This window comes from Juglans microcarpa x Juglans regia, chromosome 7S, assembly GCF_004785595.1.
Source record: "Juglans microcarpa x Juglans regia isolate MS1-56 chromosome 7S, Jm3101_v1.0, whole genome shotgun sequence".
In the NCBI taxonomy this organism is placed as follows: domain Eukaryota; kingdom Viridiplantae; phylum Streptophyta; class Magnoliopsida; order Fagales; family Juglandaceae; genus Juglans; species Juglans microcarpa x Juglans regia.
Window position 1 is genome coordinate 1,466,340 of NC_054607.1, and position 54,755 is coordinate 1,521,094.

The following is a 54,755-nucleotide window of genomic DNA, read 5'->3' on the forward strand; positions in this document are numbered from 1 at the left end:
TAATATAATTTTTTAATATAATTTTTGTTTTGGTATTGGAAGAAATTGAATTATTTTTTATTTTTTGTTAGAAAATTTGAAAAAATTGTAATGATTAGTTTGAAAGTATTTGTTTTTTAGTAATGTTTGAGAAGAAAATTGGATGAAATGAGATGAAATAATATAAACATTTTGATATAGAAGCTTTTTTTCAAATAAGCTGGCCTCTTTTTTTTTACAATCATTCTCATCTCATATTATCATTATAAATTTCTTAAATTTTTATACAAAATAAAATAAATAATTCATATTTTTCAAATATTAAAATAAAAATAATATTAAAAACATATATTTTAATAATATTTTATTCAAATTTTAATTTTTATCCTAACTTATTCAAAAAACAAACGAGTGAGCGTAAAACTTCGCACCCATCCGCACCTAAACTTGAGATTTGAAAGTTTAAAATATTATTATTATTTTAAGATTTAAAAAAGTTAAATTGGTATTTAAAAAAATTAAATTATTTATTATATTTTATATAAAAATTTAAAAAAATTATAATGATAAGATAAAATAAAAAATCTCGTTTGGTCTTTCCCAAACCTGCCCAAGCCAAGAAAGAAAAAAAAAAAAAAATCAATTTTCGAATAGGAAATTTCTAGAAGAGAGAGACAAATCTCAGCCGCCAATCCCACAATATTGTAGACAATTCAATCCTTATTAGACAGGGCAGCAGGCAAGTCGTTCCCATTTCTGAAGGATTCAAAATTTCAAAACGCGTCCGTTGCCCGTTGGCATAAAAACGCCAGCCAAACTATGGTGGGCCCCACCCAAACGCAACGGTGCGCTCCACCGCCTTCATCATTTTTTTTTCTTGTTATTATTTTTATTTTATTTTTACTTTTTGACCAGTGTCCTTCAGCTCTCTCGTCGTTCATTACAAGTCAAAAATACTATTCATTTTCTTTTGCTGCTTCTTCTTGTTGCTTCTTCGAGTCGGTTACTGGAATTCTAGGGCTTCTTTCGACCGAAACGCCAGCTTCTCGGTTCCGCGTGTGTGTCTGTGAGAGAGAGATAGATGACTACCATGGAGAGCTTGATCGGGTTGGTCAACCGGATCCAGAGGGCCTGCACCGTTCTTGGTGACTATGGCGGTGGAGACAACTCTTTCTCATCTCTCTGGGAGTCTCTTCCCACTGTCGCCGTCGTTGGTGGCCAGGTTTTTTTTTTCATAAGTTTCTTACTCAACTATCCTTTCTTTTCTTTTCCTGTTTTATAGACTTTCGTTTTTGTTTTAAATTTTAAGAGACTGGGAAGTTTGTAGGATAGATTTTTTCCAGAGAGAAAAGGTGAGGCTTCTTGAGAAAATTCATTTTTCTTTTTAGGAAGGAAAAGTAAAATTTTCAATTGAATTTGGCCTGATTTAGTTCTTGTTTGAAAATGAGAACAGAGTTCTGGAAAATCCTCGGTATTGGAGAGCATCGTTGGGCGTGACTTTCTTCCAAGAGGATCAGGTAAAGCTTTTGGTCTCACTTCGGTTTCTTTTCTATTTCCTGAACAATCGGATGTTTAGGAGGATTGAGCCCGGTCATGACACCCAAATATGGGTGCAGGTGCCACTAGGCTACAAGAACAATGGTGGTTTCACTTGGTTTTGAAAGCTTATTTGTCTACCGGATTTTTCTTAGCGGACTGTAATCATTTGTGGGATTTTTACTTGGATTATTGCAGGGATTGTTACGAGGCGGCCGTTGGTGTTGCAGCTTCACAAGACGGATGACGGATCGCAGGAGTATGCCGAGTTCCTTCATCTCCCTCGGAGGAAATTCACCGATTTTTGTATGCCAAATCTTTTTCCTCACAAACTGGTTACTGGTATTGCATGTCGCTCTGTCGACAAATCTCCATTCTTATTTTGTCAAAAAAAAAAAAAAGTTGTTCCTCTAAATAAACTACAAAAGGTTAATTAACCTTGTTATCTGGTCGTACCTTTTATGCCCTCGGGATAGAAATGATTTTAGAATATTTGAAGGAGGATTTATCATACTATCGGGCTTTGATAGTGGCTTCCTTAACCTTCTTGAGATGTTTTTTGTCATTTGGTCCAATGATTTGTGACCATTCTGGAATACCTTTTTAGGTTGGTTATATTCAATTCTGTTTTAATTCTTGAAATTTAATCTCTTGAAATTGGTTGCATATTCAAGCTTACTATTGCCTTCTGGAAGGAGTAGCATGTGTTGAGGCTTCTCATACTTGACTTTCTATTAGCTATGATGATGCTTGTCGTATAATTTATTTTATTTTTCTCATGACATTTTTTTATTGACGTGACATCTAAGATAAAAGTGATATTGTAACTGATATTTTAGGTTTCTGTGTTTTTGTACAGCCCTGGTTCGCAAGGAAATTCAGGATGAAACTGAGAGAATAACTGGGAAGACGAAGCAGATTTCTCCTGTTCCTATCCATCTCAGTATCTATTCTCCAAATGGTGTGTTACTAATTTTAGTTTTTTGTCAACTTTCTTGCCTTCTTGTTATTTGGGTTAATTTGTTATGATGTCCATGGAGTGCTACTATCAAACTCTATATGTATTTTGTCTGTGCTTTGTGGCAAGTTATGTTATTATGTTGTAATAATGACCAGTGCTTAACATACTTCTTCCAATATGATCTTATTTTATCCTCAAGTTAGCTTATACTGAAAATCTTCGATTACTTATCCCAAAAAAAAGTGATAGTGTAACTCAGAAAATGAAATCAACCTTTTCTTCCGATGCTTAAAAAAGCTGATGCAATATGTACAAACTTATTACAGATTTGATATCAGAATGAAACCTTTTAAAGGGCTTGCTTTGTCTCACATGTTTGCTGTGCTCTTTTTTTTTTTTTTTTTTTTTTTAAGGAAGAAAGAGATAGACAATAAATCAGTTTTACTGAGTGTTGGGGCTATGAGATTGGACATATAACATTTCAAAGATGAATGTTAAGATGTGCAAAGATTTGCATTCATATAAAAGAACTTCTCAGTACATTCTTATGGTTTTTATTGATGAGTCCTTTCAATTAGTCTATTAAGTTTTTTTTTTTTTTTTCCTTTGCCAGATAAGACCTGTGCGTAACTTTTAGTTATTTTAATGTGTTCTCTGCTGGCACTAATTTTTTTTTTCTCCTGATTTCTTGTACTTTGTGATTTCATGTGAGATGGAGTTGGAATAAATAGGATATCACTCTATTCTCTGCATTACAATAATTTTTACCTGACACTTTTGTTTTCCTTGATTGGCAGTTGTCAATTTAACCCTGATTGATCTACCGGGTTTGACAAAAGTTGCTGTTGGTATGTCATGTACCCGATTGAACTTCTGTATAGTGTTATACTATAGTCTATAGCTAAGAGTCTAAGGCCTTCTTTTTTCAGAGGGACAACCTGAAAGTATTGTTCAAGAAATTGAAAGCATGGTTCGATCTTATGTTGAGAAGGTAATTAGACTTTTTCTTCTTAACAAAATGATTCATTTTCGGATAATGCATGATAGAGCATTTCAATTAGGTGAGCTCTATAGTGCTTCACTGCAAACGGTTGCTCTACTTATTTAATTCCTTAGTAAGCCAATATGACGACCTTCTCTTCCCTTTTTCCTCCAATTGAACAAAGTGTGTTTTCTACGCGTGAGAATATGTATGCGCCATATGGAGTTGTAATAATGTGTAGATCTTGGTTCTTGTACGGAGAGCTTCTTGTTTTTCTAATGTTTCAAGAAAAATGTATAGACAAGGGCAAGAAGATAATAATGAGTAAATTCTTGGATAACCTCATCAAAAAGTTGTTAAATGATTTACGACAAACTAATAGTTCTCTTTTATGTGGTTCTCTTTGATATTTTTGTGAGTTGCTTAATAATCTATCCTTTATATTTATCTTCCATGCCCTTTTTCTTTTCCTCTAAGCAAAGCCTTTTTCTATCCTCTATTGTGATCCAATGCCTCTTATTGTCTCCAGTTGAGTTTTGTTTCATATGTTTTCATTTCTGAAAAACATACTTCATATTTTTTCATTTGAAAATTCTAGTGTCTCGCACTCTCTCTGTTTAATTGATGACCATGTACTTTCTGTAGCCCAATTCTATCATATTAGCAATATCTCCAGCCAATCAAGATATTGCGACTTCAGATGCTATCAAACTTGCTAGGGAAGTGGATCCCAGTGGTATGCCCTATATGCTTCTTTTTGCGGATTTTTTTTATGTTTCTCTTTGTTTGGCCTGCCCTTATGAGTCCCTGTGTGTAAATTGTACAGGTGACCGGACATTTGGTGTTTTGACAAAGCTAGATTTGATGGACAAAGGAACCGATGCATTGGATGTAAGTTGTCTGTGTGTGTTTGCATGCTTGAAGTCACCCATATTTTGAATGATGGTTTAAGATCAGGTTTAGCTTAGGATTTAATTGGTATTATCATTTCATTGAGCTGAATTGCGATCAACATAGAATAGTTTTGAAGCATTTATTTTTCTATTGATAATTGGTACTTAGAACTTTTTTTTTACACCTCCTTTTGGTACGTCCTTTACATTTTTGGTTCTCATAAATAATAAAAGACAATAAATGTCTGAAAATCTTTACATGCTTTGCCTTTTAAATATTTCTTATTCCATTAGGTTCTTGAAGGAAGATCTTATCGACTGCAAAATCCTTGGGTTGGAATTGTGAACCGGTCACAAGCTGACATTAATAAAAATGTTGACATGATAGTTGCAAGGCGTAAGGAGCGTGAGTACTTTGCATCCAGTCCAGACTATGGGCACTTATCCAGTAAAATGGGCTCGGAGTATCTTGCAAAACTTCTTTCGAAGGTTTTATTTTGTGTAGCTTCATTGTATATTAAGGCGATCTTTTCAAAAGGATTTCATACTGACATGGTGGTATTTTTTTAGCATTTGGAGTCTGTAATTAGGGCTCGCATTCCAAGTATAACGTCTTTGATAAACAAAAGCATTGATGAACTTGAGTCGGAGATGGATCATCTTGGTAGACCTATTGCCGTTGATGCTGGGGTGAGTGGCTTGGAGCTGTTGTAACTTTTTGTAAACAAGATGCTGTGTTTGCTTCGCTTAACTGAAATTTGATGTTTTAGGCTCAACTGTACACTGTCTTGGAACTTTGTCGAGCATTCGAACGGATTTTCAAGGAGCATTTGGATGGAGGGTAAAACATTTATTGGTTTTGGAATTCTGATTTTTGTGAAAGTAATTTCTGTGAAACCCAAAATCTTAATAGTTTTCCTCTCTGACATAGTCAATTGCAGCAGATGTTATCATGTATCATTGAGCTTATTTTGTACGCTGAACTCTCTTGAGAGATAGTATAGTCAATAGTGTAATAATTTGAACATATTCTTCATTCTCGCTAAAGGTGCCAAAAGGCTGACCTTTCTTGGGAGAAGTTCCATGTGCATATTACAAGTCCAATGTGGGTGGCATCAATATAGTCTGTTCATGCTGGTGGCTGGAGCATGTTACCGTTAACCCAACTATAATGTGATAAATATTTCTCTTTTTCTGCTTTTCACGCTAGTTTTTTTTACGATCGACACATTAAAAATTGGAGTTCAATGAGAAACAACTTGAGTAATAGAGGTTTCAACATTGGAGTTGCATTTGACTTCTTTTGAGTGTTAAGCCTTGTGAATAATTTGGGCTCTGGTTGGGTGGTTTTCCATGCAACCATAAGCTGTCTGAAGCAAGATTTTTGTTTGCCCTGATCATTGGTTTTGTAGTTGAGCTGTTTCTGTATCAAGTAAACTGCGAAGTATACTGTTTTGCAGATGCATAATTAGCATTCTTGTGATGTATTTAGGGCTCTTTGATGGAATCTGGTGCATTAGTGCTGGTATGATCGCTTATTTACCTATCAAAAAAAAAAAAAAAGAATTTAGGGCTCTTTGACACTTGGAATATTTCATAATATCTGTGAATAGTAGTGAAATGGTTTGTGAATAATAGTAAAATTGTTTGAATTAATATGTTTTATTGGGTTTTGGGAAGGGAAAGAGAGTTGAATAAAAATATTATAAAGTTAAAAAATTGTTTGAATATTATTTTTGTTTTGAAATTTGAAAATTTTGTATTGTTTTTTGTGTTTTGTTTGGAAGTTTAGGAAAGTTGTATTGAGTTTTGTGTTTGGATAATGTTAGGTAATGATTAGATGAAAAAGTTGAAGATTTGAAATTGAAAATTGTTTTGTGTTTGAGTGATGTTTGGGAAAGAAATATCTCAAAATATATGAGAATGTCTGAGAATACCTTATTACAAAAACGAGGCGTTAATCTGTTACTCGATGTTAACTGGACTGAATTTGATGTTTTTTCAAACGACGTCCTTTTTTTTTCACAGTTTTATCTGCATCAGCTAGATCTGCTCTCTTAATCGTGATTGCTTCCCGATGATATAATTTTTTCTTGTCTTTGGTTTTTTTTCCAAATTCAGGCGGCCTGGAGGTGATCGGATTTATGGAGTCTTTGACAACCAGCTTCCTGCTGCTCTGAGGAAGCTTCCATTTGACAGGCACCTTTCTCTGCAGAATGTAAAGAAAGTGGTTTCAGAAGCAGATGGTTATCAGCCACACTTGATTGCCCTGAGCAAGGTTACCGCCGCCTAATTGAGGGGCTCTTAATTATTTTAGAGGCCCATCTGAAGCTTCTGTGGATGCTGTAAGTCATACTATTCATACTTGCTGGTAATGTAGGTATCTTCTGGAATGCATCTCCAATTTTGCAGTAATTTATCAAAATCTGATGTGGATACTTTTCACCGTTGACTGACCTGTTAATTAATGTAGGTTCACTTTGTTTTGAAAGAACTTGTGAGGAAGTCACTAGGAGAAACTCAGGTGAAATTCTGGGAAATTACTGGAATCATTTACTTTAACGCGAGCACTGGTATTGTTTGATGAGGAAGAGGATTTATATTGATGTTTGTGACTATATAGGAGTTGAAACGCTTTCCAACTCTGCAAGCTGAAATAGCTGCTGCTGCTAATGAGGCCCTGGAAAGGTTTCGTGAAGATGGTAGGAAGACAGTTGTTCGATTGGTGGATATGGAATCTTCATATTTGACCGTGGATTTCTTTAGAAGACTCCCCCAGGAAGTGGAAAAGGGAGGAAACCCAGCTGCCTCAACTACGGACCGGTACGCAGAGGGGCACTTTAGGAGGATAGGCTCAAATGTGTCCTCTTATGTGGGCATGGTGTCAGAGACGCTTAAGAACACAATTCCCAAGGCTGTAGTATATTGTCAAGTCAGAGAGGCTAAACAGTCATTGCTAAATCACTTCTACATACAAATTGGGAAGAAAGAGGTACTCTCTCTCTCTCTCTCTCTCTCTCAAACACACGTGATCCTTTTATCTTAAAGGCCATCTAAAATAGTAATTGATATGTTAGATGTTAGCTTGGGGGGTCATTGATGCATCATATTACACCCATGTCTCCGTTTTCTTCTGAACTTGCCATTAGATTGTGGTGGAAAATGGAATCACGTTAAAGGATTGTTCTTATCAATGATCTGAGATTTATATTGAGTAATGTAGACTAGTAAACCTCTGTTACTCCGGGTATTATTTCAGGGTAAGCAGCTTTTGCAATTGTTGGACGAAGACCCTGCGTTGATGGAGAGGAGGCAACAGTGTGCAAAAAGGCTTGAATTATACAAGGCAGCAAGGGACGAGATTGATTCTGTATCATGGGCTCGCTAAGATGGAATTCTTTTTGGAGATAGATGCCTTGTATTATAGCAAGTGATATAGAGGATGAAATTCTTACTGAATTTGTGGAATTCTTGGATAGCTCGGGTTTCCTCTCAATATTTATTATTTCGTGTAATAATTTTACTTTTCACTCTATTCTTGTATTGGAAACACGATTATTGTGTTGCTTTCGTGTAATATATTGGATTGGTATAGCTTAGTTTCTTTTAAGCTGTCTTATTTCCTCTCTTTTTTTCCCCTCTTTCATCTCTGAATTTTTATAGTCTACCAATGACTATAGGTAATTTTATCCAACTTGGGCCCCAATGCAATGCGTTATGAATCAATTCCAATCATCCTTTAGGTGGTTTGTTTTGGTTCTCTTGCATTCTCTGCCATGTTGACTGCCGATCCATCAAAGTATTTTCTTGCATGCACTGAATCTCAAAGGTACTTTCCTCTATAATAATCTTTATATTTTCAGTTATTTTCCAAATGCTATATTTGGGAATGTCATGTTTTGAGTTGAGCTCTAATTCGGTGTTTGTTTTGGCTTCTGTTACAAAGAAAATAAGACCTGCTATCCACTAGTCTCGCTATAATGTCTGAGCATTGGCATTGCTTTATTAAAAATTTAAAAGCCAATGCATCTTTAAAATTTGAAGAAATGTAGATCTTTTATCTACATGACTTAATCAAAATGCAAAAGTTCAAACTTTGAGCTACATTAATTTTAAGTACATCTTCAATTCTTCATTGAAGATGTAGTTTTTATCATCAAAATTAATATTTTATTATAAAAACTAAAACAAACTTTTTTCCTAAGTAAATGGTGAACAGTAATAATCCAAATAAATTCGTATAGGGTTATAGCTACAGTAATTTTTATTTGTTATAATAAAATAAAATAATATTATTAGATCCTCCCATCTAATTTCAGGCCAGCAAAAAAGTTTCCAATACTATCTTCCGTTTAATCTTTGATTATTAATCGTTAGACTTTCTTTGAATAGTGTAATTGCAAAATATATGAAAAAAAAATTGAAAATATTATTATTAAAAAAATAATATTATATTATTATTTTGATGAATTTAATGACTAATTCAATGTGGGGTTATGAATATGGATGTTTTGGAATTATGGAAAATATATACTTTTCATCAAATTTTGAAGATGGCTTTGATGAAGCCAATGCCAATGGAGTGCCTCAACTAGTAAATTGAATCATTGAATAAATACAAATCTGCTGTAAAATGCCACTTATTTCACAATGTACAAGCTTTTCCCTCTGGACTATTAAATTTAAGACGGGCCATGCAGTTTCAAGTTGCTACTTCTGTCACTTCTTCCTTCTTCTCCAACTCTTCCAATGCTGTCCACAACTTCTGCTCATCAAAATCTTTGATAACGAAAGAGGTTCCCGCTTCCGTCAATAAATTCTCAGGGTTTCTTAAACCCATGCCCACTACCGGCATTCCGGCTGCCACCCCGGCTTTCACGCCAGAAATAGAGTCCTTTATGAGCCAAAACCAAAAGACAGAATAAGTCAGGTGTCAATGTCTATGACTATCTATTTTATGCTGGTGTTCATACAGAGCACAAAATATTGAAGCCAAACCTCGAACACAAAAGCATGCTTATTTGACACTTCAAGTACTCGGAGAGCCTTCAAGTAGGGGTCAGGGAACGGTTTCTGCTGTTCACATTCATTTCCAATCACAAGAACTTCAAAAAAATCTGACAGCCCTAAAATTGAGATTAAGAGCTCTGCATTTGGTCTTGGCGCATTTGTCACTGCAGCTCGTTTCAACCCATGTTCATCAATCCATTTGCACAACTTTTGCAAACCCTTAACTGGTTTTAGCTGTTCAGACGCCAACCTGTATTATTTTTTTCACACAATAAATCAGATTCAAGATGGCATAATCTAAGACAAACAAATAACAATATCCAGGGTCCTGGGCAAGTACTTTCCGGTTTGTAAAAAGCATATACAGTTTTAACAAATGCAAACCGTCAAGAAGCTCAAACACTTGAGGTTTGAATAGTAATGTCTCATCCTCATTGTACTATAGCCAAAAAAATTTTGAGATCTTAAATTTTGGGCCATGTCCTACAGACTAATAAAGGTGGTAACATGGTTCCAGACAAGACCCTCACTTGATAGTGGTACAACTCAACACATCATTTCAAAGTATTATGGGTACCAACTTGGAAGGCTGTGCTAGAAACATACAGGAATTCAATTCTACCCAGCACCAACATTTAAGCTACTGACTCCATTCTAACTGCATCATATACAAGGTTCCCCTCTGACCTGTTGTCCGTATTAAGACTCATGCATGTCGTATACAGTTGCATTAAGTTACCTCCGAAACATGTCTTCCTTATCATCCATAAATTTCCGTGCTCTTTGGAGATCCCAATCAGGAAAGAGGGCATGACATAGATTTTCATTGTGCATGCCACTGATATTATTACTAAAGAATTCCTCAGTAATGGGGACTCCACCATTGAAACCTACCTGTGGAGCACTTGCATTTCAGCTGGCTTCATAAGATATGACTAAACATGATATCGTAAAGGAATACCTCTTGAAGCATTTCACGGAAGGCATAGTAATGTAGAGGGTCTGAATCACAGAGTGTTCCATCAATATCAAACAGAATTGCTTGAAGAGGAGTGAGACAAGCGAGAGAGTATTTTCTGCTATCCCTGAATGTAACAAGAGAATTCAAACACTAATAGAAGAAATCATAATGATAAACAAGTACTTTCATTTTTTCTTTCTAGTTTATTTATTTTTTGATTTCATGCAAGTTGCAAATGAAATAGATGATGAATATAGGTAAATAAATATATAGAGAAGTATATGTGTTTGTAATGTATATATGAAAGCAAAGTTGGTCTCCTGATTGTTTTCAGTCTAGTAACTGCAAGATTATTAACGTACACAAGGCATAATCATCATGCACAAATCTTGTTTCAAAAATGAAATGATTCTCAAAACTCCCGAATGTACTTTAATTCCCTTTACACAAAATTGAAAAATATGAAGTCTGTTTGGATGTTGAGGAAGAGGAAGAAAGAAAGAAGAAAAAAGGGCATGCCTTTTCAATTTACAGCAGGCCTTGCAACTAAAAATTGAAACATTTTCTTTTCTTTTCACCCTTCCACGGGCGTAAGGAAGAGAGGCCGAAGTTGACATTAGAAAGGTTGAGCTAAGTTTAGGAATTTCCCTTCAATTGCGTTGAATCAACTACTTTGTAATTATTAGGTTGAACAAAGTTGAGGTACATATTAATTGCAATGTATCCAACAATGCAAGTTCATGCATTTTTTCTTATAAAAAAAAATTATCAATAAGCAATGAAAATATTCTCCTTGTAGGATGATGATGAGCACCCAGAGTCAGACAAAAGGTGCATCAAAATGTGATTCCAACACGAATTGGACCCAAGACACTCCTTAGAACGAAAATGCAGATTGAAAAATGGATAACGTACACTTCGATAATAGCGATTAAAACTAAAATCCAAAAGGGGAAGCAAAGAATAAAACAAATAATCTAAAATGGAACGAAAAAAATTATACCTTTCTGTTGGGTAAGGACTTGATGAACTGGACATTCGAGGAATGGAGATAGTCGCCAAGTCACACCGATTTTGTGTATAAATTGCAGTTTTCTGCAGATGGGCTCTGGTTAAGTGGTCAGAAAAGAGGAGGTGATGATGAGGAAGCTGAAGAGAAGCAAGAGATAGCATAGTATTATTGGATATGGCAGTTGGAGAGAGTCGGAGAGAATATGCCAATCTATCTCTCTCTCTCACACAAACACTCTGATCTCTCCTGTTTTATGGGGTTGTCCTTGCACTGCCTGTGTTTTTCTGTCAAAATATATAATAATAATAATAATAATAATAATAATAATAATAATAAATTTTTGACTCCTTATAATTTTAACTTTGATTATTATGATTTTGTAATTTCTTCAAATTGCTATGATTTTGGGTAAAAAAATATACAAAAATTAGAATAACTTTTAAATTTAAAATAATTACATTTCTCACAAAATTTTATCTACTTCTAATTTTTATAAAAGTAGTGATACATGTATTTCTAAGATTTATTTTATTAATTTTTTTTTTAAATTTAAATTTTAAAAATCAAATTTCATAATTATCAACAAATTAATAACTAACATGTGTAAAACTAAATTTTTTTATAAATTTTTCTTAAATATATTTATCATTTTCCGTTTCATAAATATCAATAAAAGAACTTCTCAAAAAATTTGTATTCAAATAATTTATAGTCTTTACTATCTACTTTTACAAAATCTAATAAAAACAGGTCTCAAAATAATAATTCAAAAGTTAAGATTATATCTGTTTCGTGACTTTGTCCGTCCCAACGGCATAAATAAATAGATAATAAAACCCCAAAAGTGGCTAAAGAGCTAAAACCCACCAACGATACGCCCCCTTCTCCCCTGCAGAATTAAAAGATGAGCAGGGCTTCCAATCTCTTCCAACTATGCCAGATTCCTTCCACCAATCTGCTTCTTAGAAGCTCCAAGTTCCCCAGAGGTTCTCTCTCTCTCTCTCTCTCTCTCTCTCAAGCATTGTTTTTAAAAGCAATTCTCTTTTATGTTATTTTCAATCTTATGAATGCTCTAAAAACTTTCTTTCTTGCTTATATTGATGTCGTTTTAAGCCAAATACCCATTTGTATTGGTTTCAATATATTATCTTTACCGATAATTTTTAAGCTTCCTTTTTGGTTGGAAAGAAAGAGTGAGCAAAAGATTTATGAATTAGTCGTAAAGCTCGACACTTTTGTTTTCTGTTGGAGAAACATGTTGGAAGAAGACCAACGCCAATTATGCTCAAATTCTTTGTGCTATGATTTCTATTTTGTTTTTAATACTTTTAGTTGTTTGCTTGTTTTTTAAAACTAATTTCTGAAATGTAGTTCTAGTTGGCATGAAAATTTGTTTTAGTTTTACGTTAAATGATTTTATTCTCAGCTGCGAATAAATTGCTTTGGAACACAGGTTTGAATGTCATACCTGTTCGGAAACTTTATCCAACTCTGTGCTTCTGTAAAACCGTGCAAACTACCACGTATGAAGTTGTCAATGGAAGCTATGTACCCTCTACACAAACTAAGCAAGAAAAGGAAATGAAGGTATTTCTCCATGTAATTCTCGTTTATCTGGTTTCACGAACATATCAGAAAAAAGAGAATGAGGGTTAATAAATGATCATTTTTTATATTCATGTAGCTTCTATATCTATCTTTTGGCTTGAAGTTTTAGTTACCAGTTCTCATATGACATTAAAACTTATGTATTTGGTATGTCCAAAAAAGTTTATCTTTGATAAAAAGAGGCATTGCCCGAGTACACAGGGAGTATACTCAAGAACACCTAACAAGATAAAAAAGAAAAAGGCAAGAAATCCTAATTACTAGAAATAGAAAAAAATTATGGATTTTTTTATAAGTGAAAAACAAAAATGATTGTCAAATATTATTTTGTTGTGAACTTCTAGAATATTTGAAGCAAGCTAATATGACCTGGTTAAAGTTATTTTTCCACTCCACGATTTAATTTTCAGCTTTCTCTATGCTTTTATTGTGGTTATCTTTTTCATTAAGTAGGAAAAGAATTAATGGTGGTTTTGTTTTCAATTTCCAATGACCTAATTTTAGGACAAGTCATCAGCAAAACTTGATACAGTTGGTGCATTTCAAAAGCTGCCCATGGTGATGCCATCTGTTGATATACTTCATTCAGCACTGAGGAAGGCAAAAAGGGTTTTACCAACAAAGGGTACATGTTAGGCAGCAGTGTGTTTTTGGGTCATCATTACCATTAAAATTTTTGGTTACCGATAAAAAGTGTGTTTTTGCTTCATCACTGACAGATCTGGTTTTACTTGATATTCTTAAATAGGTGGATGTTGGTTTCCAAAACTTGCTGCAAACCTTGATATTTAGTTCGTTATTTTGTAGGGATTGCCAATATTGCAAAGCGAGAGAGAAATAGAGGTGCAAAACAACTTGATGCACTGATGAAAGTTTGTCCTTAACTTCATGTCTGTCATGTTATTATCTAGTACAAAATCATTTATTGTTTCATCTTTTCTACGCAGGGAAACTGTTCAACACTGACATCATAACTTCCTGTTTGCATCTTCAGGAATTGGTTGTTCCCTTGAGGACATATCTGGAGAGTTTTCCAAAGAAGAAATATCTTCACCCTTATGAACGATCTCTTATTGAATTAACACTTGGTGATGGGAATTATGAAGAGGTAATAGTTACCAACTAGTAGTCAACATTTTATGCACGAAATATTCTGTGTCTTAGTGGGGTTTTTCTGTGTTATGAAATAATTGGTCATACTTATGTTGACTACAAACTTTGGCTAGTATGATCCTTACAATTTTACTGAGCCTGTAACATGTCCAGTATCATCTCATCTTCTTTTTTCTTCTTCTTCTTCCCTTTTTACTTTTTTGGCTGGTTGGTTTTAGAGAGAAGAAGTTTTATCATTTTGCGTGAAACTCTGATCAGCACTCTTGACTGTTTTGCATTGCAAGAGAATTTAATTTCATGATTGAGTTTTGTTTTCACCACTAGAGATATTGTGGCTGTTCATTACTAATATTGAAAATAACATACACTTTATTGTGATGGTTTATATTTCCTTTATAAATCTTCTGACTGTGGATTTACTCGTGGTTTGATAGGTGTTGGGAAATGTTGATGCTCTGAGGAAGAAGGTGGTATCTGTCGGAAAGGAACATGCTTCTTTCTGTGCCAAGGTTTGAATCTTGGCTCAAGTTTAAGTGCTGCTGTGTCACTTGTGTGGTCAAATATGGGGACTAATGATGTCAGATGAAATCTTAAGCTTTGTCCAAGCCACGTTGGAACCTATTAACTTATATTCGGACTTGCTATTGGAAAACTTTTTTCATTAACCTTCCCGGATAATTTAGGGAATCCCATATTATTCCTAAATTGCTGTCATCCTGCATATTGTCCATGTAGATTTACCAACATGCTTCAGATGATAGATTCTTATGTGCTTTCGAGAACATATGCCTTTGGATGATTTTGAAGCAAATAATAAGAAGAAGAATAAATTAATTAATTAATTAAACTGAGTTATTAAGGGGTCGGACTAACACGGTTGACAAGTTTTTACTTAAGAAAAACCCAGCCATCAAACTGTTAGATTTGGTATTGTGGTTGTCAAACTAGAGTTCTGGTATGAAAGAAGGCAGGGGTTGTTGTCTGTTAACATTATTCTGCCATTTGAACTGTGCAGTCCTTAACGAAGCGTGAAGCTGAGGAAAGACTAAGTGAGGTGCGCTTTTTTCTTTGTTGAGAATATATTTTACATTCACACAATCTAAGATTCATTTGGTCCTGTCTGCAGGGTGTGAAGAAAATTGAAGAGGTGTTCAACCATGAAGCTGAAGCTGTCAATGATTTGTTACATATTGCCAAGGTATTCTTCCTTTTTATGCAAGACGCTTCGATCGAAGATAAATCTATTTGAAACTATGCCACCACATACTTTGTTCCGCTCATAAATCAGAAGGAAACATTACACAATTATAAATTATTATGTTGCAACTCTAGGTTAAATGTTGATCTCTATAGAAGTGTAATCATTTCATCTCGGTTAATTATTTGAAAAGCATGTACACGTAAGTTGGGCTTTATTTTTTTTGGAATTTGGAATCTGAATTTACTTATGAAACTTTGACAGGAATCACTTTACATTTTTGGGCCAGATTGAGCATGAATTATCTCTGTTTGGCAAATTGCATCATATTTAATTGTTTTCTAACGGTTTCTTTTATTATAATCTTTAACATTTGCAGACTTTACGGGCAATGCCAGTTGTTGATTTGGAAACACCAACTCTCTGTCTTGTTGGAGCTCCTAATGTGGGCAAGTCATCTTTGGTCCGCACTCTCTCTACAGGGAAGCCAGAGGTACTTGAATACTGATTGATGATTATATGTGCTTTTCTATGGATCTGTTTATACAGATTGAAGTTATACTGATGCTGTAAATGAGGGTGTTATTTATTTATTTTTTTTTGATAGGTAGTAAATGAGGGGTGTTATTAAGCCAAGTTAAAGCAATCTTTTTTTATATAAGTAAAACTATATAAGTAAAACATAAATGTTAATCAGAAAAAAATTAATTAAAACACGCACGCCCAGTGGGACTTGGCCAAGTTAAAGCAATGTGAAAATAGGATAATGATGCCTTATTGTTTAATTAGTTTTATTACCTACACAACAGCAAAAATAAATGCACTATGAATGCTTGTCAATACATTAATCATCAATGCCTATATGTTTTCATTTAAGAACTCTAGTCCTAATTTTGTATTTAAACTCACAGGTTAATTAGGATTGGAGACCAAAAAAAAAAAATTATCCTTTTCTGGCTGCTAACCGTTATCTTTTCAACCCTACTCTTCCCTTCTGTTCTTAGGTTTGCAACTACCCTTTTACGACAAGAGGAATACTAATGGGTCATATAGTTCTGAACTACCAGACTTTTCAGGTCAATCACTCAATCTTAAGATGTGGAGTGCTATTTTTATTTAAGATTTATTCAATTCTAGTTACAACTGGAAAATTAACCACAGGTGACAGACACTCCTGGCTTACTGAAGAGATCTGATGGTAAGACACTATCCTTAATTATAACTCCCAGCTTGGATTACCTGACAGGAATATAATCACTTATAGAACACCATTATTGTTGTCTGTTTACACATTTCATCTTTTTCTTTCCTTGTTCTGCAGAGGACAGGAATAATTTGGAAAAGTTGACACTTGCTGTCCTATCACATTTGCCTACCGCAATATTATATGTTCATGACCTCTCTGGAGAGTGTGGGACCTCACCTTCTGATCAGGTATTGTGTTTTTGTAGTCCTGTTGGTTGTAAAGGTAAAGACAAGACGGTAGGCAACCTCTATGGCACTGGGTGAAGTTAAATTGCATAAAATGTTACTTTGTAGTCAGGTTTTTATTTCACATGCTTGGGAAGCAAAGCTATATTTGATTGCAATTTTGTATGGAGTTGGAATGCTTGAAGCAAACACTGAGCATAAGTGCTTTGATCAACCATTATGGCTGTGATTTTGGTCAATAGTTGGTTTTCAATTCTGAGTCTCAAATGCACATGCACTAAGAGGGAATTTTGACATCTCATTTGCCCCTGTTACATGGCTCACGTTATAACACAAAGGCATGCCCTACTACAGTGCTATGAGTGGCGAATCATTCTTTTTTTTTTCCTCTTCTTTTTTTTTTTTTTTTTTTTTTTTTTTTTTTTAATGTCGGGGAACCTCTCCAATGCAAAGCCGTTTGGACCCAACCCTGCAGAGTAAACCCCAGTCCCGTGCATCGCACCCTTGAAAGTTTCCCTACTATAGTGCTATAAGTTTATTTGCAGGATGTGTGGGGAAATAAATGAACACTTACAATTAAGTGATGGTGAATGGAATGGCTGTTGGTTTCAATTTCTCTTTTCTTTTCCAATGGATTTTCAATTACCCGAGGAAGAGATTGCCTTGTTTGTTAGAGAGAGAGAAATTCATTTTAACCTCTCTGAAATCCACTCACTTAGAGAGTGCTGCATTTAAGATTTTTCTTTATCGCTTAATGACATACTTTGTGTTATTGCCGATGGGTTTGTAGTTTCTCATATACAAAGAAATAAAGGAAAGGTTCAGTGACCATCTGTGGGTCGATGTTGTGTCCAAATGTGATCTGTTGCAAAAGTCTCCCGTGGTCTTCATCACAGAGGATAGTCCTGATCATGTAGAGCTGGCAAGGTACCGGAAAATGGGACCTAATGGAGCTATGCACGTATCTATAAAGAGCGAAGCAGGGCTTGCTGAGGTAACTATCTTACGAAAATCTTTTTTGATAAGTAACTATCTAATGAAAATTTAGGTCTTCAATATAGCCTTCATTGTGTGCTTTTCTTGATTTTTTTTTATGTTTCAACTAAAATTTTTCCACATTCTCATTTCGTGAAAAGGAAGCTTAATTGCCTTTAGTATAGGTGGTGTAACAATGTAATCATAACACCTTCTGTTTCTTAGATTTCGTTTCTCCCTTCAAAGGTATTATGAATTATGGAGAAAATTTTGGACCTATAATGTTGCGACTCGCTTTTGCCTTTTTGTGGTGGATAGGTGGTTGAGAAGGCTATAATTTTGAATACCTTCATTACTATACACGCGTAACCCGACTTTTTTTACACCTGAATGCTGGTTAGTTGATGCTTATAAATTTCTAGAATCATTCACTCCAAAACCTTCCTGTTCTAAAATTCTTCCAACATTTTGGTTTCCAGATTTGCCTTGTGACTTTTCTAGAGAATTTTCTCTGCAGCTGAAGGTTAGAGTGCACGAGCTGCTAACTTCGCAGATGGCCAAGATCAGAAGTCAGAATAGCAACCAAGAAAATCAAGTTTTTACCTAAGGTTGAACTCTTAGGGAATGCCCAAATTGCGGTAGAATTGCGTTCAAAGTAGCTGACTCTCAAAATTTTGACAATTCCCATGGAGAAGAACAAGCAGCAGAACAAGCTCAAGATGGTAGAATCCAGGTTCTCACCACTACCAAAAACTGCAGCTTTAAATTATCCCAGCCCACATGTGATGAGGATTGCTCACTTAGCCTAGTTGATCAGGGAATGGACTTAGGCTACAATATTATTTATTTTGGAAACTTTTCTTTGTAATTGGTGTATACAAAGTGTATATACATATGCATTTATTCCCATTTTGGTGTTGAAAATTTTGGCAGTTCTTTTTGTTCGAAAATGCCGGTGAGTTGTACAGTTCCAAACACTTTAAAATGAACTTTCAGAACTTGTGATTGTCTTAGCTTTTGTTCAACTGTTGTGATTGTTCAACAACTGTTTGTTTGCATTGGTTTATTATAAAATGAGTTGTAAAAGAGTTGTAGATGTATCATCACTCAAACTCAGACCATGATCACCTTTCATGACAGATTGACTAGTATACTTCTCAATGATCTATCTCCTCAACAGAAGAATAGTACACATTTCTCAGTCAAAATGTAATATAGATGCCCAACAGCCCTAGTCGAGTATGGAATGTCAATTTACACTGTTAAACATGAGATCATTAATTTTATGGATGCCAATATCAGAAATTGGCTGAATGGGCTGATCATCTCCATCCATTGAAGGTATGCGGCTCGATGGTTCTCGACTGAATTCATCTGGAGAAGTGATGAGCACAAGGTTAACAGACTTGAAAGAAGCACGCATCTTTCATGATCAAAATAAATAGTTAAAAACAGAAGCAAAATGGGTTGACACAATTATATCATTGTCTTCATAAACCTCAAGATCTTCAATTATATTTTGTAATGAAGGTTAGTCGATGCTTACCATAGATTGAGTTTAAGGAAGCTGGGGAAGGAGTCAAGATGAAGTTAAGACCAACATAAAATCCCAAAGCTAATACTACTGTCACCATTACATAAACAGGCACCGCCAATGCCCAATACCTGAAATACGTAACATAAGTATGGCTTTCCCATAAATTAAAAATTAAAAAATAAGAAACTATAGAGCTATTCCAAGGGGGTAACTGGAGAAAATATTTTAATTTCTAAATTTGATCTACAAATACTATTCAAGTCTGATTGAGGAGACCATACACAACTAAGCTCTACTGAGATCTAGGTTCCCTCTCACCCGAGTCATTTCTCAACAGGAAATGTGCCTAAAAGAATTCTAGGCTGAAAAACAAAGCATAGAAACCAATGTTAGATACCTGCTGGGGTAGTAGAAGATTCCAATAGAATGTAGCCAAGCCTCTGGAACATATGCCCATACCAGGAAAATAACTGCTCACAGCAAAAGAGGTGTAAGAAAATCCACAAAGCCCCAGTGATGCTAGTAATCCCAAAACTTCGGCCTAGATCTATCTATGACACCCTAGCCATTTATGGACAGGGAAAAAGCACTTATAATGCCAAACAACAGGTACGCCAGCATTTGATACCTTGTCAAACAAAAAAGTAGAACAAGATTGATGACACCATACCTACTATCACTATGTCTAGATAAACAAAGTGGCTCTAGATTCCAAATATTCCTTCAACCTTCTCACATTATTTATTTAAACTCATAAGTTACTAGCAAAGCATAAAGAATATTCAAGCAAAGGACAAGTGAATAAATTGATGAAAAATAGAGCTACAAGATGAAGCTGTCCGAGAAAAAAAAATAGATTTTTTATATGCGGAAGAAATAATGTAGACGTGGCAATGTTCCTTTGGTATAAAGATGCATTTCCTTTTTGCCAGCATGACATGTTTATGATCCTTGTTTCTACTAAGATGCACGCAACGTTATAAGGTCAAGCTGATTTCAAGCATAGCATTGTATGCATCGATTGAAACATTTTGAAGTATCTCAGGCATATTCCTGAGATATTTCAGTGCAAAATAACTTTAACACAACCAAGTCTGAACATGAGGTAAAAAGTGTGAGATATATGAAGTGGACCTGTAGAGACAACAGTACTTATGGAACCTACAAACCCAAAGATAAATTGATTGAAACATTTTGAAGTATCTCAGGCATATTCCAGAGATATTTCAGTGTGAAAGAATGAGGCAACTTCAACACAACCAAGTCTAAACATGAAGTAAAAAGTGCAATGTTGAAGTGAACCTGTAGCAACAACAGTAGTTATGGAACCTACGAATCCATAAACTTCTGACGGCTTGGGACCATGCTCTCCAGACACTCCAAACCCAGAATCCCTCTCATCCGCATCCAGAAATGAAACAGTTGCCCTCCTTTTCTTTGACAGACTGAGAATTCTTCTAGGACTATTGACAGAATGAGGCTCTTCCATGGCTTGCCCTATTATATACCTAACAATTCAGCACACTCAAGGTTGCATCTCTGAATGCCAAAATCCCCACTGGAAGCGAGTGAAGACAACAATAGCAGTGAAATCAGAACAGACACCATAACCCCCTTTCAAAGACTATCATAACTCTTGAAGGTTTAAAAAATATAGAAATCTTTTTGTAGTTAATTGCAATCTGGTCATCTAAATTCAAAGTAGCATGCTAACTATATTAACGTTTCACATGTGCACACATTCCACCCACAGGTGTCTGTAGCCGGTGGAGACTACATCCACCATGGGTGCCAATGGTACGGGTCCAAATCCTATTCTTTCACACAAGCGCACACAGAATCAACAGGAAGATCAGGGGATTGATAAAAAAAATCATATAAACTATAAGGCATTGCATGCAGAGCGATGAAGAGAGAGAATGACAGAACCCCTTTAATACAAACAACATTGACACACATTCGCATAATACAAGAAAAAAAGGGCCAAAGTCAATCCTGATGAACATAATACCAATATATGAGGTTAGAGGCAATAGAAAGGGAACACATCTTTGCATTTACTTTGCTTCCATTAGTTTCTTTTCTTTTATTCTTTTGTTCTTGTGAGGTACAAATGGTCAATGGATTGAACTAACAGAATAAAACATTTACACAAACAAGTTGTAGGCATATTATTGTGACACAGCATCTGATCTCAGATAAATAAATCAAGCAATTTAGAACTCACGAAAAAAGAAGTGCATAAATTTTGTTTGTGTGAATAGAAAGGGTAAACTATAGAAAAGGAAGTTGATTTCAATCATTCTATGAGATTCAAACGGAAATAATGGCACTAGAAGATAGAAAACTTACCATGAATCGGTCGAGGGATGACGATGGGAAGGAGAGAACGATGAGGGTTTGGTTCCTCTTGAGTGGAAACTGATAAACGACTTGATAGTTCTGTCAACTGTCAAGGCAAGAATAATCGACGCAACATCCGAAGAGTGTCTTTACAGGTACCTTTAGTGACGAATGTTGCTTATCCATCACTGAAAAACTTCTGACAGCGACCATTGTCAAGTTCGCCTCAATATCCTATACAACTTTTATTTATTTTTTTACTACTCATTTTACCATCAATCAATTATTATTTTTCGCATTGTGGATGAAGAAGAACTAAAATATAGCTTCTCTTTTGCATTTTTATCACATAGAATTGTATTATGGTATCATGGATCACCATGAAATCCTTTGAACTTTAAAAATAATGAGAAGTGATAAAATCACAAAAATATATGGAAAAAAAAACCTATAAATTGACATAATTTCATACGATACATTAAATTTACTTTACAATATAACATACCATATTAAATTACGTCAGTTTATGAAATTATTTTTATAAGATCTCTGTATAATTAAAATATCTCTCTAAAATAATAATAACCAAAAACTTTATTCATTTCCAGCACAAGGACATATGAATTTCAAACATGCTAATTAATTATTATTAGCACATTAAAGTTTTATTCATTTTTTACCTTTATTTGTTCTCAAATCTTTTTTGATAAGTAAGAAACTTGATTGATCGAATGAAACTAGGCAAAGCTTATATACACCGGAAGTATACAAAATATACACCTAATTATATTCTAAAAAGTTGAAAAGAAAGCAAAAACTCATGAATATTCCGTCCCTTTAAAACTATTCTCGAATCTTCATGCCAATACATGCCATGTGATAGAGATAGAATAACAATTCTCATTCATTAGTTTTTGAGGATCCACTGTCTATGTTTTGACAGTCTTCATACTTAATCCAAGTCCTTGTGCAATTGAATGATGTCAAGTTGCATTTACTTGTTCAGTTTTGATGCTGAAAATATTAAAAATTGACATCTATTAATGGTAGTAGAATATATTCATCTAGATTTTGTTTGAAAAACAAAAAAAATATAAATTGCATTTTATATTCTAAACTATTAAAATTAAACTAATAAAAAATACAAATTTATATCATCTGTAGAATATACGGCAGTCAAAATTATGCCATGTCATATATTTTTCATCAATTTTAATGGTCATAATTGAACATTTATGTATAGGATTTAATAGTTTGGGGGTTGAAGTGTAAGGGATGAGATAAGATAAGATGAAAGCTGAATAAAATATTATTTTTTAATATTATTATTTGTTAAAATTTAAAAAAGTTGAATTATTTTTTTATTTTGTTTGAAAGTTTGAGAAAATTATAATGATTAGATGAGATAAGATGAGATGTCTGTAAAAACAAAACAAACCAGGTCTAAAACTAGGAGTGTAACCGGTCTGGTCCGATTCGATTTTGGATATTTACCGGTTCCGGTCCGGTTTAGTTTGATTTTCCGATTTTAATAGTATTAGTACTAGGGTATAAAATGTAATTAATATACTAATATACATTAGTATACTAATTAATTTAAGTGAAATATAATTAATATACTAATGTATATTAGTATTACTAATGTATTATATATTTATCAAAAAGAATATATTAAGAATTTATTAGGCCGTAAAATGTTATTAATATATATATTTTACGTTTAAAGTATATGATCAAATATATTTTCATGTTTAAGATTAAAATTTTATATTATAAATTATAATAATATTATCTTATATATAATTATAATTTATATTATTATATATTATATATAAAATTATATATAATATTAAAAAATTAATTTAAAATATATAATATAATGAACCAGTTTGATCCTAAAAAGTATAGAATCGGAACCGGACTGGTATCGGCCAATTTTAAAACTAAGGGAACTGGTCCTGAATCAGACAGTTCTAAAACCGGAGCCGGTCGCCAGATTTCCGATTTTTTGGTTAATTTTTACACCCCAACCTAAAACTATGATAACTAGTGCACATAAACATTTTTTATTTTTTCTTTGTGCAAAAGAACATTCACTTGGGCAACTGTTTCACTTGAAATCTATGGTCCCTTGCATGGTGTCTCAGATTCCAAAGTAGACCAACTTCCACCGTTTATTAGAGAGATAACAGTCATATTCCAATTTTTATCAACAGGGAATTAAATTCTGGTTCCTTAGGAATTTAGCATTTCAACATGAAGATTGGGATTCTTTGTAACATAGACTCCGCATCAGATGTATAATACTCCCTTCGTGTATAAGAAAGTGAGAAATGAGATTTCACATAATTATGGTGAAGGCAATTTTCTAGCAGATGCTTTAAGCTGTATTTGGTAGGTGAAGTCTAAGATTACTTCACTATTATTTATAAATAGTTTATTTATTATTATTATTTATTAATTTTTTATTATTATTTACAGATCATCCGAGATAATCTCAATATCTAAACGTAACCTTAGTAATCATGGTGTATGTGCGAAGATTCTAGAATATGGTCAAAAACTCGGCCATGTTTGAAAAGTGAGATGAGTTGAGAACATCTCAGCTCATATCATAACTTTTTTTTCTAAATATCACTCAAACACAAATATTTTTTAATTTCAAAATTTTAATTTGTTTATCTAATCATTATAATTTTTTTAAACTTTTAAACAAAATAAAAAATAAAACAATATTAGAGGGCCACTTAGCATGTACCGCTGGATAACTTTTTAATATTAATTTTAAAAGAGTTTTAAATACATATTTATAAATCAGTAAATAATTTTTTAATTATAGAAATTACTAAAATTATTGATATAAAAAATTGAAGGAAAAAGAAATGGGATGTTTGTCCGTGGGAATTACCGTTACGTAAAGTGCTTATTTATGCTTTCACATTATAAAATTCCCAACCTGTCCTTACCGCAGCGATCAAAACGCTCGCTCCAACAGGTACCGACACCGTATATTTAAGGGTGCTCCGCGAAGCCTTCCTCGCATCCCTGTTTTCCTCTGTTTTCCCGTACTCTACACTATCTCAGTCTCAGATCTCGCTTTCTCTCCCTCTCAAAGGGTAAGGATCTGAATGTCTTCCCTTTTGATTTGCTTGAACTCTGCAATGTCGAGTTTATTCGTAGGCGCTTACTTTTGGTTGAGTTTTTGATCTTGTGTTTTCTATGATGATTTTGTGTTTCTGCTTGGATCTTTGATTTATCTCCCGTTTGGTTTCCGAGGAAACAGGGCGAAAAGAAATGGAACTTTGAAAAACTTTTCAAGTTGACTTACTGGTTGCTAAAAACCGGAGCATTATGAATGGTGGATCTGTGGAGATTTGAAAGAGTGCTTGTTTTGAATGGAATGATCTGAATTCATTCTTTTGATAAATTGGAAGATCTAAGTTCATGCAGGAAACGTGTGGATCAAAGAGGTTTTCTTTTTACTATTTGGACATGCTCGTTTTACAATGAAGAAGCGCGCTAATATTTTATTTACATGTATATTTTTTAAATTGGATCGGAGAAAATCCGTTAATTTATCTGTTTGTGTGCACTTTACTCTTGCATTTCGATTGGACGTTCAATTCTTCAAAGAGAAAATCTTCTAGCAGGAAGCAGTCTTACGGGTCAAATAATATCCTTCAATGGTGTCTTGACACGTAGGCCACCCATGAGACTTTCCCAAATTGGAAAGGAAACGCCACACGCACACGCGAAAGGTAATCCCTACCCATCAGTCCTCTCCTAAGCTCCTTGCACTCGACCCCCTCTCCTCACCTTCTCTCCCATCGACCGTAAAGCCCCTACCCACCCCGTGTTCCTCTCTCCCATCGGCCACCGGGAACCTCGACTACCCCATCTCTCCTCGACGCCTCGATCCCGTGAATTTTGGTAAGCAATATGTGCTATCTAGGTAGGTGTAGATTCAGTAGATGTTTAAGTTTACACAAATCAACGAGGGAGATGAAATAAATCTACCATTTCAAGAGGGAAGGGACTCGGCGGGCAGAATACTTCGATTGTGTGACACAATGGAGGAGTTCGGTAGGACTCGACGGCAAGAGGACAGGGACTCGGTAGGAGCTCGACGGCGTCTGGCAGCGGCCGGCGGCAGGGAAATTTTGGTACCAGATGAGTGAAGGGAAAAACAGTAGATGAAATTCGTAGCCTTCACACTTTGATTTGTCCGTAACAATCCATGTGACCGATCTCATTTCTTTAACTTGTCATGCGCTAACGTGGCGTGTTTGGATTGGTGGGTGTTAACGGACTACAATACCCGGTCTGTTCCAAAGAGGAACTTTTCTTCAAATAGCCGAGAAGCGGAGAAGGTTACAAAACGCTGAAAAACTCATTAGTACACTAACACCTACTTGCACACACCCCCAGATATATAAGTTAAAAGTAGTTTTTTTTTTTTTTTTTTTTTTTTTTTTTTTTATGTATTTAGAAAAGAAGACACTTATAATTGGCTATTTTTTTTTTATTAGTTGTATTTTTCTTGATCATACTTCGAAACAATTTGATGATACAAATATACAATTTGATGATACAAATATGCATGTACGCACGTACATGCATAGTGAAGGTAGAGACATGAACAGGAATATTTGTAGGTATGGACGTATTTATCTGCACATACGTGCGCAATGCAAAAGAGGATAGAGAATAATTGTAGTTTATTGTGACATTTGTAACAGTATTACGGTAAAAGAAAATAGATATTGTTACATTTGTGTATTTGTTTATTTGATTGTAGCACTGGTTTAATGCAGATAGCATATTCAAAATAAATTAGACGTTGGTGCTCATGGGAATCGTTGGCGAGGCTGCAAACAAGGTATATATAATCTTATTTTAGTATTGGGGTATATATGGTTTTACTGATATTACATAACAAGTTTATTTGGCTGCAGGAGACTAACAGAAGCGTATCTGAGAAGAAGCCTACAGTTGTTTTTGTTCTAGGTCAGCACCTTGCTCGTATTTACTTATTGATCTTCCATACAGTTAAATCACACTCAAAGAAAACCATTAATATATTTAAATCGGTCCTTAGATGAACTTAGGACCTCACCCTTCACCCTTCACCCTTCTTATGGAAGCAAGAACTGCCGTTCGAGCCAGACTTTGTCGTATTGTTATAATTACATCTACAAATATATTTACTTTGGTATTATGAAGTGCCTCTCCTTCACATGTTGTCCACTTTGAGATGGTTTTTGAACTTGGAGGCATGCCTCTTGTACACTTGCCTTGCTTACAGTGGGAACCATTGCTTTTCTTGGCTAGAAAAGGGAGTGAGAACTGGGTTTCCCACCTTTTGAAAGAATAATTTTATCCTGTTTACTTTTGAGAATTTAGAAATTTTTTAGATTATTGTGATAACTACAAATAACCATTATGCTAAGATTTAGACTTTTATAATGACAATAATTCTCAACCTCATGGTTGGTGAAGATTGATTAGTCAATTGTTAGATCAATTAGATATGTGAAACCCTCTTGTTTTATCCAAACCTTAATTATTTTGTCCTCCTTTTCTTTCGTTCTTTTTTTATAAGTAAAATAAAACTCTAGTGAAACAAGTAAATAGGTGTTGTCCTCATTTCCTACTGCCAATGAGTCCTAAAATAATGCTAATGGATAAAAGGCAGCCACAACCACTGGGGCCAGGTTTTAGTTCCTTTTATTATATTTGTTACTTTTGTCCGTTCGGTTTTAATGCTAATATCTCAGCCAGTGGCCTTTCTTCCATCTATTCGACAAAATTCTTGCAGACCTTTCTAAGTTGATTTCTTGATTTTTTTGACTGGCCAGGTGGCCCAGGTAGTGGAAAAGGTACCCAATGTGCGAATATTGTTCAACACTTCGGTTATACCCATCTCAGTGCTGGTGATCTTCTCCGAGCAGAAAGCAACTCTGGTTCTGAAAATGGGTACAATTTATATTAATTACTATCTGTTTAAAGTTTAAACTATCAACATTAGATTTGTTGTCCCTTGACTGACCATCAAATGAACAACTTTATGTTTAGCAGATTAACATCACATGTAAAGAAAGATACAGAAACCTTTAGTCTAGGCATGTAGTTATATGGTGTGATCTCTTTACCTTTAAAAGTTGTACACTACTGAGAATTATTGTCAGGAAATGATTTGTTATTTTTGCGCGGCTGGTCTACAGCACTATGATTCAGAACATGATGAAAGAAGGAAAGATCGTTCCCTCGGAGGTAACTATTAAGCTTCTCCAACGTGCAATGACAGAAAGTGGTAATGACAGATTTCTTATTGACGGTTTTCCTCGTAATGAGGAAAATCGAGCAGCATTTGAGGATATTGTAAGTTCTTTGCACTCTCTTTTCTTTTCTTTATTGGATTTTGCTATTTGTATCTGTCTGTTTGGAGTAGTTGTCTCTGAATAGACCATGTAGTTTATATTTACATGAAGCTAATATTTCATGATGCCTTCTTTTTAAGTGCTGTAATATCTGATGGTTATGCAGACAAAAATTGAGCCAGCTTTTGTCCTATTTTTCGATTGTTCTGAGGAAGAGATGGAGAGGCGTATTTTGAATAGAAACCAGGTTTGACAATCTCTCTCTCTCTCTCTCTCTCTCTTTGGGTTAACGTCCTTCCTCTCTTAATAAAGATATATTTTTTCCATTCCTATTCTTTTTATGTGTAATGAAGGGAAGGGAAGATGATAACATTGAAACAATTAGGAAGCGCTTTAAGGTTTTCTCGGAGTCTAGTCTCCCTGTGATTGACCATTACAAGTCAAGGGGAAAAGTTCGACAGGTAAGTTTTTCTTTATTTTCTAACTTCAGTATTTATAATTTGTGGGTAAATTTTATTGAACATTTATCCTATTACTGATTTTGTGCTTTCATCCCCAGATTGATGCTGGAAGGCCAGTTGAAGAGGTTTTTGAGTCTGTTAAAGCTGTATTTACCTCAAAAAATGAGAAGGTAAAGCACCATAGTTGTGCTTGGTGGAAATTTAATCAACATGGTCTCTGTTTTGGAAGAAACAGAATATCTGGAAAGAGAGTTAAATGATGTTGAATGGATGGAGCTGTATTGTCTCAATAATCACATCAGTGTGCCTTTGTATAGATATTATGGAAATGAATGGCCAATATGAGGCGAATTTAGCTTTAATGGAAGCTTATATTTTTTTATATTGAAGTTTGCATAAAAGATCAATGGTTGATAATTTTCGCATTTCATAGAATTTAGAAAATACGGGAAAATAGGATTTTTTCAAGAACAATTATGATCTCTAACTTATCTAATTGAGAAGATATTGTGGAAAGCTGTTCGATTGGGTTTGAGGTTGGAACACCAATGCATTATAAGAATTTGGGGTTAGCACCAGTCTTGCAATAAAGTTGCAATTTTCAATCATTTGTCACTCATGAAGTTGTGAACTATGCAACTGGATAGTGTAATGCTCAACAAGTAAGTGCAACTGGATAGTGTATGCTCAACAAATAAGTTGGATATTTCAGTCCTTTTTTATTATTGGCACCAGGTGTTCAAGAACTTAGTCCCGACTAATCTTAGGGGTGCACAAGTCTCAACAAGGAGTTTCTCGCCAGTGCACCTCGGTTAAATTCAAGGGGAAGTACCTCAGTCCAATAGCCCCTAGAAATTATTTGCACCCAAGAGGATTTGAACCTTAGACCTAGAGGGAGCATGCCACCAAAACCAAGGCCTTTACCACTTGTGCCAACCCTTAGGGTATTATATTTCAGTACTTCCAGGAGACAAAATTCATGAACCACATCTTTATCCAAGTTCTATTTGTTTATTTTTCAAATTTTATACTTAGCATTCTGACCAAGCCACTGCACTCTGTCTGTCATTGCGGTTCACCACTACATGAACTGCATAAAAATAAGTTTGAAGTTCTATCTTCTTTTTTGCATTAATGGAACACCAACATACAGTCGATTTCGGTGTACATTTTCTCATATTGATGTTGTGGTGTTTGCAGGCTGACTGAGCACTACATATCCACCTGATATTCAAGTATCGTATCTATTGAGGTAAAACTTAAGATTCCTAGACGTGTATTTGATGACATAGTGCTGCTTTGTAATTTTATGGTCACCTCAAAGAGAGAATTTGGTTCGTTTTGTGCCTCGTTAACAGGGGCAGACCTACACTTTTGAAATATCATGAAATTCTTGGTTCTGCCCCTGTTCATTGGTTTCATATTCCATTTTGATACCAAGAATCTGAGATATGCCACTGAAATTAGAAGTCAATCGTAGTTTTGAAGGCTATTTTTAGATAATCAATGATAAAGAATACATTCTGAGCCGTCCACTCTGATTATGGTTTTCTTCTTCTAGGTAGATCGGGAGAAAAAAAAATTTCTTATCAACCTTAAGTCAAGACTTTCTTTCCTCTTCCGTATCTTTTTTATTCCCACAGTTCTGTGCACCAAAGCAGATTCAGCAGTGTGTTAACTTTAAGCTGCCTCGCTTTTTAAAAACCTGGTGAAGAGTAGTGATGAATATTTTGGTGTGACCTTTTTTATACCAAGCTGGAAAAAGCAATATGTCTCTTTAATGGACTCTTTGCACAATGTATGAGAAACGACCTGATCACATCTGAAGCCATGCACGCACACACGGCCGTGTGAAACTTGGATTGAGCTGAGATCAACTCGGTTCAGTCTAATTTTAAACTGAATCTAACATCCAAATACCCAACTCTCAAATCATTAAACTCATCTCAACTCAAAATCTCTTTACATGTGGGACCAATAATTTTTTTCAACTCAATACCTCTTTAGACTCGGGACTCATAACCTTTTTCAAATTCTCATAAATATATCTAAACTCATCTTAAGTGGGTCTCACAAAACTCATTCCACTATCTCAACTCACTACTATTCATAAAGAATTCAACTCATTTTAACTCAGCTCAACATCCAAATGGGGCTAAGTTCAAAGTCCATGGAACACTGCCGTGCTCGTGAATTTTCAATTTTTCAATTCGATGACGAAGTGAATTTTAAAATTGTACTTCTGAATGTGCAGCTTGCTGATTACTTACTATATCGTTATTCTCCTTCAGGTTCTGTATTTTGGCTGCGTATCCTTGTACCCTGCGAAGGATGATATATCTCTCCCATTTTTTTTTCCCTAATATAGAAGGTTGTATTTTATGCCTTTGAGTGTATACCTCCATTTTTCTTCTCTTTTGATTGTATTTCTCTGTAATGACATCAAATAATAATTGTAATAGCAATAAGGATCCTTTTTTCTGTCTCTAACCATTATCTCTTCTTTTCTCCTTTGCTTGAATCACGCATTAAAAAGGAGTTAAAAGTTTCTAAAGGATCAGTCCGCACGGTTTTGTGGGCCAATTGTATATTGGAAGTTACTTTACTGTTTATTTAGCAATTTCTAAGGGTGGATTAATCATTCTTTAGCATTTTCCACGGATTAAATTCAAATATGCTGGAAGTATGTACTGAGAACACCCAACTAGAGGGATGAAGAGAAAGAACACTTTCATGGAACATAAAGAGTTAGAAGGAATGGAAGCTATTTTTTGTAGGCTGCCATCTAAACATAAATAAAGAGAATAAGCATAATGACTTCAATTCTAATACCATTCTCTCATAATCTTCAAAGATTAAAATATAACAGTTAAATGCAACAGTACCTTACAGAATAAGGGAGTGTCCTCCCCACCTCAAGTTTCTATTTCACTAGCACAGAAAAGTTAAAGCATCTAAAACCTCTCTAAGCAAAGGGAAATTAAACAAACATAATCCCATTTTCCCTAATGGTGTCGATAACAATCCCGAGCTTACCCTCAATTCTCTCGTTTTTTCTGGGCTCATAAGACATTGCAAATACATCAGCTTCCTTTGACCTCTCTGCAATCAGCTTCCCAATAACTCGACAGGCATTGTGATCGGTGAGTGATGGTAACGTAAACCTCAGGTCCCTGGAATTCGTGGTGGCAACAGATATCACTTTGCTGGTGGCCCGGTGCATAACTTTTGCATGGACAAATCGCTTTGAAAAGAAAACATTTAGTAAAAATGGTCTCATGTACATATCTGTCCTTTGTTTCCATGATTTCTTATTTGGTCTTTTAGCAGCCTCACTTCGAGATCTCCGGGTCCAGGCAGCTTGAATGAAAGAACCCTACAGACAGACAAAAGCGAGTTAATAGATTTCTTATCAATTCAACTTCTAAGTCCAAACTAACCAAACTATAAGAGAGAATGGCTTCTAAAGATGCAATCGGGTAGATATCATAGCTCATGATAAAGTTCAACATTGCAGTCTGCCTAAATAAAACATTGATAGGTATGCCCTTTTCAATTAGATGACCCATTCAAAGTGTTTTCGGGTTCATATTTAACCTGAGAAAAAAATAAACTGGAATAGGAATTTATACTTGACAAAATTGCTTCCAGAATCCAGATAGAAAATGATTGTAAAAAAATAAATATAAACGGGAAAAAATCACAAAGTATATTTGGGAGCAGTAAAGGAAATACCTACAAGACAAGTTCTTGTCTCAGCATGCAATCAAATCATGGTCCTCTAAATGGAAGAATAATATAAAGTGGTATATCCCAAAATAAGTTAGACTAAAGAAGAAAAAGTGAAGGCCAAAATGAACTCAACCTGAAATGAAAATTTCTTCTTCAAACCTTAGAAGTTAGAATGGCTCTTTCTCAAAAATATCAATAAACAGAATGAGCTTCTCTGGGGAAACTTCACCATAAAAGTTCATTCTAAAATAGAATGGTAAGTTCTTTGAGCATTGTTCTTAAAACTTTACTAACTCTCAATACAACATTGTGGCATGTTCTTCATCATTTTGAATGCGCTCCTTATCTTAAAACTTTTGTCAATTCATCCTGTACAACAAACAGAACTCTCATCTGCAGTTTCTTTCACTACTTATCACTACCATTCCATGTCGTACAGCGAAAAACTTCCTTGGAAGTACAAAACTGAGAAGGATACGACAAAGTATATAATTTCCATTCATAATCCATTTTCACAGATCATTCACTTTTCATTATAAATAAATGGGGCATTCAATGTCTCAAATTCAGCAAACACCAAAACCACATCAATCAGAATTTTCTTCTGGGAATCCAATCTGCATAATAGCAGCTTCCCCTTCTAAATTCAACACACAACACACAACATTTGTTTACCACACAGAATAAAATTGGGTTTGATACTCAGGCAATAACTATTCGACTTGTACACGTCCAAACTTGTTTGTTTATCAACTACTACAAAGCTTAAAAACGACTAAGATGGAGTAAAGGTTCAAGATTTCTTTTCTGCTACCAAAGGGGTTTGTTCGTCAAAAGAATTAATTGGGTTGTGAGCCAAAAGAAATTCAGTTCATGTACATACACACCCAACCCCACAAACCAACATCTGCTACTGCGAATTGGGTTTTCAACAATTTACAATATTCAAGAAAAACCAAGAAATAGGTCATCTAAATGGACTCTTGGTAAGTAAAAGGATGAAAAAAATCATCTAAAATGTGGAAAATGAGAGATTGGCGAAAGTTGCATTTACCTTTTTGAGTATGGGGCTAGGTGGGACTGCAACGCAATTGGAGAAAATGCCGAGCTTGGGAAAGGAAGATGTCCAAGAAAGCGACGTGGGTTTCAGTGAACGACTCGGAAGCAACTCAGTTGGAAGAATAAACGGTGACGAGGATGACGCGGGACTTGATATACACGCCATCTTTAAGCCTTGAAGCTCTGCTATCTGCCTTCTTACACTTGCGCTGTCCCGATAAGAATTGGGCCTTCTACACACAAAATATGAATATATACCTCTTTCCAGGATATCTCATTCAGGCTAAATAATCTCAAATTTTTAAATAAAATATAAAATTTAATTTAATTTTTTTTCAAATCTCAAAATAAAAATCATATTAAAAATTTCTATTTTAGCAGTATTTTATTCAACATTTATCTCATCTCATCTGTGTAATTAAACGAGACCTTAGTTTTTGCCAAAAAAAAAAGGCAATTAAAATATGTATAAATTATCCAAGATTAATACGTTATTAAAAATTGAAATGATTTAAAACTGTAGACTTTGTTGTTAAAACTATCAAATAAAGCATATTATACTATCAAGTTATAAAAAAATTGACACTTTACAATAGTTTACATTATAATTCAAATTAAGAAAATGATACACAAACAACTATTTTTTACACAATTTTTTTAAATGATGTAAATTTTTAATAATTTGATATCGTTTTTTTTTTTTTAAATTTGATGGTTGATATATTAATTTTCATAGTTTCAAGTCCAAATTGTCCGAAATTCTAAAGTGAGTATATATCTTTTGAATTATAGATGCAATTGAAACTTTAGGATTGAATTTGATTTTAAATACATTAGAAATTTTAGAATAATAGTAGATTGACGAATTCATCATGTGATTCATATTATACGTGTAAGTCAATTACAAATTTCATGAAACTCAAATAATTTACTACCAATCTGGTTAAAATGAACAGAATTTTGTTACATATAAATACCATTTTTAGTGGAATCTATTATAATTTTAAAAATAATTAAAATAATAATTATTTTTTAGTATAACTGATGTAAAAAGTTTACACGTCAGTAATATATTGTGTAAAAAATAAGACTTATAAATAATTTTTCTCAAATGAAATCCATAAATTTATTACCCTACATTTGTAATTACTTGAGAACATATATATATTTCAAAAGAAAAAAAATATTTTACAACAATAAACTTACACGCGACCAATATATAATTGTCCCAAGACTCCCAACAATAATCACGAAGGAAATAAATAAATTTTATTTGAGTAATATTATAAAAAATTCTACCCATCATTCTTACATCCACATTATAAATAATTTTTTAATTTTATTCTCTTATTAAATATGTAGTATATGGATGATGAGTAGAAGAATTCAATTAGTTTACGAAGAATAAAATTTTAAAAATTAAAAAATAAATTTTAGAATTTTGTTATTCATCATCCCGACATACTACACTTATTTTTATTTTTATTTTATTTTATATTTATTATTTTTAAACTAATTGAATTATTATACTTATCTATCCATACATCACATATTTGATAAGAAAAAAAAAATAAAAAATAAAAAAATTATGTATAGCGTGTGATGTAAAAATAATAAATAGAATTTTTTTATAATTTTAAGATATATAAATTTCGAAATAAGATCTATATTTTAAAAAGAGATTTTTTCTCGACGTGATCTTAACTTTTCTCAAAAGGAATATTAATGCTTGAACATCTTAAAAATTAATAAATTAATATTTTATTTTATTTTATCCATTGTTTTGAAATTTATTTATTTATTTATCTTTAAGGAGAGCTTACCAAATCGAAATGATTAGATCTCACCTAAATGCCCCTCGAGCGTTGGAATGTGCCCGTGATTCCGAGACTAGGCTGAAGAAGAAAGACAAAGAAGAAGGACGAAGTCGACGAGTATTGCCGCGAAGCATTTTCCTCTGTGATCTAGATCAGATCCTCCGTCTTCATGGTTCCCGATCGTCTTTCTGCTTAGTTAATTTCATTTCCATGCTCTGTTTCAAAAACCACCACAAGTGAATTATCAAAACATACGAAAGAAAAGGAGGCAATGTCGTCGCGTAGGTTTTCCTTCTTCAGGAGCGGCGGGGGTTCCAACGCGGCCGATGCTTCCTCCAATTCCGAAATCCAGCCCACTCTGAAGCTCCAAGCCGACAAAGAAGTGTACAGGCCCGGCGATCCCATCATCGTCTCCGTCCAGATCTCCAACCCCCATGCCACCGACGATCTCTCCATCTCCCTCTTGCTTGAGCGCCTTAGTTTTGAGATCAAAGGCGTCCAGAAGCTCGACTCACAGTGGTTCGCCACTCAGAAGCCTTTGCCTGGATCCAAGCAAAGAAGAGGTTCGCAATCGCAAATTGCTTGATATTTTATTTATTTATTAGAATTTAAGCTCAAGAAGTGATCGTATTTAGGTGAATATGTATTTATGGACTGCACGGTACCGGCAATGGTTTCGAATCAAATCGTATCTTCTGGGGCCACTAAATCATGTAAGCTCGTTTTTAGTTTATGTTACCTTTTTCTTTTATTTGATTGTGTAATACAGTAGGGCGTTTTGTGGACTCTCGAATAGCTTATTCGGATTTTTTTTTTTCATTCTTGTCTCTTTAATCAATTAATTGGCGTCTAAAGTTTCCCATTTTATCGTATTGACACGGGCCAATTGATCTTGTGAAACATTCAATGCTATTTGCAGATGTGGTGCGAACTGTATTGCCAACCATTATACCACCTTCATACAAGGGTGCCACCGTTCGCTACTTTTACTACGTCAAAAGTACATTTTCTGGACAGTGGCTGATACTGGAAAATGGCCACTCTAATAGAGAATCAGTAAAAGATCTTACCGAACTGGTTGGTTTCATTCAACTTGGTTTAGTGATTGCTGCAATGCCTCTATTGATTTGGCTTAATTAATTTATTTTGGCATTAGATCATTGCATTGTCGCTGGGTATATGATATCTGCTGTCTGTTGAAAATACAATTTATTACATGGTGCCAAGTTCAAGAAGCTGATTTTTTTTTTTCCTTTTTTGGTGTCTCTTTCAATATATTGATTTAGTATAAGCTGTTGGATTTAAAATTTTCGGATATTTTAATCGATACAGGAAGCTCGTATTCCATTGCAAGTATGGGCTACTCAAAAAACTAGTGGCTTGCTTATGGAAGAAGGTCAAAGCGATGGTGAGTTATATTTCAAGTTCCATTTACTGCAAAGTATAAATTGGAGTCCTATTGTTCAAATACAGGCTCGAGAATTATTATTTGTTTTGATAAGTAAACAAATTTTATTGATCAAAGAATAGGCAGAGCCATATACAAAATTCTAAACAGTAAAAGCAAAGGCATGCCCTAAGCTATGTAGGCGCATTATAGACAAGAAAATCATGTAGGTCCATGCCATTGAAGTCAACAACAATGGCCCAAGTACAAAGTGTTCTAAAGAATAAATCTTTCAGCTCCTCCTGCGATCTCTCCTTGTCTTCAAATGTCCTGTTATTACGTTCCTGCCATAAATACCACATAATGCATATAGGGATCATCTTCTAGATAGCTTTAATCTATTGCATGCCTCTTAGATTTGTCCAGCTGGCCAACATTGCCACTAGTGTCTCTGGCATAACTCAAGACGAGTCTAATTTACTAAACACCTCATTCCATAATACCCGAGCTGTCTCACAATGTAGTAGGAGATGGTTTACAGACTCTTCCCCTTCTCTACACATGCAACATCAATCTACAATGATTACCCTTCATTTCCTCAAGTTGTTGGTTGTGAAAATCTTCCCCAACGAGGCTGTCTACACAAAAAAAGCTGCTTTGGGAGGCGCCTTATGTCTCCAAAGCCTTCTCCACGGAAATTGAGTTTTGGGTTCTTGTGTGAGAGCCTTATAAAAAGAGCAAACCGAGAATACCCCTTTACCATCGGGTATCCACCACATTAAGTCTTCCTGTTGAATGCTCGGTTTTATGGAGTACAAAAGGCTGTAAAAATCTGCAAAGCTGCTCATTTTTCAGTCTTGTGGCACCCTACTAAAGATGATGTTCCAACGGATTTGCCCCCCGGATATCTTCATGACTTCCGCCATTGATACATCTTTAGCACTAGCAATATTGAACAGTGAAGGGAATATCTCTTGTAGAGTACTATTACCGCACCAAATATTTCTCCAAAATTTAATCCTAGAGCCCTCACCCAAATGAAGTCTAGTGTGTCAAATCAAGACCTCCCATCCTTTTCGAATGTGTTTCCACAAACCCATTCCATACACCCCCCTTACTTCTTTAGTGCACCATCCCCCATAAACCTCTATATTTGCTCTCAATCACCAATTTCCACAGGGCTTCTGGTTCCTAATGATATCTCCACAGCCACTTGCCAAGTAACGCCCGATTAAAGATCCTCATACTTCTAATGCTCAAACCACCATTAGAAATGGGGTGGCATACCTTCTCCCACTTGACTAGGTGAAACGTGAACTCCTCCCCCACTCCACTCCACAAGAAATCACGCTGGAGTTTCTCAATTTGAACCGCCACACTTGCAGGTATAGAGAACAAGGATAAAAAATAAGTTGGTAGGTTAGATAAAATACTTTTAATCAACGTAATCCTACCACCTTTAGATGAATACATCCTTTTCCATCCTGCTAGTCTCCGCTCTACTTTCTCAACCACTGTGTCCCACAGGGCTTCAAGAATTATTAAGTCAAGCTCTAGAATCTCCTTGAAGGAAAATTCTGAATATTAGTGTTTGAAATATTCCATGTAGTTTACGAATTTTTAGAATTCACATTACATTTATATCGCATTGATGCACTAGTGTTGATTATTATATAAAAATTGTGTACTCAAATCTTATTAAGCCAAAATTTTTTAAAATGACTACCTGAGAAGTATTCTTGTATTGTCAATATTTTCAGGGATTGTTCCTTCTACAACCATCCAAACAGATATATTCTGGAAAGAAATGAATGGAGACTCTGATTGGGTAGGCTGTTAATGGTACTTTTTTACTCGTTTTGCATAAAGCCATCATACATCCTGTTCTTTCAAGAAATGCTTTCCATTTAAGAGCTTTGGAATAGTAAATTAGCCAGAAAATTAACCCATTAGTTTAGGTTTTAATATAAAGTAGAATTACTTCCTTACAGGTCAGAGCTAACGATATATATGATGGCATTGAGGAAGGCTATGAAAGCTCGAGGGATGAGATCTCATCTGTTTCCTCCTACAATCCCATGAAAGAACATGTGCAGAGAACCTTTGGAAGTGCACTATCCTTGCAATCATCTTCTGCAAGGTCTTTAACTAAGGATGTTCCATATCTTGAAGGAGAGCGTACAAGCTTATCTTTAAATGTTCCACTTCCTCGGCTGTCAGTGGCTGAGGTTTTACATGATTCAAGTGCTGGTGAGTCAGCCCTCTTAGTAACTCTCTTTGTGTGCAAACCCTATATATGTTTTGCAGTTCATAATTGCAATAATGGATGATTTTAGTTCCCAACTGCAGTATAATAAACCTGTGATAATTTATGTTGTCATTAAAATATTATATGTTGTTAGTCAGAATAGCAGTTTTTCTGAATGACATTTAGTTTTGCAAACAGATGTTTTGTCACCGCAGAAGCTGGCTGCCATTGTCTCCCCAAGCCATCAGCGGAAGCTTCTAAAGCCCCTTTCTGCAGATGATGAAACAACACTGTCCTCCTCACCAAGATCAGAAACTGTTGAACCTTTAGCATGTAAATTACCGCACTTTCTTCTGCTTCAAATATATTCACACTTTTCATATATTTTGGATCAATTGAATTCCGTGTGTTATAAGTCCCAGTAAACTAATTTGATGCAAACATTTTCCGCAGCAGAAGGCTTTATTCGAGGAAGGTCTTACAATATCAGGCTGGATGATGAAGTTCTTCTTAGATTTTCTCCAAAAAACTCTGACTCAACTTATTACTTCAGTGACATGGTAATTTCGGTTTGAGAATGCTAAGCACCTCTGTGAAGGTCTTTTCTCTGCACAGTGAGTGTGCCATGCACCTCTGTGGGTCCCACTGCATGAATCTGCAGAGTGGGGCCCATCAGTCCAGTCCTCTTTCAGTTTTATACAAATGTCTTATGCCTCTCTCTCTCTCTCTCTGGTTTTCATTTTTTTGGTTATTTTTCCCATTTTCTACAACCTGTGTTTGTAACAGATCGGGGAACTCTTACTTTCTTTCACGAAGGAGCTAGGAGATGTCTTGAGGTAATGGCGATTTCATAGACAGTAGAACAATCAACTACGACAAATACCGATTCGCTTAATGTTATTGATGGTTCATAAAAGGATTTTTATTCTAGGTTTCGATAACATTAGAGACTTCAGAGACTATAGGTCGGCAATTTGTCCATCCTTCTCGGAGGAATTCTCCCACGATTACAAAGGTATTATTTATTTCTTATTAGTTTTTAAAATTGAAGATATTGATTGTATGATGGATCAGGTGTTGTGCCTTTGTTAAATGCATAGATTACACTTGATTACTTCTTTGTCCAAGTCAGTATGGGCTGTATGAATTGTAGTTGCTATATCCATTTGCATATGGAGATGAAGATTGGTATATAGTCTTGTGTTGCAGATAGATGGAGTGTTTGTCAGATATTCAAATTTCATTATTATCTCATTCTTGGAAATCTACTCTGTTTGCGGTTGCTAGCAAAGAACAGAGCCTTCACGAATCTCTCGGCTTGGAAATTTCATTTTTTGATGAAGTGATCCGAGTTGAAGCTTTAGATATATATAGCTTGTCCAGTCTTTTTTTATCTTGCGTTGATCTATCATTTTATCTTTGGATTGCCACTCTTTTTTCTTCCCTTTTTGCTTTTTGGGAGAAAATTCTAGATTTCATCATGCAGGGATTCTAGTTTTGCCTTCTATTCTTGTTTTCTTCCCCCTATCTTTTGTTTGTGTGAGATTTGTGGCGGGTAATTTCCACTCTACTTTTAATATTTTGTTTTTCATGGATATTTTTGCTCAGATTAGGGTTCTAAATCAAGTTTCTATCTCTAAATCTCGAGTCCATCAAAATTTACACCTAAAGCTTCAGTGAGATGTGTAAGTTTCGAGAATACATGTAAGGTGTTGTGTTTCGGCTTATGCTCAAGTTTCTGATGAAATATGCTGAGCTGAGCTGCCAACGAGACCAGCTTTAGTTTGGCGAATCTATGGCTGACCTGAGTCTGAAAACACTTAGCTAAGCTCAATTCAAGCTCAAGTCGAGTCTGGACATTTTCTAAATGTGTAGGGCTGGCTGAGTGTGAACAACTTATTTAGCTCAGCTTGATTTGACAGCAGGTTTAATTCTATTATACTCAGCAAAACCTTATGTTTGATGTAACCCATTTTTTCTCTCTCTCCCTTTTACACAACACTTTATTTTGATGATCTTGATACTTGTGTGCTTGCCATTTAAATCTTTTTGTTGGCACACAAATTACAGAATAGTTACCTTTTATTTGTTTCTTTTTCTTCTTTTTTCCCTTGCTAGTGTTCTTTCCATTCAATCATGTCTGTCATGCATCAGTTTATGTTGTAACCATACTTCTTACATTGACATTAAAATGCCCTGATGCATAAAGCTACTAATTTAAAATGCTTACTGGAATAACTGAAAGAGTTTATTGAATATGGGCTAGACAAAAGTTATTTATGTTGCAAACTTATCTCAATACTTATAGGTGACTTAATGATTTTGTTTGGTGTCATGTTTGTTGGAACAATATTTCCAGGTTCAAAGTGATCATTACGAGGTTGTTGCGGATTTGGTGCAAACAAGCTTTCTTTTCTCCATTCCCATGGATGGGCCCATGTCCTTTTCAACTCCCCATGTATCTGTGCAATGGTCGCTTCGGTTTGAATTTTTTACCACTCCAAAGAATGTGGATTGGACCAGGTACGCCCTTAAATAGCATTGTTACCATCTTGCATTCTTTTAATCCAGATGATTAGAGTGGTGTGAAGATTCCCATGTTATAATAGATTGTTACTATCTTGCTTTCTTTCAATCCAGATATGAAGTACATGATGCACAAAGATTATATGATGTGGCAGTGCTGCAGTACCTGTAAAAAAAGATTATATGATATGGAAGTGTGAAAGATTATTGTAGTTTTCTTTGTAAAATAGTTATTTAAATGATGAAACAAGAATAGATTATAAAAAAAAAATTCATGTATATATTTGATTTTCTCGTGGGTTTGAGTTGAGGTGATAAGTTTGATATCAATTTATTGGAAATTAAAGGTTTTCACAATTAATGCTAGCCTTTTGCTGTTCTTTGTCAATTTGAAGTGTGCTTCACTGCAAGAGATTTTAATTGTACCTGACTATATGCTATTTCAACAATTGAGAATTCTCATCACCTGTCCTAAAACACTTTGAATGCCCTGGACTTCAGATATGAGCACCCGCTTCTGATAGAGGGAAGAGACAAAAGTGAGTGGGTTCTTCCAATTACTGTTCACGCGCCTCCCCCTGGGAATTCTGCTGCTCACACTCGCAATGAGAAGTCTCTCTCATTGGAACCCCTATGGGTACATAATTAAAAGGTAAGTTAACTCCTTTATTAATTTGAAGTTGCTTTATTAACAAATGAATTTGTTAACATCATTATAGATAGAGAGCTACTTGTTTTTTTCAAGAGAATTACAAAACCTACTATTTGAGTTTTGTAGCAAATGACTTTTTAAAAAACCCTCTCATCATCTCAAGAACTATTGTTCTGATTTTGCTTCTGTTCTGCAAATATTTAGAAGAATGGTAAGAACTCAGTCTCATGAAATGATGAGAACCTAAAGTTTAGTTCAGTTTTTCTTTTATTTTTAAAAGTTTTGATAGATAAGGTTTCTTCGTGACACAGGCAGACCTAACTGGCTGAAATACAAATCTTATAGCGAGATTAGCAACTGTGAGGCTCAACAGCTATTTCATTTCTTCAGAGACGCTTCCATTCAAACATATGATTGACAAGCTGAAGCACTTCAAAGGATGATGAGAGTAATCACAGTGCTACCCTTGCAGTTTTGGTTGGCTTCAAATGCAGTTCATCGTCGGAATGCATCAGTAATGCATGCATGTTGTGCCTTAGTAGTGATTTTACATTCTTATTGTTTCCATTTAGAACCACATTCGGGTGAATAGTTTCATCTATATAGAAAGTGCCTTGAGGTGTCTCATCCAATGAAAGATCTCCGGTTATCGCTACCAGCCTACTGCTTATATGTCCACTAAGCCTCAAGCCTGTCAAACCATTCATCTTCCTCCCCCTTCTCTTTATTTCCTGTCTCTGGCACTTAAACTTCTTTACTCAGAACAGGTACATTTTCTTGGTGTTCATGTCTTCGGTGCTAAAAGACATATCTTTACTTTCAAGCAATGAGGGACATGCAAAGAATGGATGATCTACCTTGTTAGAAGACATTCTTGGATTAATCGACACTAACTATGTAGTAACTGGGAACAGCTTCCTTAAAATAATATTCATTTGATTGTTTCCGTTTTTGTGCTATCTTTTAATTTTATATTTGCTGTATATACTATTATTCATGACAGCATTTTTTCTTTCTTTCCCTTTCTGATGAGAAAAGCGATTAAGTACAGTCAATTATTATTCTTTGGGCGTATGCATTATCTGTTTATTTATATGGTTAAAATGGGGGAACAAAACAGCTCCAAAAAAGTCTTTAAAGCAGTCCTATCTCTTTATTGCGGCCATTGAGTGTACAAGAGTGGCAGCTTTTAACAGTTGCAACCTATAGCAACACAATCCAGAAAATCTTGCCATAATGTCATCTGGAGCTCTTAGCAACAGTTTGTCTTTGAGGAACTTATGAAAACCAAGAAGAGAGCTGATATTGAATTTTTAATGCACATGTTGTTGATATCATTCAAAATGCTTTACATTCTCTGCTATTTTCCTCTACTCAGATCATATATTCACTCAACACAGTGTTTAGAACTTTAGACCCTAAACAATACCTTGAGAGAGGTGAATAGGTTTCTAACACAATCACGATTATGGATACCTAATTTTGTCAACACAAATCTAATGGTGAATGCACATTAAAGAAGAGATTTGCCTTCCATTAAGTAGAGGGATTGAATGGCTGCAGACCAGGGCTTGTTCTACAGAGAACAGGTGAGACAAGGAAAAAGATGGGCCACGTGTGCCCTTGTCTACCTCTAACCCCAAGCCGAATAATAAATACATGTTGAATGGGTGTGCCCCTCCCTAATTCTCCACAGTCCACTGCACACCTTAATGAAGATGACGTTCCAGAAGAGGAGATTCCAACCATACCATTTTATCTAGATTCCAACCATACCATTTTGTCTTTAATGACATTGTAGGACATGAATGCCAGCCATTTGTCTACTTTCATTAAGCTTTAGTACATCTCAAAGCCAACCACAGCAGCAGGGACCATCACGTTGGAATTGGATGGCTTTTCAATTTGCTCTGATCTCTTTGCAACGGCAAATCATGAATTTTAGAGGGTAATTCAGCGGAGGCAATTCAATCCCTAATGTCAAATAACCGGAGTTGGGCTCATTATGATCAGTTGGTGGAAGATGTGAAGCCAGCGATGAATTCATTCCAAGTCATGGCAAAAACAAGACGTGACTTGGAGCAAGAGTCGAAAAACATGTGCTTCTCATATGCTCAAGACGAAGTTTGTTAGATTTATAGGTTAGAAGAAAACTATATCGTTCTTCTAATCATACACATGATACATAATTAAAGTATGTAATAACTGGAAAATAGTTTTTATTTATTTATTTATTTATTATAAGAGTACAGTATCCAACCAGTACCATCGTCAAGAGAACAAAAACACAAGATATCTGTGACCGCACATATTCAGTGTTCATTCTCCCCACACTCTTCCCTTTAAATATATAATTTTAGTTTCTACATATGGATATATATATATATATATATATATATTAAGTAATTAGTCTCAAGCATGATCAAGCCGCCGCCGGCGTGGTCAAAGGTTGGAACCCATGTCGGAGACTTGCTTGCCAAACCTTGTCGATGTCAAACATGGTGTTCCCACACTCGTGCACATTCCACCCTTCCAAGGCATGCAATATCCCAGCAATACGCCATGCACTCATCACTTTTCTTGGCAGCCAATTCTGCAACATAATCAAAGTTCCAGAAAAAAAGGGGTAAGAACTGAAAGATAATTTTGGTGATATGTTATATCTTGCATGCTTAGATACAAAAGATCAACAACAATGTCAGCTGCTAATTGCCAACCTCACAAGAGTGCATGTTGCTAATTAAAGATGTGGGAGCGATCATTGCTGGTGTGGCCTGGTAGGAGCAATCTTTTCTCGGTTTCTTTGGTGGGAACTGAGAAAAAGGTATGAATAATGTTCCTTTTGGTGCCTTGTGTTGTTCCTGGTCTTCAGTCCATCTATCTCCCACTAACCATATCTGCAAGATTTCGTTATGTCAAAATGCATATATGTTTGGTATTGTACAAGGACCCCTATGTGTGTGTGTGTGTGTGTGTGTGTGTGATCAACAATCAAAATGGTGAATTTTAGCTCCAAAAGCGGCGGGCCTTTGGACCAATCTGACAGCCTCGGCAGGGACGGATATCCTGGCATTCCAAGACCAATTCCAGAGGTCCAAGAGTTGTGAAATCATGCTTTTCAGGCATCACCACAAGCATAGAGCTTAGAAGGATACTTGACTATGGTATTCTGATCATGTTTTGCGTGTTATTAATCATAGTATATCTTAAATTCTTTTAACCTCTAATTACTTTAAAAAAAAAACACATGTAAAAATATTAAATCCAAGAGGGAATAAGGATTGATTATTATGATCATCACATGTAGTCTTGTTAGTTTATGTAACGCCGCTAGCTGCAAATTCTACCTTCTGATCAGTGAAACTTGTTGAAATGACCAAATTGCTTTTTGACTTGGTGGTAAGTCTTAATCGAAGCTTCTCATACTCATCATTGTATAATATTGCCACCTGATCACGATATATTTGAGTGTGAAAGTGTTAGAATACAAACTGAAAAATCGAAAATCACTTCAAGCATATATATATATATATATATATTAATTTGTTCCAACTTGGGATCATATTAAAGATTCCTTAAGAGTTCATATATAAGGTAGTCAATCGGATGGCTTTCTTCAAATCCCACCATAGATCTTTTAATTTCAAACATTTATCATTTCGTATTTACCATATATATCTAGTACGTTATTGTTTGAAAGTGATAAATGCTATTCATGAGATTGAAAGAAATTCATAAGAAAATGATAAACTTAATTTTATTAAATTTTTTTATACCATGACTTGGTAGGGACGTTTCAAGATCTTTGATCTTCTCTTTTGAGCTTATAAACGTTATAAAAACTATTAAAAAAGAAAATCCAAGGCCTTCCCATGGAGGATTGACTTGGTACCTGAATTCCACTTTCACACAGAGCATCTGCAATGGCACAAGCAACCTTACCAAGCTTGCCCCTAAGCAGCACTTGAGTTGTTCCTTTTGGAATGCTATTTAGCACCAAAGCCACTACTAAGCTACTTCCATCCACCAGCCTTATCTTCAGCTGAGGATACCTTTTGATGTAAAGCTCTCCATTTCTATTCATTTCCTCCCCCTACAAATTTCCACAAGTTTAGTATGTTTGTACTGATCTTTTTGGGTTCTTTCTAATATAATAGAAGCTCGTGAGGATAAAATATTAAAAGAAGAGTAAGTACATTAAGGCCCTGTTTAGATTCAGAGATGGTTTCATCTCATCTCATCATTACAACTTTATGAAATTTCCACACAAAATATAATAAAAATTAAATTTTTTCAAATCTCAAAACAATAATATCAGAGATATTCAAAGATCGGATTTCGCCCATACCAGCAGCATAATTGTAGGTTTAGGGAAGATCAGGAAGGACACAAAAACAAATGAAAATATAACATATTTGAAGATTGGATTTGTACTTGCCTGATTTAGAAGTCCTAGACTTATCACCTTCACTCCTTTCACTTCAGCATCTAGTATGGCTTCTTCAATCAAGGTATTGAGGGCTTCTCTTTGCCATTGTACCATGTACTGCAGATTAGAGATGTATAAAAGAATCTGAATCAAATAGTTTAATATAAACAACAAAAAATAACCACTAGCAATGCTACTTTTGTTCCTAAAACTTCCCATGCTCGATCGTACTAATTTGATGTGATATATTTTAAAGAGTAGTGGTAGTCTGCCGCCTAGCAATAACCGTTGGGCCTGTTGCCTAGCACAAATTTATCTTTTTATTTTTTCCTTCTTCTTATTTTCATATTTTTTAACATATTTAAATATTTTTAAAAAATAAAAAACAAATTACACCAATACACTAAAGTCACTTTCTTAAATTGAGGCGGCATACTATCATTTCTCTATTTTAAATAATTTTATAAATTAATCTAGGACATATCAACTGACGTGGTTGGAGATGATAAAATTTAAAATAGAAAACAACATTTATCAAAAGATATTGTAAACAATGATTATGCGAAATGGGAAATGGTTTTTTTTATTTTATTTGAGAGCAGAACTAATTTTAGTACCTGAATGTTATATCTTGGTACCAACCAAGACTGCAACTTGAGGGCTTTGAAGGTGATCCTCTCAAGAACAAAAGCATGGCCGTAGATCCCACTTATAATGACAGACCAAAATAAGGTGACAGGCCACAGCAGCCGCAAGTACCATTTGGAGGAGTAGGGCCAAGAGGCCAAGGAGGCAAATCCTAGCCGTAGATGATAAATGGATTCGGGTGTCGTGAGATGGGTTAGATGTACGACATCAGGTGACTCTTCAGGCCTTTTGAGTGAAGCCTCGTATAGGGTATCTGTGGACTTGTCCATGGTCCCATACACGTAATCGTAGAGAGGCATGAAGAGTGAGTAATTGGTGCGGAACTGGGTGTGATGTAGTGAATGAAACCTGTTTGAGAGTCAACACAAACATCATCATATATATAAAGTTTTGCTACCATGAAAACATCAAGTGTTCTAAAAATTTAAACCTACGAGAATTGATAGATTTTATTATTTACATTATATTCTTAACACTTTTCTTCTTGTATGGGTTTAATATATGAAATATTTAATTAAATAAGATAAAATGTAAAGTAAAGATTTGAAGTATCATATAAAATTACTAATTATCTCAAAATTTAAACCGATAATACGAGGTAAATTTTATTATTTATCTTCTATTTTTATTAGCTACTTGCAAGTTTGTGCGTAGCAATTTAGAGTCTCAAAGGGACTTACGACGGGGTGTAAATGAGGTACTTGAGTGGGGGAAAGATGGAGAAGAGCCACTTAGGAATGAACTCAAAGTTGCAGTGACCCAGGTTGTTCATGAAATCAATGAACGTGATATAACCAGCAAAGGATGCAATAGAGGCAGCTCCGGTGAGCACCGTTGTCAGCAATGGTATTGTAAACAGCATGAAATATACGATGTGTTCCGCAAAGGGATGAACCACAGCTGCCATACATGCATTACATATGCACACATACATATCAGTAACTCAAAGACAGGAATTAGTAGTACTGTAAAACATATAATCTGCATGAAAGAAACCCTAATATTGAACGTTATATATATATATATATATATAAACTCTTGATCATGAAATAAATCTTACAGGTGATGGGCTCAGTGACAATGGAAGAATGGTGGTGGGAATGGTAGCGAGAGTAAAGGAAATGGTGATGCAATGCTCTGTGAAACCAGTAATAGAGAAACTCCACTGGACCAGCATGGAGCAAAGCTGTGATAATAACACCATTTGATTTCCATAAGGGTAGGTTATGACTCTGAGGAAGTGCCATGTACCCTATGTAAAATATGGCTCCATTGAACAAGATTTGGTCATCCCTGTAGTGTAACAGCCAAAAAAAAAAAGGGAAAAAAATCCTTGTTAATTCTCCATCAATGAGAGTTTATTGTTTTTTTTCCTTGGAATAAACAAGTTTCTATATATTCAAACAGCAAAACAAGTAGTACAAGATGGGGAAATGTTAGATATAAATTTTAAATAGACAAATTAATTCATATAAATCTTTTGTAAAAAAAGTAAATCTCAGAATAATTTTTGGAGGTTCTACTTCTATCCTCAAGCCAAGGCTCTATGCCCTTAAAAAATTAACCTGACATACCAAGCCAAAAACTGCACTAGAGCAACTCTTTGTTAGGGGTGTGAAACATAATATACCGTTTATTAGACCTCGTTTATTTTTAAGAAATATTTCATCTCATTTTATTATTATAATTTTTTTAAATTTTTATATAAAATAAAATAAAAAATTTAATTTTTTTAAATTTTAAAATAAAAATAATATTAAAAAATATATTCTAATAATATTTTATTTAATTTTTTAATTTTAATTTTATCTCATCTTACCTATTTTTTTTAAAACAAACGAGTGTTTAATGTGATCCTTTTAAAAATAAGTACCTAGATGTGATGGTGAATGCCATAAAAGGCTTGGTACACCTTCTAATAATGATTAGTACTAGTTTAGGTGGATTACTCGCTGTTCAAAATCCGACAAAACTGATGACAAAATCTTCAAACAACCTCTAAAGAACTCTGGACAGGTACATTCAACAGCTAGACCGTATTGAATGAGGGGCAACGTTGTTGACAAGTGGAGACAAAACTGACAGCTCTGCAAATGGCATCTTAAAAGTACTTACCTACTGCAAGGGCCACAAAGAAATAAAAAGCCTATTGTTAAAAGCGACATGTCTCTCCTACTGTTTATTTAGATTTCTATCCGAGAATCTAGCTACGTATTTCTAGGTTGAAATCCGAGTTTCAATACCGAATTGAGGTTTTAAAATTTGGAATCCGGACCGTGTTAGTCAGGCTCAAATCCGGGCCGTAACCAGATTGAAACCGATTTCTAAAAATCAGAAATCTGGGTTCAAGGTTAAACACGGTTTTTTTTTTAATTAAAACTTACATATTATGAATATATTTTCATAAAAAAAAATATTGATGTAACATTTAAACTCTATTTATTTAATTTTTTAAATTAAAATCTACATGTTTCTTGACCACCAATAAAAAACTATATGAAAAATATAGTAAAAAAAAAACTATAAAATAAATGATTCATTAGATATAATATACATTTTTTTTTTGAATTTCTATCTATTTAATTGTTAGAAAGGAAAAAAAAAAAATCAAAACCACCGGATATTGGATTGTAAACCCAGTACCCGGATCAGGTGCACTCGAGTTTTTTCTATGCTGGTGCTGGCTCAAATTTCTGGATGTGGAAAAAATCTAATCCGGATGAACTGGCCTACAAGTTTCTTTGTGAATAGGTTTTTGCAAGCAGAAAAAACTTTGTTAATAATTTATGCATACAAAAGCATCTACGAGCACACACGCAGTTGAATTCCAGCTACACAGAACCATTTTCTTAAAAGTACAGCTCATGACAGAGACCAGGCTCTCAGTCTCGACAACGCAATCTGCTAATTATAGCATAGCAGACACGGTACTGAAAGTAAAGATGGTTCGCCCATATCCATGAAACCGAGCAACCAAATTAGAACACGATCGAGCCACACACGTAAAACATAATACAATTAACATGATATAATCACTATCATAGAAACGGAGTAAATAAGATTTTGTTTACTATCATAGAAGAGGGAAGAGAGGAGAGAGAGAGAGATCAGAGAGGTTTTGTTTACTGACCAAGTGGTTTCTCTGTCAACCTGCTCAAATTCGATACCTTTGTCAACAATCCTGTTATTGCCTTTAGCTGTTCGGTAACGAGAGAGAGAAATCCATATCTGATTGTGAAGCATCCTCGCCAAAAGGAATGGGAATATGAGGAAGTAGCCCAGATCTCTCTCACTTTCTCCTTTTGCAATGAATGAGTAAGTGCCATGAATCGCCCATGGAGCCAAAATCACGTACTTCACATGATCATCACAACGCCAAAAAGAAAGTTAACAGATTTGTATACCATTCATGCATACATGCATAAGTTAAAAAAGGGAAAATTCTTTTACATTATGATCTCAAATCTTGTAGATCACCAGTACGCACTTGAGAACATGAAATTAATAAATTCAGTCATTTATTCTATTTTCTCACAAAAACAACCTAAAACTAGTACTGTCACTTATATAGTCCTATAATTTAAGTATTGCATCTAATTGTATAATTATAAGAAAAACGATACTCGAAAAATTTTCCAATCATTTGATACCACGCGATGATCCGAAGATGATAAAACTATAATAGACAACTAAAAAACTAATACTAATGAACCAAATGACACAGTAATTAGAATGATGTTCATGACACATAAGTATTATTTCTGGTGTCGACTTTCGTCATCGCCGGAAAAAGTCAATAATATTCTTGTAGTGAGAGCATCGTAACAGAATAATTAGTACTTCATGCATCACAAGGTCCAAATTAAGAAGGTAATTAACTATTCATATATAATTCCATACCTTAAAGTTCCCAAGAGGCTTCCATGGCCAGTCAGTGAGGATCCCAGGTTTGGAAGCCATACTTTGTTGTTGGCCGTTTTTTTTTTTTTTTTTTTTTCTGAGTTTCCTAAATATGCATGTCAGGACACAAAGTTCTGTACTGTTTTTGCATGCAAATATGGACTTGGAGGGGCTAATATATAAAGCTGTACAATTAATGGTTTGTCCCGTTTAATTCGTTGGAGACTCGCCATGAATGCGGCGGTGTATCCCCAACGGCCATCGCCGATATGTCATGCTGCTATTGCCTACTACTTCTCCACGTCATCACGGACTTCTTACCAATGAATTAGCTAATTAATGCAACAACGTGACTCCATTACATGTCTCTTTCTCGACGTTTATCATTTAAGATCTCTCTCTCTCTCTAAATAAGATTTTATTGTAAATATACATATCATATACAAGAGCAACGCTAAGGAAATTTATATATAAATATAATTTTTTTTCCTAATCAAGTACGAGGAGTATTAATAAATGATAAAATGAGTACATATATAATGTTTTAATGTGAATCATTTTCACTATCGATATACAAAATACATATAGGTAGAATATGATCTAGAGGTAAGCATGATCAACTAAAGGTATGTAATTGCATGCTATACGTACATATATATATAAGATCATTTTTCCAGATCATTTTTCCTGTTCAATAATGTCATGTACTACACTTTTTTATCAAAACCATATTGAAATGTTAGTTAAGTCTACGGTAAAATCCTGCAAAGTTAAACTTATAAACTGACATATCTTGATATCATGTGTTAGAATATTATTTTAAAATACTTAGAATATATTCATGATGTTCTATTAAGTATAGTAATATTCTAACATAATATATTCTTTACATAGTATTACCATACATACTAGAATATTATGAACATATTCCAAATATTCTAACAATATGTTAGATCCGACATACTAGACATAATAAAGTCACAGAGAAATACTACTCATCATCTTCACACTACACACCAACATGTGATTTGTCATTTTTATCTTTCTATTTAAAACACATCAATATGTGTGTGCTTAAATAAAATGACAATAATAACAAATCACATGTTGGTGTGTAGTGTAAGAAATGATGAGTAGAATTTTTCTAAAATCACGTCTTGCAATTTATAAATTTACTTTTCCAGTATCTATTTGTAGACCAAACTCTAAAATTTACATATTCCAAAAATAAGGCTAACATTGTTGTCATAAAAAACGATCCACAATTGTTGATAAACATAAAAAGAGAACTACTATATATATATATATATATATATATATATTTATATATATAGATATATATCTACCTATTCACACGTTATAAAACCAAGTATAGTTACTAAAACGATCAATCAGAACACTCATAAAAATAAATAAAAGTTTTGAGTTTCTTCTAATCCCTTTATGGTGGAACCAAAGCCTATTTGGAGGCCATTCATGATGATCAGCTTCGTGTCCATTCTACTGTTAATACAAGCCATATAAAATATGACAACCATAAATTAAAATGCATTATGGGATGATAACAATTGATGCGGTTTCATGTGATTTATTATATCTATTTTACGATAAAAATAATTTTAAAATCTAACATATCACACTTTCATAAAATATTTCTCTTATATAATTGTTAAAGCATCGCATGCAGTGCATGCATGCCACGCAGACGACGAGTCTGGACCACCACCTAAAATGGATGCTGCTGCACCTCTTCACGTACCGCATGCAAGTCATGCAGCCCAAAGTGTACAATCACGATTCAATACAGACTCTGCCACTGCCACTCTACTGCACTCGACGACAAACACCAAAAGAATTGCACCTTCCAAAATTCTCTCAACCAATCATTTCTTATAGCCTTTGTAGTAGCTGTAAATTCTGATATAGAATATTTGCATTTCATACCATCTGTATGTGTAATATATATTGAGAGGCAGTGCCTCATTGTAAACATATAGAGAGAATACATACATAAGAGTTTATCTCCATAGGTTTTGTGACATGGTATCAGAGCATACGAAGGACTAATTGTCCACAATGTCTTATTCATCCGGCACAGTTTCTTCTTCCTCTCCCTTCTCTTTCTCATCTCTTCCCTTATCAAACCTTTCCCACATACTTTCTGAAAACTCAACCCAGAAAATTATCTCTTATGGAAGGTTCGGGTTGTTCCCTACCTTCATGGCTAAAGATTATTCAAATATGTTGATGGGTCTTGCCCAGCCCCTCCCACTCTTCTTCCCGACTCTTCACCCAACCTAGAATATGAACCTGGTTCCAGCAAGATCAATTGCTATGTCAGCTTTAATATCCTCTCTCTCTGAATCTATCATTGCCCAAGTCGTTGGCTGTGCTACTGCTCGTGACGTCTGGTTGTCACTCGAATTCTCTTATTCTTCTTCTTCCCAAGCTCGCCTTGTTCAAACACAACTCCAACTTACTTCACGCAAGAAAGGTAACGACTCTATCTCGATTTACTTTTGTCGTGCTAAAACTTTAGCTGACACGATGGCTACTGTTGGCCGTCCCTTGCTCTCCAATGAGTTTGTGCCTTACCTATTAGCAGGACTTGGTCTTGACTACGATACCCTGTAGGCTGGATTGCGGAGGTTGAATAAATAGTAGGTAGTTGTATAGCAAAACTTTATCTATTGAGAGAATACATACCGAAGAGTTTATCTCCAAAGGTTTTGTGACAAGGATTGATGCATCATGCCAACTAAAACATGAGTAGGTGCCGACAAGAGAGTTCAGATTCTAAATTGAACGAGGCAATACTTTTTTTTTTTTTTTCTTTTTTTGAGGTTTGCGTAAGTATTTTTCATTAATTTTTGGCTGAATATGTATATGCATTAATTAACATCTTGATTGGAGGCTGCGTTGAAAAAATTGCATCCAAGTGCATGTCTGCATGATTACGAATATATAAGAAAAATAGATTTTTGTGATCGGTTAATTTTAATGAAATGATTATTTATAATTAAAATTAATTATGAATAATCTTTTAGTTATAATAAATTAATTATAAAAATTTATTTTTTTTATAAAATTAACAAGATCATCAGGCGAAATTAATGCAATATATCGTACTACTGTTTTTTCTTTGATTGATAGAAATTAATCAAGTAGAATTAATGCAGCGTACCCTTTTTTCTTTTCTAGTTTATCGTTACATGTTTAAGCATTCTTTAATGTATAAGTCTATAAGTTTCACATAATCATTTTTTTAAAAGAAATGAGTCTCACTAAAAGAAAGGAAAAAAATAATAATTTTTTTCATATTTTTTTATTATATTTTTTTAGGTAGAGTCTACTTTTTTTTACAAAATTTTATATAAAATTTGTTTATTTGAGATTTGTAGAAATAATTTCTTTTAATTAATACTCATTTTTTGTTTAAAATAAATGATATTTCTATAAAATAAAAGTATCATTATTTTAAAATAAGATTGTCTTTATTAATTTAAGACATAATTGTAAAATAGTTTAGAAAAATTGTCCCTATCATTACTCTTAATCCCAATAATATGCTAGTTTTGCATCATAAAATTGATTTATTCTATTTTCAAATCGATATATATATATATATATATATATATATAAGTTGATACAGTCAATATCAATTAAATGGTAAAATTTAATTTGTAACAATTAGAATTTAAAATTTATCTTTTATCATGTAAACACTTTATTAAGTATGTTCTACACATTCACTTATAATAACATTTTTCGATAAGACTACCCGATTTTATGTTTTGGACTATATATGTGGGTATATACCACTTTAGAAAATAAAGAATTTGGATGGACCATTAAATATTCAATATTGTCCGTTGGCTTTAGAAACTTTCAAGACCACGCAAGTACTACTTCATAACCTATGCAATTAAAGTCCAAAAAATTAGGTTAAAAGTGCATTAATTAATAACGAATACAGT

At 34.5% G+C, this 54,755-nt stretch overlaps 7 protein-coding genes and 1 pseudogene across 18 annotated transcripts; 4 read left to right on the forward strand and 4 right to left on the reverse strand.

Moving 5' to 3' along the window:
- The first annotated feature begins 858 nt into the window (after positions 1 to 858).
- Positions 859 to 7,916, forward strand: LOC121241255 (annotated as a pseudogene).
- A 1,028-nt stretch (positions 7,917 to 8,944) lies between these two features.
- Positions 8,945 to 12,343, reverse strand: LOC121241201 (haloacid dehalogenase-like hydrolase domain-containing protein Sgpp). Its single transcript, XM_041138879.1, has 6 exons — positions 12,324 to 12,343; positions 11,326 to 11,546; positions 10,323 to 10,446; positions 10,101 to 10,255; positions 9,350 to 9,611; positions 8,945 to 9,245 (listed from the first exon to the last, which is right to left on the reverse strand). The coding sequence occupies exons 2-6, from the start codon at positions 11,493 to 11,495 to the stop codon at positions 9,054 to 9,056; spliced, it is 903 nt and encodes a 300-aa protein (XP_040994813.1). The 5' UTR covers positions 11,496 to 11,546; positions 12,324 to 12,343; the 3' UTR covers positions 8,945 to 9,053.
- On the forward strand, positions 12,160 to 18,667 carry LOC121241200 (nucleolar GTP-binding protein 1). 3 transcript variants are annotated; one of them, XM_041138878.1, is made up of 14 exons: positions 12,160 to 12,320; positions 12,761 to 12,921; positions 13,447 to 13,567; positions 13,750 to 13,814; positions 13,937 to 14,050; positions 14,490 to 14,564; positions 15,071 to 15,109; positions 15,182 to 15,253; positions 15,633 to 15,746; positions 16,258 to 16,329; positions 16,415 to 16,451; positions 16,575 to 16,687; positions 17,475 to 17,678; positions 17,978 to 18,245. In XM_041138878.1, exons 1-14 carry the CDS (start codon positions 12,239 to 12,241, stop codon positions 18,026 to 18,028), a joined length of 1,320 nt encoding a protein of 439 aa, XP_040994812.1. In that variant the 5' UTR covers positions 12,160 to 12,238; the 3' UTR covers positions 18,029 to 18,245. The 3 variants fall into 3 exon arrangements, with proteins under 3 accessions (XP_040994812.1, XP_040994809.1, XP_040994810.1); XM_041138875.1 differs by having other exon boundaries at positions 12,163 to 12,320; positions 18,177 to 18,667; XM_041138876.1 differs by having other exon boundaries at positions 12,165 to 12,320; positions 12,788 to 12,921; positions 18,177 to 18,667.
- A 107-nt stretch (positions 18,668 to 18,774) lies between these two features.
- On the reverse strand, positions 18,775 to 21,740 carry LOC121241202 (phosphatidylinositol N-acetylglucosaminyltransferase subunit P-like). Its single transcript, XM_041138880.1, has 5 exons — positions 21,549 to 21,740; positions 20,499 to 20,754; positions 19,594 to 19,666; positions 19,206 to 19,324; positions 18,775 to 19,033 (listed from the first exon to the last, which is right to left on the reverse strand). Exons 2-5 carry the CDS (start codon positions 20,683 to 20,685, stop codon positions 18,909 to 18,911), a joined length of 504 nt encoding a protein of 167 aa, XP_040994814.1. The 5' UTR covers positions 20,686 to 20,754; positions 21,549 to 21,740; the 3' UTR covers positions 18,775 to 18,908.
- Positions 21,741 to 24,498: 2,758 nt separating this feature from the next.
- LOC121241303 (UMP-CMP kinase 3-like) lies at positions 24,499 to 30,870 on the forward strand. Of its 9 annotated transcripts, XR_005935700.1 has the most exons (12): positions 24,500 to 24,655; positions 25,190 to 25,297; positions 26,354 to 26,418; positions 26,495 to 26,546; positions 27,398 to 27,515; positions 27,764 to 27,920; positions 28,086 to 28,166; positions 28,273 to 28,380; positions 28,479 to 28,550; positions 28,898 to 29,042; positions 29,581 to 29,632; positions 30,672 to 30,870. XR_005935700.1 is itself a non-coding variant. In XM_041139019.1 (11 exons), the coding sequence occupies exons 3-10, from the start codon at positions 26,389 to 26,391 to the stop codon at positions 29,587 to 29,589; spliced, it is 627 nt and encodes a 208-aa protein (XP_040994953.1). In that variant the 5' UTR covers positions 24,500 to 24,655; positions 25,190 to 25,297; positions 26,354 to 26,388; the 3' UTR covers positions 29,590 to 29,632; positions 30,672 to 30,870. The 9 variants fall into 9 exon arrangements, 8 of the variants coding, with proteins under 8 accessions (XP_040994947.1, XP_040994953.1, XP_040994948.1 ...); XM_041139019.1 differs by lacking the exon at positions 28,898 to 29,042; XM_041139014.1 differs by lacking the exons at positions 28,898 to 29,042; positions 29,581 to 29,632; positions 30,672 to 30,870 and adding an exon at positions 25,862 to 25,931 and having other exon boundaries at positions 28,479 to 28,742.
- A 315-nt stretch (positions 30,871 to 31,185) lies between these two features.
- LOC121241305 (50S ribosomal protein L18) lies at positions 31,186 to 33,410 on the reverse strand. The gene is made up of 2 exons (XM_041139021.1): positions 33,167 to 33,410; positions 31,186 to 31,756 (listed from the first exon to the last, which is right to left on the reverse strand). The coding sequence occupies exons 1-2, from the start codon at positions 33,335 to 33,337 to the stop codon at positions 31,361 to 31,363; spliced, it is 567 nt and encodes a 188-aa protein (XP_040994955.1). The 5' UTR covers positions 33,338 to 33,410; the 3' UTR covers positions 31,186 to 31,360.
- Positions 33,411 to 34,987: 1,577 nt separating this feature from the next.
- On the forward strand, positions 34,988 to 42,820 carry LOC121241087. Its single transcript, XM_041138693.1, has 13 exons — positions 34,988 to 35,551; positions 35,624 to 35,701; positions 35,908 to 36,065; positions 36,321 to 36,396; positions 38,136 to 38,203; positions 38,367 to 38,625; positions 38,810 to 38,956; positions 39,077 to 39,180; positions 39,406 to 39,459; positions 39,555 to 39,638; positions 40,983 to 41,146; positions 41,651 to 41,801; positions 42,113 to 42,820. Exons 1-12 carry the CDS (start codon positions 35,260 to 35,262, stop codon positions 41,796 to 41,798), a joined length of 1,632 nt encoding a protein of 543 aa, XP_040994627.1. The 5' UTR covers positions 34,988 to 35,259; the 3' UTR covers positions 41,799 to 41,801; positions 42,113 to 42,820.
- A 1,176-nt stretch (positions 42,821 to 43,996) lies between these two features.
- LOC121241086 (very-long-chain aldehyde decarbonylase CER1-like) lies at positions 43,997 to 50,843 on the reverse strand. 2 transcript variants are annotated; one of them, XM_041138691.1, is made up of 10 exons: positions 50,779 to 50,843; positions 50,009 to 50,232; positions 47,939 to 48,171; positions 47,559 to 47,778; positions 46,848 to 47,226; positions 46,240 to 46,347; positions 45,694 to 45,894; positions 45,149 to 45,250; positions 44,519 to 44,698; positions 43,997 to 44,394 (listed from the first exon to the last, which is right to left on the reverse strand). In XM_041138691.1, the coding sequence occupies exons 1-10, from the start codon at positions 50,836 to 50,838 to the stop codon at positions 44,224 to 44,226; spliced, it is 1,878 nt and encodes a 625-aa protein (XP_040994625.1). In that variant the 5' UTR covers positions 50,839 to 50,843; the 3' UTR covers positions 43,997 to 44,223. The 2 variants fall into 2 exon arrangements, with proteins under 2 accessions (XP_040994625.1, XP_040994626.1); XM_041138692.1 differs by lacking the exon at positions 43,997 to 44,394 and having other exon boundaries at positions 44,607 to 45,051; positions 45,132 to 45,250.
- Positions 50,844 to 54,755: the final 3,912 nt, after the last annotated feature.

Coding starts and splice junctions, on each gene's coding strand:
- LOC121241086 (XM_041138691.1), bottom strand. CDS start 50,838: ATGGCTTCCAAACCTGGGATCCTCACTGACTGGCCATGGAAGCCTCTT. Junction 45,251..45,693: donor TGTGTGAAAGTGGAATTCAG/GTACCAAGTCAA, acceptor TATCGTGATCAG/GTGGCAATATTATACAATGA. Junction 44,395..44,518: donor GCAACATGCACTCTTGTGAG/GTTGGCAATTAG, acceptor ATTATGTTGCAG/AATTGGCTGCCAAGAAAAGT.
- LOC121241305 (XM_041139021.1), bottom strand. CDS start 33,337: ATGGCGTGTATATCAAGTCCCGCGTCATCCTCGTCACCGTTTATTCTT. Junction 31,757..33,166: donor CTAGCCCCATACTCAAAAAG/GTAAATGCAACT, acceptor GTCTGTCTGTAG/GGTTCTTTCATTCAAGCTGC.
- LOC121241200 (XM_041138875.1), top strand. CDS start 12,239: ATGAGCAGGGCTTCCAATCTCTTCCAACTATGCCAGATTCCTTCCACC. Junction 12,321..12,760: donor AAGCTCCAAGTTCCCCAGAG/GTTCTCTCTCTC, acceptor TTTTATTCTCAG/CTGCGAATAAATTGCTTTGG. Junction 14,565..15,070: donor ATGCTTCTTTCTGTGCCAAG/GTTTGAATCTTG, acceptor TGAACTGTGCAG/TCCTTAACGAAGCGTGAAGC.
- LOC121241202 (XM_041138880.1), bottom strand. CDS start 20,685: ATGGAAGAGCCTCATTCTGTCAATAGTCCTAGAAGAATTCTCAGTCTG. Junction 19,667..20,498: donor AACTACTGTTGTTGCTACAG/GTTCACTTCAAC, acceptor TGCTGTGAGCAG/TTATTTTCCTGGTATGGGCA. Junction 19,325..19,593: donor ATCTTCTACTACCCCAGCAG/GTATCTAACATT, acceptor TACGTATTTCAG/GTATTGGGCATTGGCGGTGC.
- LOC121241201 (XM_041138879.1), bottom strand. CDS start 11,495: ATGCTATCTCTTGCTTCTCTTCAGCTTCCTCATCATCACCTCCTCTTT. Junction 10,256..10,322: donor TCCGTGAAATGCTTCAAGAG/GTATTCCTTTAC, acceptor AGTGCTCCACAG/GTAGGTTTCAATGGTGGAGT. Junction 9,612..10,100: donor AAGGAAGACATGTTTCGGAG/GTAACTTAATGC, acceptor AAAATAATACAG/GTTGGCGTCTGAACAGCTAA.
- LOC121241087 (XM_041138693.1), top strand. CDS start 35,260: ATGTCGTCGCGTAGGTTTTCCTTCTTCAGGAGCGGCGGGGGTTCCAAC. Junction 38,204..38,366: donor TGAATGGAGACTCTGATTGG/GTAGGCTGTTAA, acceptor ACTTCCTTACAG/GTCAGAGCTAACGATATATA. Junction 38,957..39,076: donor AACTGTTGAACCTTTAGCAT/GTAAATTACCGC, acceptor CATTTTCCGCAG/CAGAAGGCTTTATTCGAGGA.
- LOC121241303 (XM_041139013.1), top strand. CDS start 26,389: ATGGGAATCGTTGGCGAGGCTGCAAACAAG. Junction 26,547..27,397: donor TACAGTTGTTTTTGTTCTAG/GTCAGCACCTTG, acceptor TTGACTGGCCAG/GTGGCCCAGGTAGTGGAAAA. Junction 28,381..28,478: donor CAAGGGGAAAAGTTCGACAG/GTAAGTTTTTCT, acceptor TTTCATCCCCAG/ATTGATGCTGGAAGGCCAGT.